This window comes from Lolium rigidum, chromosome 4 (assembly GCF_022539505.1).
Source record: "Lolium rigidum isolate FL_2022 chromosome 4, APGP_CSIRO_Lrig_0.1, whole genome shotgun sequence".
Taxonomy (NCBI): Eukaryota; Viridiplantae; Streptophyta; class Magnoliopsida; order Poales; family Poaceae; genus Lolium; species Lolium rigidum.
The window spans coordinates 114,500,324-114,572,412 of NC_061511.1; the positions used below are offsets into that span (position 1 = coordinate 114,500,324).

A 72,089-nucleotide genomic window follows, 5' to 3' on the forward strand; every position below is an offset into this window, starting at 1 on the left:
TTGGCCGTGAAACGGGGTCGAACTCCGCTTCTGATGACCGTACTTGGGGCGCCACCTTCGTGGTGGTTACCGGGAAGACGTTTGAACTGCCGGCCCTGTGAGATGTAAATAAATGGAAAAACAGTTAGAAAATAAGAATGAACTGAAGGACACGCTGCTTGAAACCTACCCGGACGAACCCTCGCCCACTGGCTCGCTCTCCATCATATAGAGGATAGACTGAGTCTCTGCGACAAGGCGATCATAAGTGGCCATACAATGACCCGCTAGCTGGCTAGATGTCAAGTTTTTCTTGACGGTCTTAGTCCTCATCGTCTTCCCTAGGATATCCTGCCACCGGGCCGCCCGGCTCACTGGAGCCATGGTTGCGAGGTACTTTACTAGTTAAGGTGGAGGGCTGGTGAAGGCTAGTTACTACAAGGAGAATAGAAAGAGAAGAAGGGTGGAGGGGTGGTGAAGGCGAGTTACTAGCTACCAGGGGAACAGAATGAGAAGAAGGGTGGAGGGCTGGCAAGGCTAAATCTTACATACACCCAGAAAAGACCATCATGTCTGTTCTCAAATTAAAATAAAAAAATGGGCAAGATAGGGTACCTTCCCCAGGAAGCATCTAGCACCCAAGCCGAGGGACTGCGCATTGAACACGACTTGTAGTATGTGTAAAAAGAAAATATAACAAGGGCAATGCCTGGAAGGGTCCAGTGGTGCATTTAATCGGACGTTGGGATTACATATTTTACACCATAGAGTATCTGAACATAAACAAAGAATACAGTCAAGCGCTTAGTGTTTACATAAAGGGCCCTAACTGAAGATTGGAAACGCGAGTAAGTCCCTCTCCGCCAAATAAGATCATATATCATCGTTAGGGCCGCCCTGGTGAATCCTCTGAATGAAAAAAGCCCATAGTTGGCAGCCTAAACCTGCCGCTCTAGTCCGAATAGGAACCTCCGTCCGAAGAGTCCCTATTGACAACAAAAAATTAATTAATTCAGTACTGCATAAACCTCAATTTCCATTAGATAAACATGAAGATTAAGATAGGCGCATGTATCACCTGTCGATGCGCACCCAGATAGTCAGCTTCGTGCACGGTTCAAACCATCTCAACGACCACTGTAGTTCCGACGTGCTGGCTACGCCCGGGGTCGTCCTACTCTTTGCCAGAAAATTGATCGAACACTTGGTGTCCATTGAACCGATATCAGAGCGCTTAGGTGATGGCTTGCCGTGCGACCACAAACGCACCCTGTACTTCGGCCACACGCACGCCGCCGACCTAACGCACTCAACAGATAGGCTGGCCATCACGAATCCATTCTCCAGATAGACTTGAATAAATGTGTGCGAGACGAACATGGTACCATCGTTCCCGTAGAAGATGACCGGACGTCTTGGCTCTAGCGGTGCCAGCACCGGGATGATGAACGCCCTCAAGGTGCCGTACGGTATCATGTCCACACTAATCGAATGGATTTCTCTGAGGTGGGCGATGAGCGATGCTGGCGAGGCGGTGAAGTTGCAGCCGGCCTCTGTGCGCAGTCGCACGGGGCGTGCGGGCACGTGATCCGTGGAGCTTGTTGTAGGCGACCACGCTCCCGCACCCGTCGTGGGGGCACTCCATCCTCGTGATCTGCTTTGAAGAGGATAATGATGGGGAGGCGAGGGGTGAGTGGAGAAGAAAGATGGTGGTGTCTTTATTAATTCGGTCCTCACCGTCCCACCAGTTTGGCTAAAAAAGGTGACGGGGAATGTTTCATTGTCTACCTTTTCACACGCATTACACCTTATATGATGGCCAAAAATGGGATATGAAGATTTTTTCGAATTGTACCTATATTTAGATTTATGTTTGACATATGTGTGATGTTACTCAAAATTGAACTACATGTTACGAACGGACAGTCGGCCATTTTGAGGGAAGAAAACGAATTTTAAAATATTAAAATACTTTGAGTGTCTCTGTGTGAAGCCTTGCACTAAGATCATTGAAATTTCCATTACCCTTGTACGGATGGTGGGTCCTAAAAAATTGAAGTAATTTGACTGCAACAAAAAGAACTTCAATGAAATCAAAATGTGGACTAGCTTGTGTCCTCATATGAGATATAGATGCTATAAAAATAACAAACTACAATCCTACGGGTGATTTCAATAAATCAAGTTTGATTTCTTGCTTTCATGTATGAGTTAATTTATTAACATGGCTTTCTACCCCCACCCACCCACACACACACACTCTCTCTCTCTCTAATGGGAGTGAGAGGAGAAGAAGGATGATCGTAACTCGGGCCTCACCGTCCTACCAGACTTTGGTCGATGCCCAAGACATCCATGACCTAAAAAGGTGACGTTGAATGTTTCATTGTCTATGTTTTCACAAGCATTATACCATATATATTGGCCAAAATGAGATGTGTAGATTTTCTTGAATTGTACTGTATTTCGATCCATGTTTGACGTATGAGCGATTTTACTCAAAATTCAACTACATGTTCAAATTGCCAGGTCGGAAATTTTGAATGAAGAAAATAAAGTTTAAATATTGAAATAAGTGTGCATATATATATATATATATATATATATATATATATATATATATATATATGTGTGTGTGTGTGTGTGTGTGTGTGTGTGTGTATGTATGTCTGTGTGTATGTGCGTGTGTGTGTGTGTGTGTATTGCGCACTACGATACTTAAAATTTTCATTACCCTTTTACGAATGTGGTGGGTCCTAGAATATTGAAGCAAATTTTAAAAAAAAATGTGCTAGCTTGAGTCATCGTATGAGATAAAATTGATATACAAATAAAAAACTTGCAGCCGTAAGGTAATTTTAAAAAGATTTATGTTTTGCTTACACATGTGTGGTCATGTTGATTGCATTGTATATTAGTGTGAACTTACTAATAATTATCCCAAAATTTGGCAGCAATAATGTGCATCTTACCGTTCACATATATTTTATTCGACTTCATTTCACACAAAAATACATTCTACTTTATTAGTGTAAAATAAGAGCTTAATATGAGCTTTATTGTGAAGTGGCTACCTGAGAGAAGGGCCAAATTTTCACGGTAACAATTTTGAAACATGGCATACTTCATAAGATGACTATTTAGGTGATATATATGTTGATTATTTCTCGAGTTTTGTAATATATGTGGACTTATGTTGAGTTTTAACCAATTTTGCTCAATTTAAAATTGCATGTTATTTAAAGTTTGTCATGAGTTTTGGGAGAAAATATGCAGATTTTTACCATGGTAGGTTGTTATGCTCCATCCATGACAAAACTACAAAGAAAAGATCAACGATTTGTACGAATGGCGAAGCCGGTGAATTTGAAGCAAATTTGAATGCAACCAAAGGAAATTCATTAAAACTAAAAAAGATGAAGAGTTCACGAGGAAATGGTATGGCGATTTGAAAAGAAAATGAATCACTACATATGTGAATCTGGTCATAATAAACAAAAATGTCAAGTAGAGTTTCCAATTTTGTTCATAAAATTGATCAAATTTGAACTATATTTGTGATATAGATTGGTCATAGAAACCGCTATAAGCCATCAAAATGTACTGAAGTAAATGATTCTAGGCATCCATATTTTAATTACTTCATCTAATGTAAGGAGTTCTTTTTAATAAATGGAAAGAAGTATTGTAGAAAGTTTCAAATGATCTATATTTATGATCTAAATCGAATAGATTGAAAGTGGTGAAGTAGACATAGAAGTGCAGTGGAGTACAATACTAGTACACCCTAGCTTCTTTGCGGAGAATCATCATGCATGTCTAGAACACCCTAGCTCCATATCGGATTATTAATCTTACACTTAGCCCTAGGTGATCAGTTTGACTAACAAAATAGGCGATATGTATTATAAAAAAACTTCGGACGTCATATTTTTCCAACGGTAGTATGATTGTAATGTTATATAGTTTAGATTATGCAGGTCATATATGCGGCCAAGATACAAGCGTAATAAGACTTAAATTCTCACCATAATTGTGGGGAAAATCATGAGCTCAAAAAAAGATACTACCAAGGATCGAGTCTAATAGTACTAGACTAACACACCTCAACATTCAACAAACCGTCCGTTCAAATTGAACATGCTAGATTGGGTATTATCCTAGGAAATTGTACTACACATGCCAACAATAGTAAACCTTATTGCTTACAAGTACGCCAACATTATGTGGCTTGATTAAATGTGCATTAAACTTAAGATGCCTATTTATTTATTTTGTTTTAGTAGTCGTAGGAAAGTGAAGGGTCCAGACTTGCATTAATAGGAGAATTGGGTTGCATATTACATAGACTAATTCATGATAAACATAAAATACATCCAAGCCATCAACATTTTTAGATAAAGGGCTAAGTAGTAAAGATTGGAACATCAATCAGGTCCTTCCCCACCGAACTAGAATACCACCTCCAACACTACGGCTGTCCTGACAAGAACCATCAACAAAACGTCTCTTTTAGTCCTTGTACTGAGTACTTTGAAGCCGGAAGCCCCGGACACACCCTTCCTAAGGCGCCCTGTCACATTAAAAACAAATTAATTCAGCATTACTTAAATCCGCATTAGCATCATCCCAATAAGATTGAGGGTAGTGTTATGTTGACTCACTCCTTATCGATGAGCAAATAGATAGTCAGCTGCTTCGATGATTCATTGCCGCACGGGTACCACGGCGGCACCGAGAGGAATGAAGTGACATCTCCCAAAGAAACTGTGCCTGGAGTCGGCTCTAATACCGCCTTCGCCATGTCAAACAAGTGTTCCCCGGTAAGCTTACGTGGCCCCGGCATTGGCTGACCGTTCGCCCACATCGTCACCCAATACCGGGACAAGATGCACACTGCCAGCCTGACGCACACGAAGGATACCGCGGTGTCCATGCCGCAAGGTTGGATGTGCAAGGAGAAAACCGCTCCATCCGTCCCGTAGCCGATGAACTGTCGTTTTGGCGAGCCCGGTGCCGGCACCTTCAGATGAACCATTCCGAAGTCCTCGTCGTACGGGAACCTATTCACAACGGTCAAGTGGGCTTCTCTGATGTGTAGAATGAACGGTACCTGCAAATCGGCGAAATCGCAGCCGGGGTGCGTGCAGGCGCAAGAGCCGTGCGGGCACGCCATGATGTGCTTGTCTTCCTCGTTGTAAGGGAACTCCCTCCCGCACCAGTCGTTGAGGCACTGGATCGTCGGCTTCAGAAGCTGCTTCTTCGGCACAGGCAACTCCATAGTCTAATGTCTGATGAGGGATCGGAAAGGGGCGCGGGGGGTTGTGGCGGCGGCGGCGACGAGCGAGGGGGGAGCAGTGAGAACTGAGAAGGGAGATTAATGTTTCTTTATAGAGGGCTCTTCTTTTAACTGGAGCCTCTAGACTGGTTTACAATGTGATCTGCATCCAACTCTACCTCCATCCCAAAGCACGTGACTTGTGCTGACTGAAGCGTGGGACTTCCACGCATGGGGACCACATGTAAGTGACCAACCTGTTGGTGTAAAAACTCGGCTAATTATTATACTCCATCCTAGTACCCAAGTCACAGTTTTTTAATATCTTGGCCCAAGGTACTAGCTGACTGGGTCGAGTTATCTCTCGTAAAAACCGTCTATAATTACAGCCATTAAATGACAAGGAGGGTTCCCAAGAGCATGCAAAAAACTTGATTGGGTTCACACGGTGCATGCAGGAAAATTAATCGAGTTCACAAGTGCTATTACACCCATGTTAAATAGAATTATGCCTAGGAGGTGGGGGTTTATGGGACAAATAGTTTTTGGGATTGTGCCTTGAGAATTAGGACGGAGGGAGTACTGTAATACAATTTCCTTTGGATTTTTTGAACTTGATCTGTAGTACTGTGCAAAACCCTAGTTTAACCTATTTAGTCATAGTTTAGTAGGTCGATTTTTACCTTTTTATTATATTATTACTAGGCAGCACATGTGTTTGCCCGTCTAGTGAAACTCGGAGGAAGAGAGATCACACGAAAGGAGATGAAGGGAGAGCAGTCAAGGGTGCCCTCTTATTTATGGTGTCTCCCTTTTTTCGGGTGATGATGTTGACTTTTGTGCAGGGTTTGTTAGTGCGCAGGAGGTGCGAGCGAGCGAGTCGAGCGAGGCCCCGAGAATGAGAGAGTTTTTTTTGAGAGAGAGTCGGACAGCCGAATGATCCTGAAGGACAGACTTCCAATACGCATCACTGCATCAGAGCACAGCTTACAAGAAGAAACAAAATAAATAGGAAACTACATCTAAGTCCCTAGGATTTACATGGAAGACCCCAGACTAAAAGCAAGAAATGCGATCGGGTCCTTAACAGCCACCGCCCGGATTGATACTCATCGCAGCTGGGGACGAACCACTTGGCGTGACCAAATCGCCATGGCTATAGAGCCTGCACACCATGGCCTCTGAGCTGAGCTAGAAACGCCCTGCCAAAAACGGCAGCAAGCGGAGGTGGATAACTCGAGAGAGAGAGAGAGAGAGAGAGGGAGAGAGAGAGAGAGGGAGTCTTGATGTGTCTTCTCTTGACAAAGAAGATGGCTGGGAGTTTGGCTACCTACCGCACATGACTTCTCCTCACTGAAGTGTGGGACCTCACGCATGGGAACCACACGTAAGTGAAAACCAGTTGGTGTAATCAGGTGATTCTTATAATGTATTAGTACCCCATAGTTTCCTATGGATCCAAGGGTATGAAAGCCAAGTTAACTCATCTATCAATTGGTATATTTTGGTTATATTCAAAATTTTACTTGAAACTTGTTGGTCATGCCATTCTACTACTCGCCTAAAACTTTTTCCGCGGGAAGGGGCGAGGGGGATTATGCTACCCTTAATTTGTGGGACCCAGAAAAAACTTGCAAATACGAGCGATGCATCAAAAAGAAACACATTCGTCCCCTCCCCCAGTGATTTGACCTAGATTTGAAATCAAGCCACACGTGATTCAAAAAAGGCAATCGAAAAACATGGATTGTTCATCATTTTGTACATATAGCTAGGGTAAATACCAGACATGACATACCACTGTTTTAGAGAAGATCCCTTCAAGTAGCTAGATTGGCACCATGTTGAACTTCGTCCAGCTAAATTTCCTCCCACATGTGAGCTTGGTACCACTACACAAGAACCATGTCAAACTTTTGAATCATGGCCCAATTTTATGTATATATTTGCAACTTTTCATGCATGCATGAAACCTTTGCAGAATATGTGCATTTTGGGTTGTGGCGCATAAATGTATTTTTACTTGTCTACCACCAATAAAAATTTCATTCGCGGGGAAACATGCATGACTGGATGGCCATTTCCAAGGTTTCATGTATTATTTCAATGTGCATCCATATATATACAGTTTTCTTAGGCTAAATCCGCTTAAATGCAAATTTGACACAATGTGTAGATGAAGTACAGTTCAAACAAATAACTGAAAAAAAAACATGGGTGTGTGACCTGAATGTGTGGATCGAGCCAGGTACATTATATAATGGCCAAACACACGCGCCGCACCCTACTAGCACAAATTAAAACAAGGGCGAGAGCAGAGATTGATCGACCTAGATAAATTTCAAAACAAGCCAAATTAAGTTATTGTGGGGCTAGATAGAAAAGATCGAAACAAAGCATGCATAGTCATATCATTTGTGGTTTACATAATACCTTTATGAACAATACCAAATAAACATGGCATATATACTCTTCTATTTTTTTAGAGAAGAACCCTGCATAGTTTTTGCACCATGTGTTTGAGGCCTCGCTTCCCCGGAAGTGTGTGTGGGAGCATTGCATGCTACGAGGAAACAATGCCAAACATTTGAATCGCATGACTCATTTTTTGGTAGTGATATATAGGTTTATGGTTTATATACAAGGTTTAGGGTTAGGGTCTAGGGGGTTTGATTAGGGTTTATAGAGATGCACATCTTTTTCATTTCACATTTGTGATGTACAATACTACATACCTACGTAAAATACGAAGCATGACCTTTGTTAGAAGAACCTTTAACGGGTTCGATCTCTCACCATTATTCATATATTTGTTGAGTTTGCCTTGCTTCTTCAATTTCCCACGCGCATATATATATGCACATCTTTTTGGGGTTTGCCCCACTCATAAATGTGTTTTTCTTTTGATTATTGACCAAAGGAGAAAACTTTTGTTAGATGGGTGTATTATATGAAGTGGTACTGCATGAAGTGTGCACACTACCCCCAATCCAATTTTCATAGGTCTGCATATGAGACATGGTAGCTACTATGGCAATTTCCAAAGCTCCATGAATTATCTTTGTCTCCAACCATATACAGAATTATATCTGAGCTAAATTAGTTTTATTTCAAATTTAACTGGGAGGAAGGGTACATGGATATGCGCCCAAAGATGTGGAAGCCTAAAACAATGGCCAAACATGTGTGTTGCATCCAAGTAGAACACATAGCATGCACCGGTAACTTGACCTAAATTTGAAATCAAGCTGAAGAGGTGGTTCGAAAAAATCGTCAAATGGCAAAGCCAAGCATGAGAAGTCATAAATTCGTGATGTACTATACATCCGTTAGGGATATTACAATGCAGGCAAGTATACCTTCTTAATTAGTAACTCCAAAATGAAGCTCGTGGGAGGTTTTTGAAATTTCCATGTTTGAAACCCAATACCACTTCTCTTCATGCTTGACTTCATAAGACATTAATTGTTTAGGGTTAGGGGGTAGATACTTAATTTTTCTGGTTTGAATATGTCTAGACCTTGTTTTATCAACTTCAATGCTTACTGTATGATATAAGAAGACTATGTGCTCTCGTTTTTTTTTGAATTTTTATACACATTTGAATCTTGGTCAAATCCTAAACAACTTTAAAACGTGAATATGAAAAAGTAAGCATGCATCGATCATTCTTAGTAACTCCAAAATGAAGCTCGTGGGAGGTTTTTGAAATTTCCATATTTGAAACCCAACACCACTTCTCTTCATGCTTGACTTCATAAGACAAAGTTTAGGGCTAGGGGGTAGATACATGATTTTTCTGGTTTGAATATGTGATAGGGAAAAGGTGTCCGATCTTTCGATGAGACGTGGATAATTCCATTTGTTGGTGGAGTTCGTGCTTGACGATCCAACTACACGTGCAAAGCTCGTGCGCCAATGCAATCGCTAGAACGATCTCCGGGAGTTACTGATCTTGCGGATGCACGAACAGCTTGACCAGCGAGGGTCTTAATTCCTACCTGAAATCGAGAACAAGTAAGAACTAATAATGCAATCAGAATATTGCGGATATAGATCATAGCTTTATTGAAAAGGTGGGATTCCGAATAGTCGGTCTTGTTCTGGGCGTTGGCCGCAAAAGAAGTACACGAGAGTTGCAGCGATGGCTAACTTTTAATCTAATTAAAATCCGAGTTTTAACCTAGCAAATACTTGCTATTTATTAGAGACGTGGATGTCGTGCGCCACCTCTGCCCAGAACGATTCAGCTACGCTCGCAGGTATCCTAAAGTCCTTGGGCCCTGTGCGCATATTCATGGGCCTAATAATGCATGCATCCATGCTCCTCGTATACGCGTATTGAAATGCATTGCCTGAGATGACCCCAACGATAGTTGTGCCAGCATGCACACATGATTCTCCATTTGCTTCATGCACCATCAAAACTTGATCAGCTCCATGTCCTTCTTCTTCTTTGGTATATATTAGTGTGTACACTAGCGGGGTTTTTCCTCGTATTTTAGCTCGTGGCTTGTATAGATACTCGACAATTCTGCATACATAACATAACAATGTAGTAATTTTGTATTTAATATTATAATAATATATTGAATTCTTAGTACTAGAAATCACCTGGTAAATATATCCGTGTATAATGCATTGATCGTATCCATGGTATTTATGTCCATACCAATATGTCTAGACCTTGTTTATCAACTTGAATGCTTACTGTATGATGTGCTTTGGGTTTTCAATTTTTGTTAATTCTTTGAATTTTTATGCCCATTTGATTCTTGGTCAATTCTTAGGTTTGACCAAGATTTAAACAAGTTTAAAACATGAATATGAACAAGTAATCCTGTATCCTTTTTATTCACTCCAAAATGAAGCTCTTGGGAGGTTTTTGAAATTTCCATGTTTGAAACCCAAAACCACTTCTCTTCATGCTTGACTTCATAAGACAAAGTTTAGGGTTAGGGGGTACATACATGATTTTTCTTGCTTGAATATGTCTAGACCTTGTTTATCAACTTGAATGCTTACTATATGACATAAGAAGACTATGTGCCTTGGTTTTTCATTTATTTGATTTTTTTAAATTTTTATGTCTATTTGAATCTTGGTCAAATCCTAGGGTTGACCAAGATTTAAACAAGTTTAAAACATGAATATGAAAAATTAAGCATGCATCCTTCTTAGTCACTCCAAAATGAATCTTTTGGGAGGTTTTTGAAATTTCCATGTTTGAAACCCAAAACCACTTCTCTTCATGCTTGACTTCATAAGACAGAGTTTAGAGTTAGGGTTAGATACATGATTTTTCTGGTTTGAATATGTCTAGATGTTGTTTATCAACTTGAATGCTTACTATATGACATAAGAAGACTATGTGTTTTGGTTTTTCATTTTTTGTTATATTTTTGAATTTTTATGCCCATTTGAGACTTGGTCAAATACTAGGTTTGACCAAGATTTAAACAAGTTTGAAACATGAATATGAAAAAGTAAGCATGTATCCTTCTTAGTCAATCCAAAATGAATCTCTTGGGAGGTTTTTGAAATCTCCATGTTTGAAACCCAAACGCACTTCTCTTCATGCTTGACTTCATAAGATAGAGTTTAGGGTTAGGGGTAGATACATGATTTTTCTGGTTTGAATATGTCTAGACCTTGTTTATCAACTTGAATGCTTACTATATGACATAAGAAGACTATTTTCTAATGGAGGGAGTAAGCACTCTAGCTATGAAAAATACCAAACAATGCAAACCAAAATGATTTTTAGAGGAATACTAGTTTAGATTATTTAATTTTATATTAGCAGGACAAAATCGAACCCTGTAGTTCGATTTTTTGAAATTCATCTGTAGTACTGGGCAAAACCCTAGTTTAACTTATTGTAACATCCCAAGAGTAACACCTTAGTCCATTTTACCTTTCTTGCATTGTTATCATCTCATCATGTTGCATTCATGCATATCACCACCTTTGGCTTTTATAAATTGCATTTGCTTTTGGTTTTCTTTTTGTTTGCTTGCTTGGTCTTCCTCTTGTTCCTCTCTCTTGGTCATCCTCTCCCTTTTGTGATGTTCCAAGAAAAGCTAACATGCCAACCTTCCACCACTTGACATATATTTCAAATAGGTCATGCCAAAATTCTTATATGGTTAATATAAACCTACCTCTCCTCTCTATTTTTGCAATGCACATGTTTTATGTTCTTGAGATGGTTTACCTTCTCAAATGGTTGAGCCATTAAGGTTTACCAAATATTTTGAATACCAAAGTATCTCTTTGTTGGAGATATGCCCAAGAGGCAATAATAAATTAATTATTGTTATATCTTAGTGTTTATGATAAATGTTTACATCCCATGATATAATTGTATTAACCGAAACATTGATACATGTGTGTTATGTAAACAACAAGGAGTCCCTAATAGGCCTCTTGTATAACTAGCTTGTTGATTAATAGATGATCATGGTTTCGTGATCATGAACATTGGATGTTGTTAATAACATGGTTATGTCATTGGGTGAATGATATAATGTACATACACCCAAATAAGCGTAGCATGAGATCAAGTCATTAAGTTCAACTTGCTATAAGCTTTCGATACATAGTTACCTAGTCCTTCGACCATGAGATCATGTAAATCACTTATACCGGAAGGGTACTTTGATTACATCAAACGCCACTGCGTAAATGGGTGGTTATAAAGATGGGATTAAGTATTCGGAAAGTGTGAGTTGAGGCATATGGATCAAGAGTGGGATTTGTCCATCCCGATGACGGATAGATATACTCTGGGCCCTCTCGGTGGAATGTCATCTGATTAGCTTGCAAGCATGTGACTGGTTCACAAGAGATGATATGCCACGGTACGAGTAAAGAGTACTTGTCGGTGACGAGGTTGAACAAGGTATCGTGATACCGATGATCGAACCTCGGACAAGTAGAGTATCGCGTGACAAAGGGAATCGGTATCGTATATAAATGGTTCAATCGATCACTAAGTTATCGTTGAATATGTGGGAGCCATTATGGATCTCCAGATCCCGCTATTGGTTATTGGTCGGAGAGAAGTCTCAACCATGTTTGCATAGTTCACGAACCGTAGGGTGACACACTTAGGGTTTGATGTCGTTTTAAGTAGATATGGAATATGGAATGGAGTTTGAATTTTGTTCGGAGTCTCGGATGGGATCCATGACATCACGAGGATTTTCGGAATGGTCCGGAGAATAAGATTCATATATGGGAAGTCATTTTCCGGGGTTCGGAAAAAATCCGGTGTTTTGACCGGAGCTTCTAGAAGGTTTTGGAAGGACCGGAATAGTCCGGAATATTGTGGAAGGTTCCGGAAGTGTCCGGGACGACCCGGGCTTTCTAAGGAAGTCCGTAGGGTTCCATAATAGGTGTATCCATGTTTTCCTTAAGGGTTAAGAAGTTTCCCCTAAGGCAAATTCGGATTTGGCAAAAAGAGTCCTAGTTCTAGTAGGTTTCGGCTGACAGAAACCTACCGGAACTCTCCCAAACTTTGGGGGCAGGTCTTGGACGACCCAAGGACCTTTTCCACCTATAAAAGGAGGGCAAGGGGAACCCCAAGAGGTGCACAAGTCGCAGCCCTAGCTCCCTCTCCCCCAAACCCTAGCCGCCCCCTCCTCATTCTACTCCCATAGCGCTTATGCGAAGCCCTGCAGGAGATCTCCACCACCACCGCCACCACACCGTCATGTTGGCGGGATTCCGAGGAGGATCTACTACATCCGCTGCCCGCTGGAACGGGGAGAAGGACGTCGTCATCAACACCGAACGTGTGACCGAGTACGGAGGTGCTGCCCGACTGTGGCACCGTCAAGATCTTCTACGCGCTTTTGAAAGCGGCAAGTGGTCATCTTCTGCAACAACGAGATCTAATCTCGTAGGCTTTGGAAATCTTCTAGGGTTAGTCTCATGATCTTCTCGTTGCTACCATCTTCTAGTTTGGATCTTGGCTTGTTGTTCGTCCTTGCGGTAGGATTTTTTTGATTTTCTATGCTACGAATCCCTTCAGTGGTATCAGAGCCGTGTCTATGCATAGATTGGTTGCACGAGTAGAACACAATGGTTTTGTGGGCGTTGATGCTTTTGTTGTCTTTAGTTCGTGTACTTTGCATCTTGCGGGATGGTGGGATGAAGCGGCTCGGGCTAACTTTACATGACCGCGTTCATGAGATTTGCTCCACGCTTGACATGCAACTTGTATTGCATAAGTGGCTTTGCGGGTGTCTGTCTCTCCCACCATAGTGAAGATTCAATCTACTCTTTCTATTGACAACACTAGTATCACCGTTGTGGTTCATGTTCGTAGGTAGATTGGATCTTACTCGAAAACCCTAAACCACGTACAATATGCAAATCGAATTAGAAGCGTCTAACTTTTTTTGCAGGGTTTGGTGATGTGATATGGCCATGATGTGATGATGAATATGTATGAGATGATCATTATTGTATTGTGGCAACCGGCAGGAGCCTTATGGTTGTCTTTATATTTCATGTAGTAGTATTATTTCAAAGTATTTGTAATAGTTGCTACATGTGGTGAACAACCATGAAGACGGCGCCATGGACCTTGACGCTACGCCGACGATGATGGAGATCATGCCCGTTGATGATGGAGATCATGTCCATGCTTTGGAGATGAAGATCAAAGGCGCAAAGACTAAAGGGCCATATCGTATCACATTATGAATTGCATGTGATGTTAATCCTTTATGCATCTTATTTTGCTTAGATCACGACGGTAGCATTATAAAATGATCCCTCACATTAGTATCAAGATAATAAAGTGTTCTCCCCTCGTATGCACCGTTGCTACAGTTCATCGTTTTGAAGCATCTCGTGATGATCGGATGTGATAGATTCTACGTTCACATACAACGGGTGTAAGCCATGTTGCACACGCGGAAATACTTGGGTTTGCTTGACGAGACTAGCATGTACAGACATGGCCTCGGAACAACGAAAACCGAAAGGTTGAACACGAGTCATATGGATGATATGATCAACATGTTGATGTTCACCATTGAAGCTACATCATCTCACGCGATGATCGGTTTTGGTGTAGTGAATATGGGTCGTGTGCCACTAAACAACTATGAGCGATGTTGTATTAAGTGGGAGTTCATTAGTAATTAGATTATGAACTAATTGTCGTGAACATAGTCTGAAAAGTATTTTGAATTAAATTTGTAGAATTGGCATCCGTTTTCTACCATGCGCTAGTCTTGTAACTGAGATAGAAATACTGTTAAGTCTGAAAAGTAACTTTACGGACTGGTACCGTATTGTTAAAGAATCAAGAAATGATTAAGTCTTATTGCAAACTTTTAGTAAACCTCACATTGCTGATTCAAAGAACAATGGTTTCAATTAGTACCTAAAATCATCTTGTCTCCGTGAAACAGTTCAAATCCGTTTGAAAAGTAAGGAGCTAGAAATTTTATTTTCAGAAATAAGCGAGGTATAAGATATATTTGATGTTGTCCTAGTTTTCATATATTGTGGTTAAGGTTATGTAATTAACAACTCTCATTGTAAGTAGTTGATGTGATAAGGTTGACTTGTAAGTCAATGTGTTTAACTAGATATATGATTTGGAAATGAATACTATTAAATCAAGGATAAAAACTTAAACTCTACTCATAAGCCAAGGCTATGGCTTAGATATATGGTATATGGAACTTATCCAATAATAGGACACTATTAGCAAGTGGTAACAACTTAGTTGAGTTGGACAAGGGATGATTACTAATGGTTAATAGGTTTAGTATATCAAGCTTCTAATGGTACGGTATTGTATGATACAACAAACAAGATATGACCAATATCTAGTATAAGGTTAAATTACTAGTGTAGGATGAATGTTTACTTAAACAATACAATTAACACATCACTCTAGCTATGATATTTTACTTAAGATCCAATTATAAAGGTCCTACTTGTAAGTATCAAACATGGTCATGCAAAGTAAGATAAATAATTTGATTTGGCTGAAAGTTGCTTAAGAGTATGACTTAAAGTGTTGTTCGAGTTTTCTTGTCTTTCGACGTGAATGCAAACTACTAGGATAAATAGGTTTATAGAAACTCACATCGTATTTAGGTTTAATGAATTAATTTTGTTAAGGTTTATCAATTTCCTAAATTATCTTGGATTCAGTTCCAATTTTGATTAAGGAACATATTCCTTAGAAATATAATTTAGTACTAGAATATAATTTAAGACTAGTTAATATTTATGTTAGATTTTATGGATTTTTTATTAATAAAAATATAATAACTTTTATTTATTAAATAATTTTTTAATGAAAACATTTATGACATGATTAAGGTTGAAATAATATTTCAAATTTTGGAAAATTCTATTTGACATTTATTTCTTAAAAAAAATTCTAGGAAAGAATTGGATTGTAATCCTTAAGACTGATATAATGATTAACTTGACTTATAGCAAATTGGGCCATTTAGCACACATGTATGTATCCGGTCCAGACATACACGCATATGTACGAGTCCAACACGGCCCAGCTCACGTCTCTCTCGTTTCTCTTTATCTCTCTCACTCTCGTCTCTGTTTCTACGCACAGAGGCATGCACGCGACTCCCCTCATGGCCCGCTCGGGCCCCGTTCGTTTAATCCCGAATAGCCATGGATCGGTCTGGATTGAGGCCCAATCCCGGCTGCCCATCCCTGCGATGTATTTTTTCCAGACCAGAGAAACTGTGGTCTTCGCTTATGCCCTGGAAGGATTAGTGCCCAGTCCCATCCCGTCCAACTTCTTCTTGCTTTGTCTGGATTTTTTTTCTCTCCACTTGACCCGTGGAAAATTATCCAGGAGGTGACACAGAGAGAGAGCGTTGGATGTGGAACGTAAGCTGATGCAAATGACTTAAACGAACAAGTATATTTTGGAGGGGTTAACAGGGATTTAGTCCTAACATGGATTGGGTGATGGCACGGGATCAACCCAATCCAAACCTGGATTGGTTCCCTGCTTGGATTGAATCCCAACAAAACGAACAAGCCCTCACAGTTTCAAATAACAGATAATCAATATATCAAACTGAACTGGGAACACATGAAATTCTTCAAATAACACTGAAATTTGAAAGTTACAATATGTAGGCCTATTATTACAATAAATATAAGACGCTACTTTTTGCTGGCTTCTTCAAATGTCATATGACTGGAGCTTCTGTAAAAGAGGCATCAGCACACTGAGTCCTTAACGAGGAACCTGCGAATCAGCTCAAAGTGTAAAACATCACATATAGCATACAAATTTTAAAGCAACACTTAGTAGAATTGATGCTGCAGCAAACGTTCGGCATCTCTAAAGATGGTTACAGAAATCGGTTTTTCTCGAAAAGAGGTATTGACGAAAATAGAGGTAACCATGCCATCCACCCTGGACAAGTTTTAAATAAAGGTAACAGTTTCAGAATCAAGAAAGTAGTAGCCTAGTAGGCGCTTTCAGCAAATACTGAAATAGATTTGATGTGCCACTAACAAACTAAATGAACTAAGCTTGGTCCTCAAGCTGAAACCAATGAAAGGTATAGGAAAGGAATTAAACACTACAGATTACATGCCAAAGTTATATAGAGGCGTGGCAGATTTATTTAACCAATGAAAGGTATCGGGAAAGCTCAAAGTAAGATGTGATTTAAAGCTACAAATCTAGTACAATCCCAACAAGGGACAGACATCGGCGATTCGATTAGCTAATTGCATAGTCTGTTTCATAAACCTAAAATGAAATCAGTAGAACCTCACTGCAAAATATTGCAGTCCATAATATTGAAGCACCCTTGGAAATACATCTTTTATGTGATCTGACTATCATTACAGCAGGCACGCAAAATATATTTTAAAATGTCAAACATTCCTAGTTTTACCGCATCTATATAGAGATCACATGTCCAATTTAATGACATCAAATGCCAAGTAGATTGATCAACATGTAGAGCATTATTTACAGTAAACGGATATTCATAGGCAGCACATGCTGCATGCATCAAGCATCAGGGCATAAACCATCAGGCCCATATATGTTCGAGAAGACATGGAGCATATAACTTACTTCTTGTCAATGTGGTGGATCGAGCTTTAGTTAAAGATCTGGTCCATGAGTAGCGCTAGCAGGTCAGCCTACTGCATTCTCTACAAAAAAAATAGTAACATGTCAGCAACCATTTACAGTGATTGATGATCACTGAAGAAATAATATACAGAGCAAGCAGGCTAGAGACAATCCTATAGTCAGGAGAAAAACATTCTACATCTCAGGTATTGGTATCAGCATCATCTTGTTGAAACTGTCTCTTCTCAATCACGACTAGATTCAGAAGATGCATTAGTATGAAGATACAATGGCAGGTCGCAAGTGTGAAATGGATATGGCACAAGATTTATGGTGTGATAGATTATCCATGCGATGTATGAGCCATACAATTTCTTTCGATCGTATCCGCATACAAAATGCAGTAAAGCAAACTCATATGATCATTAAGCACACATTAACAAGCTAAAACAACCTATCTTAATTAGCACATGATAGATACCACCATATATAAATTTACACAGGCAGAAGAAATAAAAGGGACAAATGCATGACTTGGACATTAGTCATCTCAAGATTGCATTACTTGCCAGACTTTACCAATAAGTATTTACTGTTACATGCACGTATGGCTCAACGAAATTTAGGAAAATAAAATAGACAGTGAGTGTGGCATCCCGGTTTCAGACACAAAAGATGCTAGTTATATGAGACCGTTTCACCTTGGGCTGAAGAACCAAAGATTAATATGGTAAATAATAGTATGAGCTCAATGCTGAATTTATCTCTCGTGCTCTACATCATCTGAAACAGTAATTTGGGTACTGAATATGCTTGAGGTATGGTCTATTTCAGACCATGTACAACGTACTGTATATGCTTGAAGTCTATTTGAGACTATGTTTATTGAAAACTGCAATGCACACGGTGGTATTCTTAAAAAAGAAAGAGCTGCAGGTATTTGATCCTCCTTTTGACACGAGTTGTCAGACACTCCCCTACCTCATTTTTCTAAACATATTGAATTGTTGGACTCTCCCATACGACTAGTGCATGAACATGGTATGCCTGTTATGCTCTCGTTGAAAATTGAACAATATTTCAGGAGACATCAGTGAATATATTACCACCAAATATTACACGGAACATCCTGATAGTTCTGAACTTGCACATAAAAGCAATCTGACGAGAAAAGGTGGAAAGATGGAACCAGACCTGCGCTCCATGTTGGAGATGATCTGCTGGCGGCGGAGGGAGGTGGCTCTAGCCGTCCACCGCCACCACTTGCGAATGATTCTCATCAGTCTCACCCGATCAAGATCTGCAAGAATAAAACGCAAAGGAGATGAGAGGATATAGAGGACATAGTAGGACGGTCTTTGAGGATATAGAGGACAAAGAGGCAATCGGGAATCAGGTCGACGCACGCATCTAGTGACTGTTGGAGACGGTGGCGCCGCCGTCGAGGAACCTGGTCTCAACACGAGTGGCTGGATTGTTCCAGTCGAAATAGGAGCACAACGATGTGGATCTCAGCAAAGTAGGGCCACGACGCCACCGGTTGGAGACGGCACACAAGGGGGAGGTGCCAAAATAGTAGAGGAGTGGAAGCCGGTGAACTACTCCATCGCCGGCCGCGCCGTCTCGTCGTAATGGCATTGGCCCAATCGAGGAGAAACGCGGATGGCCGCCGGCACTCACGGACGGTCGGTGCCGGAAGCGCTCACCATGGCCTCCTCCACGGCAACCGCCGCTCGTGGTTTCCCGCGTCACCATCGGCGGAGGGCTGGTGGAGAAGGGAGGGAGTGGGCTGGCGGAGGACGGCAGATCCACGGGAGGACCAGGCTTGGGGTGGCGGCGTTAGATGGCAAACATGGTGGCGGCGGGGGAGGCTATGGATAAGGTAGTGCTGGTGCGCGGTCCGACACCTAGGGTTAGGAACTTCCAATATCACGAAACTACCCCGGGTTATTTTGGTACTGCAACTGGGATTTGTAGGGCGGTTCGGTCATTTTCCTCCAACTAAGAAAGTGCCCGTGCGTTGCACCGGGATAGAAAAATAATCAATTATAGCGCAACCTATATTTTGCCTCAAATTCGACCAGCCCACGCAACCCTAGCCTCATTTCACCCATTCTTCATAATTATTATTTTTATTCTATTTTCTTTGATAAAAAATTACATTATCAATAAAAAGAAATTTCTAGAAAGAGTAGAAATAGAAGTGAGATCTGTAATATTTTCCATTTTGCTATATGGATGAAAAAATGGACAAAAGTAAGGATTTAGTGACATCTGGATTTAAAAAATGCAGCGAGTTAGTATTGCGCCACACTCTCGAACAGATAGCCAACCATGCGCTTTGAGCGATTCCACCAAGTCATCAAACATATCTTTGCTCCTCCGAACTTGAGGCCCGACTTCCTTATCTTGGATGTGTTCTAACCTTACTACTAATTTTCGGAAATGTTGGGTAAACGACACGAAATTTAGTTTTATATCCAAAGGTCCCTGCAATCACCTAGCTGATAAAGAACGTAAAAATAGGTTAAAATTACTCCACAAATAATACAATCCTTGTTCTTGCACAAGATTTATTATTTAGGATTCAGCTCATATAGAAAACAAAGTAAAAAAAAAAAACTGGATGCAATGTATGGTTACACAAGCAGCACAATTTACATAGATGAAGTGGCACTACATTAGTTTCGATACGGGATGAACAAAGAAATCACAGCAGTCAACGATACACCATCATTCTCTAGCATAGCATCGAAGAGATTCTTTGATTCTTCTTAGGCAAGTCAACGTGACCACATCCCCCATTCACATTTAGCAAAGAATTGCATAGAAAGTGATCCTCCAGAGACCATTTGGAACAATGGCGATGGTGAACTCGTTAGGCCCAATCACATAGCCGATCATACAAATGATTCTGTTCAATCAGACTTCATACCGCTGTCCAGCAGATCATTCCACGACAAATATCTCAGCGGCATAAAATCGAACATCTTCGGCGCAACTCTACAGTCCACACACAGCATGACGAAATCAATACAGATGTACACGTCCGAGAACACCCCGGCTGTGAGAGCCCTCGCATGGACCTGCCGTGTGGATGCCAGTTAGTCGCGGCGGGGCGGCAGCGGCGGATGAAAAACTCTCTCACGTTCTCTGCGCCCTCTAACCCTCTTCTTTCTGCATCAGGCGCGCGGCCGGTGACCAGTAGCTTCACAGCAGCACCTTTCTTCTTCAACCTAGTTTTCCTCCCGGAAAATCTGAGATGACCCCCCCCCCCCCACACACACACACACACATAAATCGTAATATGTTTCGTGATTCCCCCTAAATGGCAAGGGTAGGACAAACGATTTACTGGTTGATTTCTCCCCACAGGGTTCATGTACCGGATGCTACAGTACAAATAAAAGAACATATTTACAGTACTGCAACACTCTGGTACAATTCTACAATAGGTAACACATGGCAGTTCTACACAAATACACATCTGAATTTAAAGAAATTACCCCAGGAAGAGGAAATGTAAATATAGCTCACGATGCACAAGTAGCTCCCAGCGCAGAAGTGGTGTGCTAAAACATGGAACTAAATAATAAAGAGGAAAAATCGGACTCGTTGCGCAACAACAGCATCCCGAGGCATCGAGGGCAGGAGCAGAAGCGAGCTTGAAGGGATAGCAACGCCGTCTTCAAGGTAAGGGCTGGGCTCCACCGATCTTTCGGTATGTCCAAGCAAATTGCTCCATTTTGGCTGCTAATGTTTGGGTGCCTTCAACATAGGTTGGAGCAGAAATCGGTGTTGCGGACAAGTAAATTGTACTAATCGATCAGGAAGCATCACTCAACTCACTCGCAATACCTCAAGAATATAAGAACATTTGGGTAGGTAACATTACATACATTTTAAAACTGGATGGCTCTCCCCCATTTGGAGAGTAAACTCGTTAGACTATACCAATACTGAAACAACAGATTTTTTTGTACTTGCTGCATTCATTTAATCTACAATGTCCTACAGTAATGGATCCCTACAAACAGAAATACAAACAATGGATCCCTACATATGAGGAACAAAGGTATATGGGAAATACAAACAACAACCCACAGGGAGAAGGAAAGCTTGCATACCATACTTTGGTGATGAACCGCATCTTCGGGGCTCAAATGGATAGCTACCGCCAATAAAAGACCACAGAGATTTCAGTCGGACGGTAGTAACATTTTCCGCGGCTCCCCTTCTCCGACTTCCAGGTATGAGCTTGCGAGGCAGAATTCGCAAGTGACGAATGCACAAGATCTATGTAACCGATTGGGTACGGAGGTCCCCGCTTAACGATTGCCGGACTCTCCGGCGGATACCTCAAAGTGGACACTTTTGCCACCATCACGCGCCCGGACTCCACTCTCCTTGTGGGCACTTGGCAGCGACAAAGGCGAGGGGTAGCTCGCGGCCCGGCTCCACGCGTATGGTGGCGTCGAGTCGAGGATCTCCCTTCTCTCCCACTCGCTTGTCCCTCCGGAGCTCGCCTCCATCCAAAGGTCCCCCGGATCTCTGAATCCTCGACAACCACTCCGCTGCTCCACGACCGTCCGACGTTAGCCTCTACTTCCTAGTTCCTCCCCGCCCGCCGCCGCCAGCAGCATCCTCCTCGAACTCCTCCACCGCGTACCCGTGCTCCTCATCCTCGTCTGTCTCGGACCGAAGTCGGCCGCTCCCGCAGCCGCCCACGACCTCAAGGGCCAAGCCCGGATCTCCTCCACGCTCGGCCCTTGCCTATTGCGCCGCGGTTCCGTTCCACCGGCCACAAGAGGAGGAGGTCGCCGGCGGCCACGGATCGACGAGTTTGCATCGATGGGAGGCTCTCAATAGAGAGCTCGGGCATGACCTAGATTGGGGATTTGGGAGGATGAACGACACACGAACAGGTATTATGGTATTTGGCTGTATTATGTATTTCGGTGGGAGGGCAAAACGGTCCAAAAAAAAGTTGGACGAAAATTTTAGCAGAAACCTTAGCTCCTTTATTATTAGGTATAGAAGTGGTGGAGGCGGGAGATGTTGGCGCTCGAAGCGAAAATTTTGGTTGGAGTGGGGGGAAATAGGTTCATGGAAAGGAAAATGGACTCAAAAGTTCTCTAAACAAATATTCACTTTGTTTAAAAATAGATTTCTCAACTTTATCTACATACGAATGTATTTCTAACTAAAATTCGTCTATATATATATATATATATATACATCTAAATAAAAGTGAGATATTAATTTTCAGACGAAGATAGTACGTAATTCATAATAGAGGATCTTACCTTGGAATTTCAATTACCATGTCACCGAAAGTGACATGCCACTTAGAGGAAATGGCTGAGTTGGCCATCCAATAATTTTAAAGGATCCGAATTGGCGGTCACGACGATCTAAATTGGTCGTAATTGCCTAGAAATAACGTCGTAGACCACGTGACCCCGATTATGACGATTTCATCCTAGAAAATTACGACGTTTTTGACCCAAATCGTCGTAATTTTCTATGGTTTTGTCCCCCTCAAACAGCTAACGACCATTCGCTCCGGAATTGTCATAGAATCATGACGATTTTACTCAGGGTCACTAAGAGAAGGTCACAAGTCAACACATTTCTTGTAGTGTGATCAATAGCTAGACCGTAGTTGCCGCCAACCGTCGCCACCAAGTCCTTCACGAAGGACACCATCGCAGATCATCATCAACGAGACGTCACCGCCGACACCATCGAGGACGCCGCCCAGCACCTGCCGCCGGCAGCTGCTCCTCCAAGGAGGCTGGCTCACATCCCTGCACAAGCGGCCTCACATCAAATTTCAAGGTACCGGAATGAAATAGCAATGTACAACTTACATCAAATAGAATTAAATCTTGTGAGTATTAGAAAAGCAGTGTACCATTTAATCATACTGACAATTTGTAGGTAACAAATTATCTTGCTGAATGAATGATAGATGAAGCTAATTCCCCTCAGTGTTGTCCAATTGAACCACCTTTCCTTCACATTCGGAATCTAACCAGAATTATAGAAAAGAGTTACAAAGAAATACAGTTAATTCAAGAGTCAACTATGTGTTATGTCAAACAAAGACTAAATCTGTGTCTATGATTCAAAATGAAATAGAGCTAACATAAACTTTAGGCTTATGTACAACAAAGACACACAAGCAGCTGCCCTGCTTACACCTAAAGCCCCAAGCTATAGTTTTACTTGGTGCACACGGTTCATGAGACGATCAAGTAATAAAACAAATACAAGCATTCTCTTTCTTACATCTTTGCATGCTAAAAGGAAATAAATCGTTATCATAGAGCTATTACTAGGAAAGGTTGGATTGCATCATATCCATTGTCTACAATCTACAAGTAGTGTAGGCGAGGAAGAGGGGGAGCAGAAACCAGCAAGTATATGTATGTGTACATGAGGAAGAGGAATGGCCATGGTATATGTATGAGTCCATCTCAAGAATCTAAAACAAAATAACATAATCTTATGAATTTGATTGCCACCCCTCACCTCCTCGATCTTCTTGAATATTTTAGGCCGGTGGTCACTGGTCATGTCCTCGCACAAAATCAACATCTCTGCCTTAACTTGGAGTTGCATGGCATGCCTGATAGAGATTGGCATGGTGTATGGCCCATCAGCATTACTACCATGAGCATTAGCCATAAAACAATTTAAGGACAATGCAATGACACAAAAGAACTCAACTATATGTTTCACTGTCACAGTTTCATACACATCTTGAAAAAGTAATAATTACGCATCATGCGTGTTCCTGTTCCACCTGCAAATTCAGTATGATAAGGCGCATCTATTCTTCAGATCACGTGTGCATATAAACTATTATGTCAGCTAGGAAAATCGTTGATTACCACAAAATTGGAAACCCAGGGATCTATTCTTCTCTACTAAAAGAAATAATTAACCATGGAAGGCGATTGATAACGCACCCAAAAATTAACTTCAAAAGGAAATTGATGATTCATTCCTCTCTTATGAAAGAAAATAATATTAGCCATGGAAGTTCATTGATAACACAAGGATTTCCCATCAATAATAAATGTGCAACAAAAGGATATAACTCATTAGTTTGACCGATACGCACAAGGTTAAAACTCGACATGACACGACAATGACATATGTTACCTCATAAGTTCATTACCTGCCACGTGAGATCTCTTCTTCCCTCATTCAGGCCATAAATTGTCACTGGACCAAGAATTCCAGCATTCCAAGTCTTCAAAATATTTGCCAACATTCTATGATAGAGAGTGGAATAAAAATGAGTATGAAAGCTCAAATAGAAGATGATTAATCGTGCGTGGCACATGCATCTCAAAAATATAAACAGCTGGGAAGAAGTTAGTACGGCAAGTGACATCACATTTGCAACCAGGATGGATGTTTGACTGCTTTGTGCAGTGGTAGCTGATAAACCTGAGAAGCTATTATGCTTACTTCAGATTTCTTTTTAGGTTTTTCAAGTTGTTATATTTACTGTGTTTTACAAAGCTCAAATTTTCACATAGGCTGCAATCTTTTAATTATTACTATTTACTTTTGCAGGCAAAGGAAGCATAACAAAACATGTCATCATCGAACTGTACTCCATTTCAGGACATAACCAACGGGCAAAACCTAGGTGACTAACAACAGTAACTTTGTTTAAATCGCTTGCTGTTATATAAAGTTTATTTTTTCGTACATGCAGATCCTAAAGAGGTCAAAAGGCAAAGGGATAGAGAATATTATGCTAGACATAAAGATGAGATTTCAAGGCGCCGGCGTGAAGCACGTGAACTTAAAAAACAAGCAACTATACTGGATAATCTCAATAACGATACCGCAATATGGCATACACCATCTGCTGGACAATCGGGAGTCACCCAGACACCTGCAACAGGTAATGCGTTCTTAACATCTGCTATCATATACATGGCGTGATTTTGGATGCAAGTATATATGTCATACTGATTTATCATCTGCTAGCATATTTCAGGCATGGCTCCATTTGTGCAGCAGACAAATGCATCTCAACTTCATCAACTAGATTCATGGCAATCCTATGCAGATGGTTCGCTCAACCATACAGCAGGTAGACTAATATGCGACATTAGGGAATTTACTTTACAAATATAAATATTTGGGATAACCATGTCACATTAGAATGGTACATAAAGCTCATTGAAGTAGAATTTGGGATAATGGTATATGGCTTAACTGATTCATGCCCGCGTGCAGAGATATCTGCATATTCAAGGCGAGAGGGTATGTGCACATTCATTCCCAAACATGATACACCTGGTAAGAACCAGAACCATCATCAACACTACTTCATAAAGATCATCAACTGACAAGACGATGTATGTGTTTCACATATTCTACTTTAGGAAATCGGGAGATTGGATCTGTACATTCCAGCATGACCAATGATCTTACCACGCAATGCAGCGAGTCAGTTTTGGTTGGAGAAGATGATAGTGATTGGCTACACAGTAATCTGAGTAGCATTCCTCATGTGAGATCCCTCGAAGAAATGCAAAACGGCTCCACATCTGCAGGGGGCATGCACAAAAGAGCTTTATTGAAAGACCTACATATTCTGAGAAGAAACGACAACGTGATTCTTCTTAGAAGAAACGACAACGTCAAAGGGAACGGTACTCAGCAATGACAGATGGACAAAAGGACACATTGTTGCATGATAACCGTGAGTATAAGAAAAGGTTCTGGAAACAGAATACAACCTTGGTCACCTCACCTTGCACACATGTCATGCAAACAGAACCATTCCAACTGAACCCAACAAGTATTGTTGGTTCCTGATATTTAGTTTTCAAACTGTTAAGTTAGTGCATTTGTGATCTTTTATTTAACAATTATTATGATATTCATGGCATATTCAGGTGAAAGAAACAGTGATGATGAATCCGATCCTTCATGCATTTTTGAACCAGTTGAACAAGACGCTACGTGGGAAGGTAAAATAGCATAACAATTGTCCATCTCTTCATAGGGCCTTCATATACAAAGTTCTTACCAGTATCATGTACATTTTACCGATTCATCATATTTTGATCATAGATAACATGTATTCCATGCAAGAGGAGGAAGAAACAATGCATGACGATGACGAGGAGTGCAGGATTTTTAGTGGTCTAGGTAACTTCACTGTTCAATTCTAATATGAAATTGTGGGATATATATTTTACACCTCAGTACATTTGTGCAGAAGATGTGTTCGATTCTTATAGAGTGACAACTGATGTTCCTCAAAGTAAACAGAATGATGATCCTTATGACTTCGTGTACCATAATCTACCAACCAAGCATCATGTTTTGAAGCCAGTAAATGACTGCATCTATTGTGGCGCAATGAAGTTCCATTATGAGGGTCCCGCGTTCTGCTGCAGAAAAGGAAAGGTCAAGATAGCTACCCCTGAAGTTCCTCAAGAGTTGCATCGGTTGTTTACAAGTCAGGTTGATGCTGATGCAAAATATTTTAGAAAGCACATACGGTATTTCAACACCCACTTCTCCTTCACAAGACTTGGAGTCACCCTTGATAAGACGGTTAGCAATGCGGCAAGAACCGGTGTGTATACATTTGTAGCACAAGGGGCAATGTATTACAAGATGGATGATCTGGTGCCTGGTGGTCAAGGACCTGGGAATCTCCAGCTCTACTTCTATGATACAGATGAATAACCTTGGAACATAGAGTGAAGCGGTCCCCAGACCTTGATATCAATATCATACGGAAGATTCTGGAGATACTAGAGGACAACCCATATGTGCAGACCTTTAAGAGCATTTGATCTATTCCAAACGTAGAAGAATATAGGATATCCCTTAACACAGATATAAGACTGGACCAGCGAAGGTACAATGCACCCACAGCTTCTCAAGTGGCCGCGATGTGGGTTGAAGGGAGTGACCCACAAAACACTTTTGATAGGAAAGTTGTCCTGTATGGCAAAGGGGACCGTCCCATATTTATTAGAGCATACTATGGTTGCTACGATCCTTTGGCGTATCCATTATTTTTCCCGAGAGGGGAAACGGGATGGAACCGCTGGATACCATATGAAACACCTTCTAAAGTCGCTCAAGAGGACAACGAGGATGACACCGAGCGTGAAGACATGCATGGTCTAGACCGGACCTCAAATGTACATCTGGAACGAAACACGGATGAGGTACCAGGTAATTATGATCATGCTTTCAACGTGTTTCACATTCTAATCTTTGTTAGTGGAGATCACCGATTAATCATTTTTAATCCATGTTCTAGATGATGAAGAGGAGCAGGATGATGATGAAACCGGAGGGTCCAGAAAATTTGTCAGCGCAAGGGAGTACTACTGCTTCAAGCTACAAGTCAGGAAAGGACTTTTTAACATTATATTATTTGGTGCACGCGGGTTCCAGCAATGGGCAGTTGACATGTACATCAAGATGGAGACTATGAGGCTTGATTTCTTCTCCAAGCCTAAGAATCAAAAGCTCATTCGTGCTGATCTATACCAGGTTATAATGTTACCGTTTTCATGTTATATTACACATGCATCACCCCTACGCATTTAAATTTACTTCACAATGATGTTTTGAATGATTTATTTCTTAAGGGTGTTGTTGACGTCATGGATGCTGGCGAGACACGTGCTTCTCATGTTGGTAAGAGAATCGTGCTCCCGAGGACTTTTCCAGGAGGTGATCGAGACATGCAGCGAAGATTCCTTGATGCAATGGCAATAGTCCAACGGTTTGGGAAGCCTGATTACTTTATCACAATGACTTGCAACCCGCACTGGGAGGAGATTACATCCAGACTTGAACCCGGGCAGACACCACAAAACCGTCCAGACCTTGTGGCGAGAGTATACAGGGCCAAATTGCGAAGTATGAAGGATCTCTTGATAAAAAAGAAGTACTTTGGTGAGGTTGCTGCATATGTCCATGTTACCGAGTTTCAAAAGAGGGGGCTGCCTCATGAGCATATGCTTCTGATCATGAGCTCAGATAGCAAGCTGACAAACCCAGACGGATACGACAAGGTGATATCAGCAGAACTTCCTAACAAGGACAAGTACCCTATATTGCACGCTCTGGTGGTCAAACACATGCTCCATGGACCATGTGGTGCTCTTAGGAAAAATTGTCCTTGCATGATAGATGGTGAATGTCGATTTCGCTATCCTCGGCAATTTTGTGATGCTACACAGCAAGGAAAGGACTCATATCCTATCTATAGGAGGAGGCATGATGGTCATCAAGTGAAGGTCAGAGGAGCAGAGTTGGATAATAGATGGGTTGTGCCATACAACACTGGTTTACTTATGCGGTATAATTGTCACATCAATGTTGAAGCTTGCTCTAGCATCAAGGCAGTGAAATATTTATTCAAGTACATCTATAAAGGACATGATCGTGCCTCATTCTCGATCGATCCAACGGTACAGAATGATGGTGAAGTAATCAATGAAATTAAACAATACAGGGATGCTAGGTTCGTGGGGCCACACGAGTCTATCACCAGGATTTGCGGTTTCCCAATATTTAGTGTCTCTCCCTCTGTTCTCCAACTTCAACTGCATTTGGAAGATATGCAGCCTATCACATTCAAAGAGGGCGATAATCTAGATGACGTCATCAATCGGCCATCTTCTTCCAGTACCATGCTCACTGAATTTTTCAAGATGAACCTGGTGGATCCTTATGCGAGGAACTTCTTGTACAAAGAGTTCCCAGAATTCTACCGGTGGATCAAGGGTAAGAAGAAGTGGCAGAGAAGAAAATTAAGGGAGCGGGGACAGATTGGAAGAATTGTCTATGCACATCCTGCTGAAGGTGAGAGGTACTTCCTTAGAGTGCTCATGAATCATGTCAGAGGTGCAACATCATTTGAGGATTTGAAAAGTGTAAATGGCAGGACGTGCTCAAATTTTAGAGAATCATGTGAGCGAAGAGGTCTTATAGAGACCGACAAGTCACTTGATGATTGCTTGACTGAGGCAGCTACTTTCCAAATGCCGTATGCTCTAAGAAGGCTTTTTGCAACTATTCTGGTTTTCTGCGAGGTCACCCAAATCCGATCACTGTGGGAGAAGCACCTTGAGTCAATGTCTGAGGACTACCGTCGCAACCAGCCCAACCAGGCCGCACTAGAGCAGATGGTCCTTAGAGACATTAGGGATCTGGTGCATTCCATGGGAAAAGATATTAATAGTTATGGACTCCCGGATTTGGATCTGGTGGATGATGAGTGTTCCAATGGAGATTCCAGAGAGGTACAAGAGGAGTTGTCAGTTACTTTTGACAAAGAAGACATAAACATGTTTACATCTCTTAACAAAGAGCAACGTGCTGGTTTTGATGAAATCCTCTCTCATGTTCTCAACAGAAGGAGCCAGATTTTCTTTGTTGATGGTCCGGGTGGCACAGGGAAGACATATCTATACAAATCACTCCTTGCAAAGGTCCGTTCCCTAGGTCAAATAGCTATTGCTACAGCTACATCTGGCATAGCGGCATCGATCATGCCTGGTGGGCGCATCGCCCATTCCAGGTTTAAAATTCCGATTAGGCTCACAGACAGCAGCACATGCAATTTCACCAAGCAGAGTGGTACCGCAAAGCTACTCAGTAGGGCATCTTTAATAATCTAGGACGAAGTTGCCATGACGAAGCGCCAAACTGTTGAGACGCTTGATAGGTCCTTACAAGACATCATCATGGGATCTGCTTTACCTTTTGGGGGGAAAGTCGTGTGATACGTCTCCAACGTATCGATAATTTCTTGTGTTCCATGCCACATTATTGATGTTATCTACATGTTTTATGCACACTTTATGTCATATTCGTGCATTTTCTGGAACTAACCTATTAACAAGATGCCGAAGTGCCGATTGCTTGTTTTCTCGCTGTTTTTGGTTTCGAAATCCTAGTAAAGAAATATTCTCGGAATTGGACGAAATAAAAGCCCAGAGGCCTATTTTCTCACGAAGCTTCCAGAAGTCCGAAGACGAGACGAAGAGGGGCCACGGGGTGGCCAAACCCTAGGGCGGCGCGGCCCCACCCCTGGCCGCGCCGGCCTATGGTGTGGGCCCTCCCGTGCCGCCTCTCGACTTGCCCTTCCGCCTACTTAAAGCCTCCGTGACGAAACTTCCCAGCACCGAGAGCCACGATACGGAAAACATTACCGAGACGCCGTCGCCGCCGATCCCATCTCGGGGGATCCCGGAGATCGCCTCCGGCACCCTGCCGGAGAGGGGAATCATCTCCCGGAGGACTCTACACCGCCATGGTCGCCTCCGGAGTGATGAGTGAGTAGTCTACCCCCGGACTATGGGTCCATAGCAGTAGCTAGATGGTTGTCTTCTCCCCATTGTGCTATCATTGTCGGATCTTGTGAGCTGCCTATCATGATCAAGATCATCTATCCGTAATTCTATATGTTGCGTTTGTTGGGATCCGATGAATAGAGAATACTTGTTATGTTGATTATCAAAGTTATGCTTATGTGTTGTTTATGATCTTGCATGCTCTCCGTTTCTAGTAGAGGCTCGGCCAAGTTTTTACTTTTAACTCCAAGAGGGAGTACTTATGCTCGATAGTGGGTTCATGCCCGCATTGACACCCGGGACGATGATGAGAAAGTTCTAAGGTTGTGTTGTGTTGTTGCCACTAGGGATAAAACATTGATGCTATGTCTAAGGATGTAGTTGTTGATTACATTACGCACCATACTTAATGCAATTGTCTCGTTGCTTTGCAACTTAATACCGGAGGGGTTCGGATGATAACTCGAAGGTGGACTTTTTAGGCATAGATGCAGTTGGATGGCGGTCTATGTACTTTGTCGTAATGCCCAATTAAATCTCACTATACTCATCATGATATGTATGTGCATGGTCATGCTTTCTTTATTTGTCAATTGCCCAACCGTAATTTGTTCACCCAACATGCTCGTTCGTCTTATGGGAGAGACACCTCTAGTGAACCGTGGACCCCGGTCCAATTCTCTTTACTCGAAATACAATCTCTCGCAATACTTGTTTTTACTGTTTTCTCTGCAAACAATCATCTTCCACACAATACGGTTAATCCTTTGTTACAGCAAGCCGGTGAGATTGACAACCTCGCTGTTTCGTTGGGGCAAAGTACTTTGGTTGTGTTGTGCAGGTTCCACGTTGGCGCCGGAATCTCTGGTGTTGCGCCGCACTACATCCCGCCGCCATCAACCTTCAACGTGCTTCTTGGCTCCTCCCGGTTCGATAAACCTTGGTTTCTTTCCGAGGGAAAACTTGCTGCTGTGCTCATCATACCTTCCTCTTGGGGTTGCCCAACGAACGTGTGAAATACACGCCATCAAGCATATTTTCCGGCGCCGTTGTCGGGGAGATCAAGACACGCTGCAAGGGGAGTCTCCACTTCTCAATCTCTTTACTTTGTTTTTGTCTTGCTTTATTTTATTTACTACTTTGTTTGCTGCATTATATCAAAACACAAAAAAATTAGTTGCTAGCTTTACTTTATTTACTGTCTTGTTTGCTATATCGAAAACACAAAAAAATTAGTTTACTTGCATTTACTTTATCTAGTTTACTATTGCTAAAATGGCCAACCCTGAAAATACTAAGTTGTGTGACTTCACAACCACAAATAATAATGATTTCTTATGCACACCTATTGCTCCACCTGCTACTACAGCAGAATTCTTTGAAATTAAACCTCGCTTTATCGAATCTTGTCATGAACAATCAATTTTCCGGTGTTAGTTCCGATGATGCTGCTGCCCATCTTAATAATTTTGTTGAACTATGTGAAATGCAAAAATATAAAGATGTAGATGGTGATATTATTAAACTAAAATTGTTCCCTTTCTCATTAAGAGGAAGAGCTAAAGATTGGTTGCTATCTCTGCCTAAGAATAGTATTGATTCATGGACTAAATGCAAGGATGCTTTTATTGGTAGATATTATCCCCCTGCTAAAATTATATCTTTGAGGAGTAGCATAATGAATTTTAAACAATTAGATACTGAACATGTTGCTCAAGCTTGGGAAATAATGAAATCTCTCGGTTAAAAATTGCCCAACCCATGGACTCGACTACTTGGATGATCATCCAAACCTTCTATGCAGGACTAAATTTTTCTTCGCGGAATTTATTGGATTCAGCTGCTGGAGGTACCTTTATGTCCATCACTCTTGGTGAAGCAACAAAGCTTCTTGATAATATGATGATCAACTACTCTGAATGGCACACGGAAAGAGCTCCACAAGGTAAGAAGGTAAATTCTATTGAGGAATCCTCTTCCTTGAATGATAAGGTTGATGCTATTATGTCTATGCTTGCGAATGATAGGACTAATGTTGATCCTAATAATGTTCCATTAGCTTCATTGGTTGCACAAGAAGAACATGTTGATGTAAACTTCATTAAAAATAATAATTTCAACAACAATGCTTATCGGAACAATTCTAGTAATAACTATAGGCCATATCCTTATAATAATGGTAACGGTTATGCTAATTCTTATGGGAATTCTTACAACAATAATAGGAATACACCCCCTGGACTTGAGGCCATGCTTAAAGAATTTATTAGTACACAAACTGCCTTTAACAAATCTGTTGAGGAAAAGCTCAATAAAATTGATATTCTTGTTTCTAGAGTTGATAGTCTTGCTTCTGATGTTGATCTTTTGAAATCGAAAGTTATGCCTAATAGGGATATTGAAAATAAAATTGTTACTACAGCAAATGCCATCCAAGTTAGAATTAATGAGAATATAAGATTAATGGCTGAACTCGCGTGCTAGGTGGGATAGAGAAGAAAATGAAAAACTAGCTAAAGAGAAGAATATAGCTAAAGTTTGGACTATTACCACCACTAGTAATGCTAATGCTACACATGTTGCTGCACCTCCTACTCATACTAATAAAAGAATTGGTGTTAGCAATGTTTCCACTTCTAATGCAAAGCGCGAAAACTGCTCGAAACTGCTAAAACTGCTGAAACCGCTCGTGATAAAGCTGCTGAAATTTTTTCCAACATTGGGGATGATGATCCCATTGCTTTAGATTATAATGGTTTGAATTTTGATGATTGCCACATCTCTGAAGTTATAAAGTTCTTGCAAAAACTGGCTAAAAGTCCTAATGCTAGTGCTATAAATTTGGCTTTCACGCATCATATTACAAATGCTCTCATAAAAGCTAGAGAAGAGAAACTAGAGCGCGAAGCCTCTATTCCTAAAAAGCTAGAAGATGGTTGGGAGCCCATCATTAAGATGAAGGTTAAAGATTTTGATTGTAATGCTTTATGTGATCTTGGTGCAAGTATTTCTGTTATGCCGAAGAAAATTTATAATATGCTTGACTTGCCACCGCTGAAAAATTGTTATTTGGATGTTAATCTTGCTGATCATTCTACAAAGAAACCTTTGGGTAAAGTTGATAATGTTCGCATTACCGTTAACAATAATCTTGTTCCCGTTGATTTTGTTGTCTTGGATATTGAATGCAATGCATCTTGTCCAATTATATTGGGAAGACCTTTTCTTCGAACTCGTTGGTGCTATTATTGATATGAGGGAAGGTAATATAAAATATCAATTTCCTCTCAAGAAAGGTATGGAACACTTCCCTAGAAAGAGAATGAAGTTACCTTATGATTCTATCATTAGAACAAATTATGATGTTGATGCTTCATCTCTCGATGTTACTTGATACACACTTTCTGCGCCTAGCTGAAAGGCGTTAAAGAAAAGCGCTTATGGGAGACAACCCATGTTTTTACCTACAGCACTTTGTTTTTATTTTGTGTCTTGGAAGTTGTTTACTACTGTAGCAACCTCTCCTTATCTTAGTTTTGAGTTTTGTTGTGCCAAGTTAAGCCGTTGATAGAAAAGTAAGTACTAGATTTGGATTACTGCGCAGTTCCAGATTTCTTTGCTGTCACGAATCTGAGCCCACTGCCCTGCAGGAAGCTCAGAAAATTATGCCAATTTACGTGCATGATCCTCAGATATGTACACAACTTTCATTCAATTTGAGCATTTTCATTTGAGCAAGTCTGGTGCCATTTTAAAATTCGTCAATACGAACTGTTCTGTTTTGACAGATTCTGCCTTTTATTTCGCATTGCCTCTTTCGCTATGTTGGATGAATTTCTTTGATCCACTAATGTCCAGTAGCATTATGCAATGTCCAGAAGTGTTAAGAATGATTGTGTCACCTCTGAATATGTCAATTTATATTGTGCACTAACCCTCTAATGAGTTGTTTCGAGTTTGGTGTGGAGGAAGTTTTCAAGGATCAAGAGAGGAGTATGATGCAACATGATCAAGGAGAGTGAAAGCTCTAAGCTTGGGGATGCACCCGTGGTTCACCCCTGCATATATCAAGAAGACTCAAGCGTCTAAGCTTGGGGATGCCCAAGGCATCCCCTTCTTCATCAACAAATTATCGAGGTTCCTCCCCCGAAACTACATTTTTATTCGGCCACATCTTATGTGCTTTTTCTTGGAGCGTCGGTTTGTTTTTGTTTTTGTTTTGTTTGAATAAAATGGATCCTAGCATTCACTTTATGGGAGAGATACACGCTCCGCTGTAGCATATGGACAAATATGTCCTTGGTTTCTACTCATAGTATTCATGGCGAAGTTTCTCCTTCGTTAAATTGTTATATGGTTGGAATTGGAAAATGATACATGTAGTAATTGCTATAAATGTCTTGGGTAATGTGATACTTGGCAATTGTTGTGCTCATGTTTAAGCTCTTGCATCATATGCTTTGCACCCATTAATGAAGAAATACATAGAGCATGCTAAAATTTGGTTTGCATATTTGGTTTCTCTAAGGTCTAGATAATTTCTAGTATTGAGTTTGAACAACAAGGAAGACGGTGTAGAGTCTTATAATGCTTTCAATATGTCTTTTATGTGAGTTTTGCTGTACCGTTCATCCTTGTGTTTGTTTCAAATAAGCCTTGCTAGCCTAAACCTTGTATCGAGAGGGAATACTTCTCATGCATCCAAAATACTTGAGCCAACCACTATGCCATTTGTGTCCACCATACCTACCTATACTACATGGTATTTTCCCGCCATTCCAAAGTAAATTGCTTGAGTGCTACCTTTAAAATTCCATCATTTACCTTTGCAATATATAGCTCATGGGACAAATAGCTTAAAAACTATTGTGGTATTGAATATGTAATTATGCACTTTATCTCTTATTAAGTTGCTTGTTGTGCGATAACCATGTTTATCGGGGAACGCCATCAACTCATTGTTGAATTTCATGTGAGTTGCTATGCATGTTCGTCTTGTCCGAAGTAAGGGCGATCTACACCGAGTTGAATGGTTTGAGCATGCATATTGTGAGAGAAGAACATTGGGCCGCTAACTAAAGCCATGATTCATGGTGGAAGTTTCAGTTTTGGACAAATATCCTCAAATCTCTAATGAGAAAAGAATTAATTGTTGTCAAATGCTTAAAGCATTAAAAGAGGAGTCCATTATCCGTTGTCTATGTTGTCCCGGTATGGATGTCTAAGTTGAGAATAATCAAAAGCGAGAAATCCAAATGCGAGCTTTCTCCTTAGACCTTTGTACAAGCGGCATAGAGGTACCCCTTTGTGAAACTTGGTTAAAGCATATGTATTGCGGTGATAATCCAGGTAGTCCAAGCTAATTAGGACAAGGTGCGAGCACTATTAGTACACTATGCATGAGGCTTGCAACTTATAAGATATAATTTACATGATGCATATGCTTTATTACTACCGTTGACAAAATTGTTTCATGTTTTCAAAATCAAAGCTCTAGCACAAATATAGCAATCGATGCTTTTCCTCTATGAGGACCATTCTTTTACTTTCAATGTTGAGTCAGTTCACCTATTTCTATCCACCTCAAGAAGCAAACACTTGTGTGAACTGTGCATTGATTCCTACATACTTGCTTATTGCACTTATTATATTACTCTATGTTGACAATATCCATGAGATATATATGTTACAAGTTGAAAGCAACCGCTGAAACTTAATCTTCTTTTGTGTTGCTTCAATATCTTTACTTTGAATTATTGCTTTATGAGTTAACTCTTATGCAAGACTTATTGATGCTTGTCTTGAAGTGCTATTCATGAAAAGTCTTTGCTTTATGATACACTTGTTTACTCATGTCATACACATTGTTTTGATCGCTGCATTCACTACATATGCTTTACAAATAGTATGATCAAGTTTATGATGGCATGTCACTCCGGAAATTATCTTTGTTATCGTTTTACCTCGCTCGGGACGAGCGTAACTAAGCTTGGGGATGCCGATACGTCTCCAACGTATCGATAATTTCTTGTGTTCCATGCCACATTATTGATGTTATCTACATGTTTTATGCACACTTTATGTCATATTCGTGCATTTTCCGGAACTAACCTATTAACAAGATGCCGAAGTGCCGCTTGTCGTTTTCTCGCTGTTTTTGGTTTCAGAAATCCTAGTAAAGAAATATTCTCGGAATTGGACGAAATAAAAGCCCGGAGGCCTATTTTCTCACGAAGCTTCCAGAAGTCCGAAGACGAGACGAAGAGGGGCCACGGGGTGGCCAAACCCTAGGGCGGCGCGGCCCCACCCCTGGCCGCGCCGGCCTATGGTGTGGGCCCCCCGTGCCGCCTCTCGACTTGCCCTTCCGCCTACTTAAAGCCTCCGTGACGAAACTTCCAGTACCGAGAGCCACGATACGGAAAACATTACTGAGACGCCGTCGCCGCCGATCCCATCTCGGGGGATCCTGGAGATCGCCTCCGGCACCCCGCCGGAGAGGGGAATCATCTCCCGGAGGACTCTACACCGCCATGGTCGCCTCCGGAGTGATGAGTGAGTAGTCTACCCCCGGACTATGGGTCCATAGCAGTAGCTAGATGGTTGTCTTCTCCCCATTGTGCTATCATTGTCGGATCTTGTGAGCTGCCTATCATGATCAAGATCATCTATCCGTAATTCTATATGTTGCGTTTGTTGGGATCCGATGAATAGAGAATACTTGTTATGTTGATTATCAAAGTTATGCTTATGTGTTGTTTATGATCTTGCATGCTCTCCGTTTCTAGTAGAGGCTCGGCCAAGTTTTTACTTTTAACTCCAAGAGGGAGTACTTATGCTCGATAGTGGGTTCATGCCCGCATTGACACCGGGACGAGTGATGAAAAGTTCTAAGGTTGTGTTGTGCTTGTTGCCACTAGGGATAAAACATTGATGCTATGTCTAAGGATGTAGTTGTTGATTACATTACGCACCATACTTAATGCAATTGTCCGTTGCTTTGCAACTTAATACCGGAGGGGGTTCGGATGATAACCTCGAAGGTGGACTTTTTAGGCATAGATGCAGTTGGATGGCGGTCTATGTACTTTGTCGTAATGCCCAATTAAATCTCACTATACTCATCATGATATGTATGTGCATGGTCATGCTTTCTTTATTTGTCAATTGCCCAACCGTAATTTGTTCACCCAACATGCTTGTTCGTCTTATGGGAGAGACACCTCTAGTGAACTGTGGACCCCGGTCCAATTCTCTTTACTCGAAATACAATCTACTCGCAATACTTGTTTTTACTGTTTTCTCTGCAAACAATCATCTTCCATACAATACGGTTAATCCTTTGTTACAGACAAGCCGGTGAGATTGACAACCTCGCTGTTTCGTTGGGGCAAAGTACTTTGGTTGTGTTGTGCGGGTTCCACGTTGGCGCCGGAATCTCCGGTGTTGCGCCGCACTACATCCCGCCGCCATCAACCTTCAACGTGCTTCTTGGCTCCTCCTGGTTCGATAAACCTTGGTTTCTTTCTGAGGGAAAACTTGCTGCTGTGCTCATCATACCTTCCTCTTGGGGTTGCCCAACGAACGTGTGAAATACACGCCATCATCGTGGTGTTTGGAGGAGATTTTAGGCAGGTCCTTCCCGTTGTAACACGTGGTACAAGAGCTCAAATCACTGATGCTACGCTACAGAGGTCTTATTTATGGGATAAGATTAGGAAGATACGACTCACACGCAATATGAGGGCACAGACCGATCAGTGCATCTCCGAGTACCTACTGAGAATAGGCAATGGAACAGAAGAGACAATCGGTGGTGACTATGTGCGTCTTCCGGATGACATTGTTATTCCTTTCACTCCTACCGACGAACCAGTGAACAAGCTTATTGAAGATGTGTTCCCATCGCTTCATGAGAACGCCACATCTGGACCCTACATGAGTGCACGTGCCATTCTTTCAACGAAGAATGATCATGTGGACAATCTGAATAAAAAGATGATTGACCGATTTCCTGGCCAGGCAAAGGTATATTATAGCTTTGACTCCGTCGAGGATGATGCACGCAATAACTACCCACTGGACTATCCAAACTCACTCACTCCAAATGGCCTGCCACCGCATGATTTGAAACTCAAAATCAATTGTCCTGTCATTCTTCTCCGCAATCTCGATCCGCACAATGGGTTGTGCAATGGAACAAGACTGATGATTAGAGCATTCCAAGATAACGCAATCGACGCGAGATTGTCGGTGGACAACATGCTGGAAATAGAGTGTTCATACCGAGGATCCCTTTGTCGCCCTCGGAGAACATTTCACTTCCTTTCAAGTTTAAGAGGAAACAGTTCCCCCTCCGGTTGAGTTTTGCAATGACCATCAACAAAGCCGGCAAACCATTCCGACAGTTGGTATTTACCTCCCAGAGCCTGTATTCTCCCATGGCCAGCTTTATGTTGCACTTTCAAGGGGTGTGTCAAGGCAGACCACTCGGATTTTGGCCAAGCCAAATATAGACATAGACCCCACTGGAAAAAGCACAAAGAACATTGTGTACAGGGATGTATTGGAGGGATAGAACAGGTTTGTTCTTTCTTTCCGGTCTTTTCGTCTATTATTTAATGTTCTTGGTGCTAATCTTCTGCTAATGAAATATAGGCCTTTTCCTCAATGTTATAGACCTAGAAATTATGCGTTGGCAGTGAGTGATCTTCACTTTGCCTCTTCTATGCTTTACGTTTTCTCTGTAGTTTCTAGACTTGGACATCACATATTTTTTATGTTAGGTCTTACAGAACCGGCTATATGCATTTTCTAGCTAGCGATGCACCTACTTTCTGGTCATGTGATTTAGCTCCTTTCTTTTTATTACTTATTAATTGCAATTCTATGGGTAGTGTTGCTTCTCTTTTGATCATTCTTTACTCTTATTGTCTCACATGTGCTGGTAGTGAATGTATCCATGTAGACAACAAACAAATATATGGACAAAAATAAATATGAGATGTCACATGGATTTAAATTCAGGGCTAGGTTACAATCCACAATAGATTTGTTGTCAGTTGGTGTTTGATTTTTCTGAGATACTCACACATCTACAGGTTGGAGGACCACACCCATTCATGTGAAATCGTCTTATGAGTAGATAGTGTCATTTGTGGATTTTACTTTACATTTTTCTTAAGGTAATTGTGTTTCCCTTTCCTTCCTTAGGTATTCTTGTTCCCCAAATCGTACCTTGATGGATAATATGCTCAATGTGGATTTACTTTGCAGGCCACTTCTTCTCATCCTGTCTCTCATCATTGTAACCATTATGCTCACGTAAAAGTTATACAGTCAATGTTCCGATGTTGCTCCTTACATCTGCATTTTGAGGACCTATATTGAGCAGGCGCAGTGGGACTGGTCATGTCATCTGCCCGCTGTATATGCTTTCAAACAAAGTTTGTGTGCTGGCAGCGCCACGACCACGGGCTGACATGTTATTTATCTTGATATTGCCTCCAATGCATGCGTGCAAATGAAAGCCTGTACTGAGGCGTTTTGTAAAAAAGAATTTTTTTATTTGTAGCTATTGTTATGCACAATCAGATTCTATTGCTTGATCACCTATGTTCAAAAATAATTATGGAAGGAACACGTGTTTGCTTAACTGCTTGGCTGATGATATTTACGGTGTTTATCATGATAGGTAAAGGTTGTTGTTTTAGGATGAAGAGGTGGAAAGGATATGTGTATGTGGAAGAACAAATCCATTTTTTCTGCGTCCTTTCACTTTATCGTTTCCTCAGATTTTATAGTCTACTCTGGTTTGATCACATGCTCTGAATGATAAAAAATGTTCAGAATTTTAGGTGAAATTTGAGAAATTGTAGTAAACTGACCTCTGCATTTCTTATCTTTGCTTAAAACTTGGATTTCTGGCACCACTCGATTTGAGTATCTTCAAATCCTTACTCTGATATCTGATCCACCATGACGAAAGCAACATAAGATTGAACTTATTATCGGTAAAGGTTGTTGCTTCAGAACAAGTACAAATAAATACTAACATAAACAAGTACGAAGCCGTATTGATCGCATAAAAAGTGGACCTTCAAGATAGAACCATCATCCGCAAGGTATCACCACATATGCAAGCAAGGTATCAATTTTATTCAGGGAACAAATACCTAGGTTGCTGGAAGATGCACAAATCCAGTTGGGATGGTCATCTCCTAATTCATGCTTCAAATTACAATCTATGGAGTATATGGAAGATTACCATATAAGAAAGCTGGGTAGCAATTTATCCAATTCATGCAACAAATTACGGTATGGAGAGTATATTGAAGATTACCCTTGAAACGTAGTTCACTGATTTATGTTTTCTTCTGCCTGCTCTTTGGTTCCTCACCTGGTTTGCTGCTTGCTCTTCCCTCCCTGAAATGTCATATTTCTTTGAGATGGCAAACGATTCATGTACAAGCACACACTAACCAACCTATTTACATTTTGGAGAAGGCATATGAACTGAAAAGATTCAACTACAGTTATTCAGATAAAATTATCTCGCATACACGGGAAGCACAGAGCTTCCTCTGATAACCGTCTAAGGGAACTCACAGTAGCAACATCTCAACTCACGTTACAACATAATGACATTACGGTCGCAGATTCTGGCATATGGGTAGTGTTCCCTATCTTTGCATATCAGTTTTTGACTTTAACTTAGCTGAAAGATAGATTAGCTGAAGATTATAATTCCTATGGAACATTAGATTCATTAATCTATTTTCAGCTTGACTGTAATACATCTATTGTTTCTTTGATAATTTTATATAGGACTATGTGAAGGCACAAAACAACCCTCCCCATGTAATTCAAGCACAGATGTAAAACTATTTACACACGAATACTGGACTATACTAAGTGATTGACCATGTAATATTTTCTCTACAATTATGTATGACAATACAAGCCAGTGCTTAGTGTAGAAGCAAAACATATTTCAGTAACTCTAAGACTCATCAATAAAGAAGCTGTCAGTTAGTGTAGAAGCAAAATTTACCATAACTCGCCTTCATACATAGACTATTACTTTGGATTCACATGAACATTCACCATGTGGCACTTACTAAACTCATGTACTATAGAAAACTAACAGTAACCTTGTAGTTCCCTAAAAAGCATAATTTGTGGCACATGAAAATTTGTCTCCATGAACACAAATCATACACCACACCAAGTTCTGGAATTGCTGCTTAAATCCAGTACATGTTCACCCCACAGAGAGAAGAACCCATTACAGTACATGACACAAAAAACGATCTTCGGTGCGGAAAATTGAATGCCCAATTTCCTAAACAGAGCAAGTATAGTGCAGCCAACAAATTAAGCATCGCTAAGCAAGCATTATCGGGAAGGCCCAATGCAAAACCGGAACATCAAGCACAACCTAGCACTGTATTATTATTACAATTCAATATTTACAGCAAGATGCAAAAGTTAGGAGCCATGAAATATAGCACCAGTACAGGCGTGATGAGAGGGCCTCACCCTGGAAGCGGCGACTGAGCTCGACAACTATCCATGTACGGGAGGAGATATCAGCGGAGGAGGACGGCGAGCGCGAGCTGTAGGCGCGCGGAGACGGCTGACTCGAGGGACATGCGAGCGGGGGCAAGCTGGGTGATCCACGCCTCCGCTTCCGGCTCTGAAGAGCTCGAGCACCTCCCAGTCGCGGGTCACCGGCAGGAGGTGGTCGTTGATGTGGAGGCGTCGGTCACACGGGATGCCAGATGGGGGAGAGCTGGTGCCCGGAGGAGGGATCAAGGTGTTGCAGGGATGGGCGACGGGGTGGGGGAGAAGTAGCACCGCCGGGGTTGGTCTCCGGTCATGGAGCCGCGGTCCAGTCGCCGGCGTTGGAGCAGATGTAGGGAACAGTGGCCACTGGGTGAGTGCGATTTTTTTTTTTCACTTCAGTGCTATTTCTTCCAGTGCGTGCAAATGCAAGGACAGGGAGAGAGTGAGAGCGACGTGGTCGTCTCGGGCTATCGGCCTTCAGGTGAGCGTGGGCCGTGGCTGAATATTTTTCCTTTTCATATATAAGCTACAGAGAAAAACATTGTTCTTCCCTAAAAAAAAGAGAAAAACATTGTTCTTAAATTTTCTTTTTCAGCAACTTTGAAGGGTTATTTTCCGAATAATTATTGTACTTATTAAATATATATGTAAAATCTTGTGTCATAAAAATCTGTAATCATGCAGCTCATCGTGTGGTCTTTGTATGTTAAATTTCATGGAATACTTCACGGGGAATATTTTATTCGACATTCTTGAACAAGTATATTTTGCTCCATATCGTGATACTTATTCGATGTTGTATCATTCTTATTTGAAAACTAAATTTAGTTATTGCTTCATTAATAGGTCAATATGATAGATTTTAGAAGCAAAATACCTAATTTTGGTGGATTCACATTTAAATGATGATAATATAGGAATCGAGACTCTACAATACGATTCAAAATAAAAATATTTTATTTTATCATAAATTATAATACGTGTGTGGCACGTGCACCTTTACTAGTGATATCAAAATACAGCTAGTTTTAAATTATCTGAGGGAACTTACAGAAATGCAGCGCAATATTTACAATTAGATGGCAAAGCTGAATGCTGAATCATGTTCATACAAAATTCACAATCATATTATATAGGACAAAGGTGTAAGCCATTGGACATAAGAAATGTGCCAATGTACATATTGCTAACCACGCATGCCTCTAGTTCAGTCAAAGATGCATGCATACAAACATCTTAACATGAGCCACAACCTTGCAACTTTGAAGGTGCGCAGTATAAAAGGCGGAGAAAGTTGCGATAGATTTGTCGCCTTGACATAGAGAACATGAAGGACTAAATATGGGAGAGGTGGAGCGAGGGGGAGCCGATCAGCATAAAACCAATAATAGCAAATTTTGGCCTTGCAGATGAGAATTTAATTAACTGACAATGCATTCAGCGATCGTATTTTTAAAAATGCTCAGCCAGTCATGAATTCAAAAACGAACAGGTTAATGTCTATCAGGAGGATCAGGTTAATGTCTAGAATAGAATTGCATAACCAAGGTAGGTATAAATCAGAATTCTTCAAGTTAATTTCTTGTTTCCTTAACAGCTCGATAGCCAATTAGAGCAGTAGGACATTTCAGCATGTTTTATCGGGGCATGCAGATAGTACATACAAATAAGTTCTACATTTCTCACACATGACGATAATATCCTGCTACTTCTAATTGCACAATGTTTTCACTCTCGAACTAATTCATTATAGAACCGGAAATGATGGTCGTGGTGTTTTTAGTGCAACAAGTATCTTTCACATCCACCTTCCACCATGGTAAAAACAATTGTGCTTACTCACATGGGCTTTTCATCAAACACCTAGAGAACATACCAGAGTAAAACTTGAGAAGACAACATTGGTCGGATGCTAGAGAATTCTCGAGCAAGCCCCATGGAGTATCAAGACTGAAAGCTGCAAGAGAGAAACTGCAGAATAGCAATTCAGTGGGAACAATGTACATAAACCTGACACCAATTACGCTTGATCAACTATTCTAAACATACTGAAAACCTCAACGGAGGATGAATGCCCACATTAAACAACCAAGGGCCGAAGGATTGAAGAAAAACCAATTTGATATAGATTTTGCCTAATGTGGGTTATGTGCTGACCGGATATATAAGAAGGGGGTCCAAGAAAAACCAATTTGATACAGGCACCAACAAAATGGCTTGAGATCACAAAAAAAGAGGATTCGCTTGCTGCCAGATTGACAATTGCACAATCACAAAACAAATCAGGATACCCTATGTGTTATCAATGGAGTATGCAGTTAGCACTTTGCCTACACAGTGAAGGCAAGATAAAAAGGTGAGGACTCTCCAGTGCAGTCATCAGATATAAGTTTCAGTATGCATCACTCCATTACCATGAAAAATAAGTTCTTGAATCTGAATATCAAAGTGTGAGACAATAATTCCAACAATATTTATATTATATTTACCACGAATTTCATAACTTTCCTTTCCTCCCTCTTGATCATTTACGTTCTATCAGCGATCTCTCAAAATGTGACAACATCGCAGGACAGATACGATACCATTTAATAAAGACAAACTAAATGATGAAGGGTAGCACACCGTTCTCTGGATCAGGGTCATTTGGAGAACACTAAACACCTCATCGCTGCTCTTGTAGCTTTAGTTGATGCAGCAGGCCACTCGGCCAGCCAAATGAGCCAGACAGCTGCAGCTGCGCCTGCCAGCAGCTGGACTCCATTGTTACTGTAGCAAGGTTGATTCAAGGAACGAAATAATCACACTACAATATTTCAACTTCCATTATATTTGTCAGAGATTTCATTAGTTCTCTACCATGCACATTCGCCCATCGATTTCTCAAGATGTGATGCCATCATATATCAGAAAAGATACTAAATAATAAAGGAAAAAAACAGATCAATCACAACACACCTTTCTTTGGATTAGGGGCCATGTGAAGAAAACCATCGCTCCAATAACAGAATCCCACCAGCGAGACAGATAGGCGTGAGGTCAAGGGAGGCTGCGCTTGTCGTTGTCCTTCTCCCGGATGGACGGCCGGGCCTCGCCGTACCGGACCGCCGACGTTGCGGTGGCACCAGGAGAAGGGTTGTGTCGTTGCCTATTCGACGGTACTCCAGAGGAGGGATCCTCATGGAGGGGAGAAGAAGTAGGGTCATTGGGCGGAGAGTCCTCGAGACGGTGGTACGCGATTTACCCAGCTTCGGACCACCTGCACGATGGCAAGGCCTACTGCTGCTTGTCTGGAATTATCTGGGCGCTTGCGCGTTGTTACAATGAGTTGTGGTTGTGCCTCTAGGGCTCCCGGGATTCGGCTTATATAGGCGCACGGATCTAGGGTTTACATGGAGAGTCCTAACCGGATTACAGGTTGCCTAACTACGGTACAATGTCTTGCCGTGTACGTCAAGGATCCGCCTTCCATCTACGTCGTATTGGATCCGGGTTCCTTATGGGCCTCCTCGGATCCGGCTTCCTCCGAAGGTCGGTTAGGATCCGGCTTCCTGATCCTGGGCTGGACTTCATCCTTCATGATCAACAGCAATTGGGCCGCCCGATGGGCCACATGCCACATCACCCTCTATGGGCCACCCGGGCTTACCGGATCTAGGCACTGTCGATGGTACACCCATGAAGTATACCCACAACAGTAGCCCGCAGAGTTCTCCGAGATTCACCTTTTGTTTCCGCCTTGCTAAAACCTTACAGCTTCCGACAATCTTGGCAACATGGGGAAACTTGAAGAACTCCAACTTCATATTTTCTTCTTTTCCAACTTTTAGTCGGAAAATGCCTTTATCCCGCGGGACTTTATCCATCGACGTCATTTTTACAACGCGTCTCCGGATTACTTCAATGTAGAGACAATGGTCAGCAATTTTGAATTCTTACCCGGAACCCCGAAGGGTCCAAACGATTCCGCCAATCTTGACGCCATTTCCGGGCGATTCGAGCGGTAACTTATCCTTATCCGTTTTTACCACTTAGGGTTTTCGACACGTGTCAACCATCCAACGGCGCGACGCTTGTGTTCCGACCACAGGATGCGGAGCACGAATCTCTTCCCTCGGGCCTATAAATATCCGCCATTCAACCCTAATTCACCCATTCGCCCCCCTTTCACCTCTCTGCAAAGCGCCGCCTCCGAGCTCTTCGTCCGCCGCACCGGAGTTCACCGGAGTTTCGCCGGAGTCGTCTCACCGCCGCGAGCTGTTCTTCGTGTTCTTAAGTCCGGCGAGCCACCGCATCGAAACCTCGCCGCCGGCAACTCCGACCACCGCGGAAGCCATTCCGGTAAGTCTTCAAACCTCGAGGTTCTCACCGTAGCTGGTAGGGATGACTAGGGTAATTTGAACATTGGATCCGGCTAAGTCTGAACCATCTCGCATTTTTATTGTAGATGTCGTCTTCAACTCCGCCTCCCTCGTCCGAGCCAATCATGGCGACTCCAATTTCCTCCGCCCCTCCTCCCCTTGTCCCAGTTCGTCTGGAGCCTCAGAAGGACTCCGGCAAGAACATCGAGGGATCATCAGCTAACCCGGAAGAAGCCGCGGGCGGTGCACAGATGGAGAAGAAGGTGGAGGAGGTGGCCGCCAAAAATCCTAAGGCTCGTACGCGCGATAACGAAGCCAAGGGGAAATGGTGGCCTTGCTTCACCACGGATACTGAGCTTCACAACCTCGAGGCGGAGGGTTTTATAAAACCCGGATCCTGGCGGAAGATCTCCAGCGAGCTGAATCCCGCTCCCGAAGCCGGAGAATGGGTGGTGACCAAAGCACTTGTTGAGCGCGGATTCTCTTTTCCGCCCAGCGATTTCTTCTCGGAAATCTTGAAGGCATACGAGCTCCAGCCTCATCATATTGTACAGCATCTTGGCCATCATCAACCATGTAGCGTTGTGTAAAGGCCACCTCCGGATAGCCCCGGAGCTTCCCCTCTTCCAATATTTCTTCTCCATCAAGAAGGAGAAGGTCTCACAGACTTCCTCACTTGCCACCTGTGGTGGCGTCACTTTCAAGCTCCGCCCTGGGCGCGTGTACCCGCACACCGACCATCATGAGTCCGTGCGGTACTGGTCCGGAAACTTCTTCTACTTGAAGGATGTATCCGATCCGGCTTCCCCAAGGGTGCTACCAGATTTCAAGGACGGCCCCACCAGCGAGACTCCGGCCTGGACTCAATGTCCTCATCTCTCCGAGTCACCCCAATTGACTCGGGCTGTTAGGCGGATCTGCAAGCTGACGGAGGAGGGCCTGTCAGGGAAGGACCTTACCATGTCCTGGTTTACTAAGCGGATCCAGCCCCTACAACATCGGGACCGCCTGCTATTCCAGTACACGGGGCGCGAAGACATTATGCGCGCCTCGAAGGACAACCTCTCCGCCGACGCCTTGGACAAGCGCCTCCGGGTGTTGATCAAGATTTCGCGCGACCTGAAGATCCATGTTTGCAACATGGATATCCAATCCAATGGCTCCGGGACCGCAGTATGCTTATTTGATTCAACTGTTGATTCCTTTTAAGTTTTTTGGTGAGTTTGTCTGAGCGTTTGCTGGGTAACTTAGCTCGAGGCCCTTGAAGAGAAAGACCTCGGAACCCTACTCCGAGTCCCTCACGCGGGCAACACCGACCCGGAGGTCGCGTCCGAGGCGGAGGCTCCCGAGGCTCCGGGTCCCTCTAAAAGGAAAAGGAGTTCTTCCTCCGGCCCAGCTGCCAAACGCGCCCACGAAGTGCTTAGCACCGCGGCTACTCGGAAGGCAGAGGCGGAAAAGAAGCGCCTCAAGCTTATTGACACCAGCAATCGAGCTCAGCCCAACATCCACAAGTTCTTTATGTCATCCGGGTAAGTGCCTGGTTTCCGTCCAAAAATTCCCTTGCTGTTAGGAACCAACATATGCTAACTGTTATGTCCTTTTTATATTGCAACAAAAGCTCAGGAAGCCAGCCCCCCAAGATCTCCAAGAAGAAAGTCAAGCCATCTCCGGCCTCTGTGCCCGTTACACCGGAGGTGGAGGTTCCGCCCAAGGCCTCCTCAACCGCCAAGCTGGATCCCAAGAATTTCATCAACCTTGATGATCTTCCGGAGGACCCAACTGCCGAGTCCGGCAAAGGCGATTCCGGCAAGGGCGCGTCCTCGCCTGCACCTCCGCCTAAGCAGCCCACTGTTACCTCAACTGAAGCTCCGGCTGACAAAGTTGAGAAGAAGCTGCCCTTAAGTCGTGCCACTGGCACGCCCCAGACTCAACCTCATCTCTTTCCGATTCTGCAAAAGGTTCCCCTCTCACAACGCCACGCGGAAATCTCCGCCATGATGGAGAAAGTGTGTGGGCCTGCGAACACGGAAGACGAGGAGCTGAACGAACTTGAGAGCGGTCTCAAGATTTTCTTCGCCAAGCACAAGAATGTGCGTCAGGTAACACCAGCCCCCAGACAATGGTTAATGCATTTTTCCGAGTAACATGTATGAGCCAATGTCTTGAACTGTAGGTTGTAGCGGAAAATCAAAATTATCCCATGCTAAAGATTTGAACTTCACAGCCAGCCCCCATAAGTTTGAATTTCCGTCTAACTTTGAACTGCTTCTCAGACCACGCGGCAGCTGCACGAAGACTTGCGCACCCATGTGCTGGAGCAGAAGAAAGAAATTGAACTGCTTCAAACAAGGGACGCGGAAAGTCAAAAGACCATCGCGATCCTGGAGATCCGCCTAAAAGGTTATGAAGGTAATAACTCCGACTGAGCCCCCAGGTTCTGCAATGTAACTGTATTAACTGTGTTGTTGTACTTCCGAGTTCCAGAATAAATTACCAAGCGCCCCTCCATCGACACCCTTTCCGCCAAGGTCGAGGTTCTAGAGGCGGAAAATGAATCCCTCAAGAATTTCCTGAAGGAATCCTCCGAGGAGGAAACCAAGAAGAGGAAAGAACTCCTGGAGAAACATGCCCAAGAAGTGTCGGATCTTGCTGAGAAACTCAAGAAGAGCCAGCAGAGGGTCCAGACCTTGGCTTCAAAGAACAAGAGTTACGAGGCGGAGCGGAGGCTATTGACAAGATGATCTTCTGTAAGGACCTCTTTTTTCTTTCTTTTTGACTCCGGCTTCCTCAGACTGTTGCTTCTGTTCGCGGAAAAAACTGATTATGTTTTTCGCAGCGAGCCTTGGCTTTGAGTGGACAAAGGATTCAACCCTCAAAAGGACTGAAGCGTATGAGGAGGCGCAGAGTTCCATTGATAACCTCTTCGAGGCATGTCGTGGGGTCGCCAAATCGCTGTCCTTGAAGAGAGCCGGAACCGCGCTAGTGGATACCATGACCAAGCTGATAAAGCAAGTGCCGGAACTCATCAAGGATTGGCAGGAGTCTTCCGCCCGTGGAGTCGCTTCCCTCGTGTTGGCGACGTGCAAAGCGCACTTCCCAACTATGAACTTTGCAGATGTTGCACGCGGAGCACCCAAGGGCACCAACATGAGGATCCTTCTCGCGGAGACCCAAGGGTATGACCGGCTATTTGTCGGACGAGTTAACCACTCGTTCTGGTACAACAAGCACGATCTTCCCGAGGGTTTCACTGACGCGGAGGATGAAGATGAAGAAGAATGTGCCGAAGATTTTGCTGAGGAAGGCTCCGGGTCAAGCGCTGATCATGAGGAGGAAGGCTCCGGCGATGACTCTGGCGTGTGAGGATCAATCCTCCGAGTGAACCCTGTAGAACATTTGAACAAATGCATCATTTTGGCCCCGGAGTGGGTTTGTAAGATAACTTAAATTCTTAAGTAGCTAGGGACGAAACACTTATGCGTGGGCGGAAAAAACTTATCCTGCTATCCATTTTTATTTGCATGTTTCGTTTGTTGAAAGCAAGTGCTGGTTTTATGTATTCCGGCTTGCTCATTTGACCTTCCGCGAGCCAAAGTACCTTAGCCGGAGACGCTCGCCAGCGGCGACGAAGCCCAATGGCGATCCGTCCATAACCGCAGAAACAAGCCCCCAGCGTAGGTGTCAGAAATCGCTACCAGGAATCCATGAGTTCGCAACAAAAAGCATTTCCGCCAGAAAACTTAAGCTTACGTCCTAAAGGACGATTTTGAAAAAAAAATCACAACTTTCATACACGCCTAGGCGGAAAGATCCAGCTCTGCGGTTTTAGTCGGAAAACATACACGATCTAAAATGAACAAGTAAAGGAGGTAAAAGACTCAAAGAGTGAACCAGATGCTTTATTTCATTGATCATGTATCATAAATATTTAGAAAGTATGTAATGTGAATTTTGCTAAGTGTGGAAAAGACGTAGCTGTGCTATATTCCAGGGACGATCTGTTTCATCGTAAATGTCACCCAGATCCTCTCGCTTGCGTTTCTGGTACCAGTTAGCAGGTCTGTCCTTTAATTCCCGGAAATCGACGAGGTAGTACGATCCGTTGTGGAGCACTTTGCTGATGACAAAAGGTCCTTCCCATGGAGATTGCAACTTATGGTCTTTCACCTGACGAAGGCGGAGGACTAGGTCTCCGGCCATGAACGAGCGATTCCGAACTCGACGGCTATGATAGCGCCGGAGCTTCTGCTGGTAGATGGTGGAGCGTTGGTCAGCTAAATTCCAAGGTTCTTCGATCAGGTCCATAGAAAGCTGTCGAGCCTCGTCAACAGTTTCTTCGTCGTAGGCAGAGACTCACGGCGAATCGTGGATGATGTCGGAGGGGAGCACGGCTTTAGATCCGTAGACCAGAAAGAACGGAGTAAATCCGGTTGACCTGTTTGGGGTAGTCCTTAAACTCCACATAACAGAGTCTAACTCATCAGCCCAAGCTCCGGCTGCGCGGCGCAGCGGTTCTTCAAGGCGTGGTTTGATTCCGGATAGGATGAGGCCGTTGGCTCTTTCGACCTGACCATTGGATTGTGGGTGAGCCACAGATGCGAGGTCAAGCCGGATCCCTACATCATGGCAATAATCCTTCAATTCTCCTTGTGCGAAGTTCGTGCCATTGTCTGTGATTATGCTGTGTGGGATGCCGAATCTCGTCACGAGGCTGCAAACAAATTTTAGTGCCGTAGCACCATCGGCTTTCCTCACTGGCTTTGCCTCGATCCATTTGCTGAACTTGTCAACAGTGACCAGGAGGTACTCAAAACCGCCAGGAGATGATTTCTTTAATTTTCCAACCATATCGAGCCCCCAGACCGCGAACGGCCAGGTGATAGGGATGGTTTTCAGCTCTTGGGCTGGAGCGTTCGGTTGAGTTGCGTAGTACTGACAACCTCGGCAAGTTTTTACCAGCTTGTCAGCGTCTTCTTTAGCTGTGAGCCAGTAAAATCCGAGCCGGAAGGCTTTGGCAACAAGGGACCTGGGGGCGGCATGATGCCCGCAATCCCCTGCGTGGATCTCCCTGAGGATTTCAATGCCGTCTTGATTGGAGACGCATTTGAGAAATACCCCAGTTGCACTTCGCTTGTAGAGTTGTCCATCAACTATTGTGTAGGATCTTGCTCGCCTTGTGATCTGTCGTGCGAGGACCTCGTCCTCCGGCAACTTTCGATCAATGAGGTAATCCAGGAACGGCTGTGTCCAGGCCGGAATGATAGCCATCACTTCTCTAGCCGGAGATACTGCCATATCCGGATTTTCCGGGTTAGCGCCCTTTACTGAGGGTATCCGTAGGTGCTCCAGGAAAATGCCAGGCGGAATTGGTTTCCTGCTGGTTCCGAGCTTGGATAGCATGTCGGCCGCTGTGTTATCGTCGCGCCTGACGTATTTGACTTCGTATCCGAGGAAGCATTTGGCGATCTCGTCAACTTCGTCTCTGTAGTCCGCCATAACGGAGTTTCTGGCGTTCCAGGTTCCGGCTACTTATTGTGCCACCAGGTCGGAATCTCCGCAGCATATGATGTGCTTGATCCCAATTTCCTTAGCGATGCGCAGACCGTGCAGCAGAGCCTCGTATTCCGCCATGTTGTTTGTAGCTTCGAAGTGAATCTGCAGAACGTACTGCATTTCTTCTCCGGTAGGGGACTTCAGGGTGACTCCGGCTCCTGAGCCATGATGCTGCTTGGATCCATCGAAGTGCATGACCCATGTTTCTGGTTCCGGCTCCAGATTTGCATCCGGAGCCTCTGTCCAATCTGCAACGAAATCTGCCAAGACCTGTGTTTTGACCGCAGTCCTGGCTTTGTAATTGATGTCGAAGGCAGATAATTCAATGCCCCATTTTGCTGTGCGTCCAGTTGCGTCAGCGTTGTTGAGAATCGTCGACAGCGGAGCCTTGCTCACGACTGTTACCGGGTGCTCTTGGAAGTAGTGTCTCAGCTTCCTGCTGCCTAGGAACATGCCATAGGCTAGCTTCTGAAAGTGAGGGTATCTTTGCTTGGATTCCGTCAGTACCTCGCTAATGTAATAGACTGGTCTTTGGACATCATACTCATGACCTTATTTCTTTCGTTCCACCACGATGACGAGACTGATGACTCTGTTGGTAGCTGCCAGGTAAAGGAGCATGGGCTCTGACTCTACTGCAGCCGCTAGGATAGGTGGGGAGGTGAGTATTTCCTTCAACCCCTGGAGTGATGCGTCTGCTGTGTCGTCCCAGACGAATTTGTCTGTTTTCTTCAGCAACTTGTACAAAGGTAGCGCCTTCTCGCCAAGACGGCTAACAAACCTACTGATTGCTGCGATACAGCCAGTTAGTCATTGCACATCTTTGAGACAAGTTGGCCTTTTTATACACAAGATTGCCTTGATTTTTTCCGGGTTAACCTCAATGCCTCTGTGAGAGACGGTGAAGCCAAGGAGTTTTTCGGCTGGAACGCCAAAGACGCACTTCAGCGGATTCAACATCATCTTGTACCGACGGAGATTTTCGAAGGTTTCTGTGAGGTCGCTGATCAAGTCGGATCCTTTCCGGGTCATGACCGCGATGTCGTCGACGTAGGCGTGCACGTTCCGGCCAATTTGGTCCTTCAGGCACCGCTGCATCGTACGTTGGTAGGTGGCACCTGCATTTTTCAAACCAAAGGGCATGGTGACATAGCAGTAAGTGCCGAACGGGGTGATGAACGAGGTCGCCTTTTGGTCGTACTTCTTCATCTGGATCTGATGATACCCGGAATATGCGTCAAGAAACACAGAAGTTCCGCCCCTGCCGTCGAATCAATGACTTGGTCAATGCGCGGCAAAGGGAACGGATCCTTCGGACAATGCTTATTCAAGCCGGAGTAATCGATGCACATTCTTAGTATTTCAGTGTTCTTTTTGGGTACAAGGACGGGGTTTGTGACCCAATCAGTATGGATAACTTCTACTACAAAACCTGCCTCTAGTAACTTTGCTAGTTCCATTCCTATGGCGCGGCGCTTCTTATCTCCAAAGCGTCGCATAGCTTGCTTCACCGGTTTAGCCCCGGATTTATGTTGAGGTAGTGCTCGGCGAGTTCCCTAGGTACTCCGGACATGTCAGAAGGTTGCCATGCGAAGATGTCCATGTTAGCGCGGAGGAACTCGACGAGCGCGTCTTCCTATTTGGGGTCCATGTTGGCTCCGACTGAAACCTGCTTGGAGCCATCGCCTACGATGAGGTCGTGCTTCTTGGTTTCTATCGCGGCCTTGAACGAAGTCTTCTGTTCGGAGATCTGCTTCTTGGTGGTCTGCATCTCAGTCGGATCCACCGCGGCTCTGTAGCCTTGCAGCTCCTCTCCAGATATCACAGACTCTGGGAAGGCGGCTTCGCCTAACTCTCACTCGTGAGCCTTCTTGTAGTCTCCGGATACGGTGATCATACCTTTTGGACCCGGAATCTTGAGCTTGTTGTAGATGTAGCACGCTCTTGCGTTAAACTTGTGGTAGGTGGGCCGGCCGAAAATGACGTGGTAGGAGCTCTTGAAGGGCACGACCTCGAACGTGATCATCTCTTCGCGAAAGTTATTGGTATCGCCGAAGGCCACGGGAAGTCTGATGCTGCCCAAGGAATTTGCCTTTTTACCCGAAACTACACCATGAAATTCAGTGGTGCTATGTTTGAGCTGTTCCTTGGTAAGGTTCATCCGCTCCAAAGTCTCCAGGTACATGATGTTCAGGCTGGCTCCGCCGTCCATGAGGCATTTGGAGAAGTCATACCCGTCGATGCGGGGACTTACAACAAAGGCGTAGAACTCTTTCGGAATGACAGTAGGATGATCCTTCCTATCAAACGTACACGGAGTTTCCGACCACCTGACATACTGCGGCACAGCGGGAACTGTGGCGTTCAGGATCCGGAGAGCTGATTTGCTTGCGCGGACTGTTGGGGTTCCAAGGAAGGTGTGGTACGCGCCTACACTCTTTTTGTCGAAGGAGTTGGGTTTAGCTCCGGATCCGCCTTTGGGATCTGGCGAAGCATCATCCTCATCCATCGCCTCGGAGCTGTCTTCCTCCTTGTCCTTGTTCTTGCCCTTGCCTCCTTTGCCGCGTGGGCGGTGCTTCCGGGCTCGCTTGTATCCTGCTTCCGGGTCAGATTTGAGATCATTGACCCACTTGCAGTTGCGGTTGGTGTGAGTGGACTTCCCAGGCATGTATCTGTACTCTTCATAAGTTTGGGGGGGCGCGGGTTCCAGCAGCGGTGACCTCATCGCCACGCTGCTGGCCCCTTCCGGCTTCGCCTCCGCGGCCGCGACCTCTTCCGACTCCTTGGCCTCCGCGCTGGAAGGCCATGGCGATCAAGTCGGATCCGCCACTCCTTTGGTCATCAGGGGGATTTTTCCGCTTGGTGCCGCTGCTGCTATCGTTATCACGATTCTTCTTTTGCTGATGCAGGGGAATTGCTGTAGCTGCCAGATCTCCGCCTGCGTCGTCATCTGCGGCAGTATGATCGCTAGCGATGGTGATCATGTCATCCAAAGTCAGTTTGTTTGCATTGACCAGGCAGGTTAGCTTGTGCCGCAGCAGTCCTCCTCTCTGCAAACCACCAATTATCAACGTTCTCGCAGTCGTTCCTGGTTTGCAACCATCGGGTGAGGAATCTCCTTGATGTTTCACCCTTCTTCTGGATACATGCCTGTAGGTCGCTCGTCGTGGCAGGTCTTTTGTAGGTGCCTCTGAAGTGTTTTCGAAGGCATTCTTCAGGTCAAACCAGCAAAAGATGGAATTCTTCTCGAGGTCGCTGAGCCAGATCCGGGCTGGACCTACAAGGTACAACTGGAGCATGCGGCAGGCGATGTTAGGGTTTCCACCGGCGAAGGTTACTGCATTGTAGTAATCCTCTATCCAGGTATCCGGCCTTTCGGTGCCATCATAATGCTTCAGGTTTCCGGGTAGCTTGAGGTTCATCCTTGGCTTTGGTTCCTCTCGAATCATCCTGCCAAAGCACTTTGGGCCAATGTAGTCAGTTTTGTACTTGTTGAGGCGTTCCCGGGCATCGCGTGGGCCACCGTCCGGAGTTTTTGAGCGAGAGCGAGATCTCCGGCCACCGCCTCCGCCTCCCCCTCCTCCACTTGGTGGTGGTGAAGGAGACCTGCGAGGGGGCCTGTAAGATTTTTTGCTTCCGCCCTCGGATTCCCGGCGGTCTTCCCGTGGCTCGCTCCGGCTCCGGTGGCTACCTTCACCTTGGTGATAGTCTCCTCCGTCGTTCCGGCTTCGGCGGGGTTCCGGCTCACGTTCTGCGTTTCGGCTCCTCCTGGCCTCAGGCTCGCAATCGTTGTTCCGGCTCCTTCTGGGCTCGGGCTCACGATCGTTGTTCTGGTTCCGACGTGGTTCCGGCGTACGCTCCCTGGTTCTCGGCGGCGGCATGTTGTCGCGGATGTTGATTCCACCGGCCCCATGGGGCCTGGTGTTTTCGGCTGGACTGCGGCGGTGAGGAGGCGGGGGACGCGGGTACCCGTTAGGTGGAGGTGACGAGTTCTGGTACTTGTTCCTACCAGTGTACATTGCATCCTTTCCCTTATTCGGATCTGACGGAGGCGTCTTTGATGGTACGGGGATTGGATTCGGGTGCTCCCTTGTTTTTCTTCTGCGCTCCGTGGATCCGGTGCGCGATTCATCATCGGGATGGCGATTGACGTGGGCGTCCTTTTGCGCGGTAGATACACAGTGATCCGGATTGGATTCCAACCTGCGCGAAGTATCTGCCTTACTCTGCTGCTTCATTGCTGATGCAACGAGCGTACGAACGTAGTCGATGTCAATCTCCTCGTCTCTCTTTTTCAAGATCTCTGCAGCCTTTTTCATGTTATCCTTCGGAGTTGTGAATGGCTGTTGCTCAGTGGGGGTCACGAAGGTGATCTTGCGGGGAGGTATAGCTTCCCGCCTGATTTGATCGGCCTCCTGCTGAAGCTCGGTGACCTTGTCTTTCCAGTGCTGTTGAAGCTCCTTGACTTTTATCAGTTGTTCGTCAACCTCGCTCTCTCGCTGGTGGGAATTTTCCACGAAGTGCGTGGCTTCTTTCCTTTCATCCAGCATTGCTGCTGCGGTTCTGGCGAATTTCTGAGCTGTTGACAGCATCTCCCGCCTCTTGGCTTCTAGGGCCTCCGGATCTGCAGCTTCCTCGGGAGTTATGGGTTTGTTGAGGATCGCCGAGTGTGCGATTGCGTCCATGCCTGCCTGCTCAACCAGTTCTTCTGGGGACAGGACTTCCTTACGCGGTCGTTCCCGTGGTAGCGGAGATCTTGCATAGGATGGTTGTGGATCGGAAGTGGTGTGCTCATCTGCCGATTCCTGCTGATCCAGCGCCGCTAAGGTTGCGAGAACCTGCTTAGGCTGGTGATGTCTACGGGTGCTTCTATTCTTGTAGACAGTGTTGGGCCTCCAAGAGCAGAGGTTTGTAGAACAGCAGCAAGTTTCCCTTAAGTGGATCACCCAAGGTTTATCGAACTCAGGGAGGAAGAGGTCAAAGATATCCCTCTCATGCAACCCTGCAACCACAAAGCAAGAAGTCTCTTGTGTCCCCAACACACCTAATAGGTGCACTAGTTCGGCGAAGAGATAGTGAAATACAAGTGGTATGAATGAATATGAGCAGTAGTACGGCGCCAGAAAAGTGCTTGCTGGCGTGCAGTTGATGGTAGTAATATTGCAGGAAGTAAACATGCAGCAGAACAGTAAACAAGCAGCGATAGAAGTATTTAGGAAACAAGGCCTAGGGATCATACTTTCACTAGTGGACACTCTCAACATTGATCACATAACAGAATAAATAAATAGATGCTAGACTCTACACCCTCTTGTTGGATGATGAACACCACTAACTGTGTAGGATTACACGAACCCTCGATGCCGGAGTTAACAAGCTCCACAATATTCAATGTTCATATTTAAATAACCTTAGAGTGCATGACAGATCAACATAACCAAACCAAGTACTAACATAGCATGCACACTTGTCACCTTCACACTACGAGAGGAGGCATAGATCACATCAATACCATCATAGCAATAGTTAACTTCATAATCTACAAGAGATCACAATCATAGCCTACGCCAAGTACTACACGATGCACACACTTGTCACCATTACACCGTGCAGGAGGAATAAACTACTTTAATAACATCACTAGAGTAGCACACAGATAAATTGTGATACAAAACACATTGCAATCATAAAGATATATAAATAAGCACCTCACTATGCCATTCATAACAGCGAATAAGTATTCTGTGAAATATAGCCTAAGAGACCCACACGGTGCACACACTTGTCACCTTTACACACGTGGGACAAGGAGTCTCCGGAGATCACATAAGTAAAATCCACTTGACTAGCATAATGACATCTAGATTACAAGCATCATCATATGAATCTCAATCATGTAAGGCAGCTCATGAGATTATTGTATTGAAGTACATAGGAGAGAGATGAACCACATAGCTACCGGTACAGCCCCGAGCCTCGATGGAGAACTACTCCCTCCTCATGGGAGACAGCAGCGTTGATGAAGTTGGCGGTGGTGTCGATGGAGGAGCCTTCTGGGGGCACTTCCCCGTCCCGGCGGCGTGCGGGAACGGAGACTCCTGTCCCCCGGATCTTGGCTTCGCGATGGCGGCGGCTCGGAAGGTTTCTCGTACCGTGGCTTTTCCGTATCGATGTTTTAAGTCGGGGACCTTTATATAGGCGAAGAGGCGGAGTCGGAAGGTCGACGAGGCGGTGACACAACAGGGGCGCGGCCCGGGCCCCGGCCGCGCCGCCCTATCATCTGGGCCCACCGTGGCTCCTCTCGGTGGCTCTCGGGTGTTCCGGAAGCTTCGTGGAAAAATAGGATGCTGGGCATTGATTTCGTCCGATTCCGAGAATATTTCCTTACTAGGATTTCTTGAACCAAAAACAGCAGAAAACGAGAAGCTGGCCCTTCGGCATCTCGTCAATAGGTTAGTTCCGGAAAATGCATAAATATGACATATAATGTGTATAAAACATGTAGATATCATCAATAATGTGGCATGGAACATAAGAAATTATCGATACGTCGGAGACGTATCAGCATCCCCAAGCTTAGTTCTCGCTCGTCCCGAGCGAGTAAACGATAACAAAGATAATTTACGGAGTGACATGCCATCATAACCTTGATCATACTATTGTAAGCATATGTAATGAATGCAGCGATCAAAACAATGGTAATGACATGAGTAAACAAATGAATCATAAAGCAAAGACTTTTCATGAATAGTACTTTCAAGACAAGCATCAATAAGTCTTGCATAAGAGTTAACTCATAAGGCAATAAATCAAAGTAAAGGTATTGAAGCAACACAAAGGAAGATTGAGTTTCAGCGGTTGCTTTCAACTTATAACATGTATATCTCATGGATATTGTCAATGTAAAGTAATATAACAAGTGCAATATGCAAGTATGTAGGAATCAATGCACAGTTCACACAAGTGTTTGCTTCTTGAGGTGGAGAGAGATAGGTGAACTGACTCAACATAAAAGTAAAAGAAAGGCCCTTCACAGAGGGAAGCATTGATTGCTATATTTGTGCTAGAGCTTTGGTTTTGAAAACATAAAGAGCGCATAAAAAAGTAAAGTTTTGAGCGGTGTTTGTTGTTGTCAACGAATGGTAGTGGGCACTCTAACCCCCTTGCCAGACAGACTTTCAAAGAGCGGCTCCCATGAAATTTTATTTTTGGGTGGCACTCCTTCCAACCTTGCTTTCACAAACCATGGCTAACCGAATCCTCGGGTGCCTGCCAACAATCTCATACCATGAAGGAGTGCCTTTTTATTTTAGTTTTATTTAGATGACACTCCTCCCCACCTTTGCTTTCTCAAGCCATGGCTAACCGAATCCTCGGGTGCCGACCAACAATCACATACCATGGAGGAGTGTCTATTTGTAACTTTATGAAAGTTAATTAATTCGGGCTGGGAACCCCATTGCCAGCTCTTTTTGCAAAATTATTGGATAAGCGGATGAAGCCACTAGTCCATTGGTGAAAGTTGCCCAACAAGATTGAAAGATAAACACCACATACTTCCTCATGAGCTATAAAACATTGACACAAATAAGAAGTAATAACTTTTGAATTGTTTAAAGATAGCACTCAAGCAATTTACTTTGGAATGGCGGAGAAATACCATGTAGTAGGTAGGTATGGTGGACACAAATGGCATAGTGGTTGGCTCAAGGATTTTGGATGCATGAGAAGTATTCCCTCTCGATACAAGGCTTAGGCTAGCAAGGTTATTTGAAACAAACACAAGGATGAACCGGTGCAGCAAAACTCACATAAAAAGACATATTGTAAACATTATAAGACTCTACACCGTCTTCCTTGTTGTTCAAACTCTTTACTAGAAATTATCTAGACCTTAGAGAGACCAATTATGCAAACCAAATTTTAGCAAGCTCTATGTATTTCTTCATTAATGGGTGCAAAGTATATGATGCAAGAGCTTAAACATGAGCACAACAATTGCCAAGTATCAAATTATCCAAGACATTTTATCAATTACTACATGTAGCATTTCCCGATTCCAACCATATAACAATTAACGAAGCAGTTTCAACCTTCGCCATGAACATTAAAAGCTAAGAACACATGTGTTCATACGAAACAGCGGAGCGTGTCTCTCTCCCACACAAGCATTTATTCAGAGAATGAAAATAACAAAACAAAAATAAAAGCACACAGATGCTCCAAGTAAAGTACATAAGATGTGACCGAATAAAAATATAGTTTCAAGAGAAGAAACCTGATAAATTGTCGATGAAGAAGGGGATGCCTTGGGCATCCCCAAGCTTAGATGCTTGAGTCTTCTTGAAATATGCAAGGATGAACCAGGGGGCATCCCCAAGCTTAGACTCTTCACTCTTCTTGATCATAGTATATCATCCTCCTCTCTTGACCCTTGAAAACTTCCTCCACACCAAACTTTAAGCAAACTCATTAGAGGGTTAGTGCATAATCAAAAATTCACATGTTCAGAGGTAACACAATCATTCTTAACACTTTTGGACATTGCACAAAACTTCTGAAAGTTAATGGAACAAAGAAACTCATTCAACTTAACAAAAGCGGCAATGCGAAATAAAAGGTAGAATCTGTCAAAAACAGAACAGTCCGTAAAGACGAACCTGGAAGGGGCACTTAACTTGCTCAAACGGAAAAACTCAAAACTAATGAAAGTTGCGTACATATCTGAGGATCACACACGTGAATTTGCAGATTTTTTGATTTTTTTACAGAGACTTATGCGCGAATTCGTGACAGACAGCAATGCTGTTTCTGCGCAGCAATCCAAATCTAGCATCAACTTTACCATAGAGACTTTACTTGGCACAAAAACATGATAAGGAGAGGTTGCTACAGTAGTAAACAACTTCCAAGACTCAACAAAACAAAAATTGCTGTAGCAAAATAAACACATGGGTTATCTCCCAAGAAGTTCTTTCTTTATAGCCATTAAGATGGGCTCAGCAGTTTCAATGATGCACTCTCAATAAATAGTAGTTGAAGGAAAAGAGAGCATCAAGAGGCAAATTCAAAACAAATTTAAGTCTAATATGCTTCCTATGCATAGGAATCTTGTAAATAAACAAGTTCATGAAGAGCAAAGTAACAAGCATAGGAAGATAAAACCAGTGTAACTTCAAAAATTTCAGCATATAGAGAGGTGTTTTAGTAACATGGAAATTTCTACAACCATATTTTCCTCTCTCATAATAATTTTCAGAGGCATCATGAACAAACTCAACAATATAAGTATCACATAAAGCATTCTTATTCACATGCATAAAAGTATCATTACTCTCCACATAAGCATAATCAATTTTATTAGTTGTAGTGGGAGCAAATTCAACAAAGTAGCTATCATTATTATTCTCATCAAGTGTAGGAGGCATATTGTAATCATAATTAAACTTATCCTCCATAGTAGGCGGCACTAAAAGACCAATATCATTATAATCATCATAAATAGGAGGCAAAGTATCATCAAAGTAAATTTTCTCCTCAATGCTTGGGGTACTAAAAATATCATGCTCATCAAAGCCAGCTTCCCCAAGCTTAGAATTTTCCATATCATTACCAACAATGGTGTTCAAAGCGTTCATACTAATCTGTGTTGACGTCAGAAACCCACCGGCGGGCAGCGACGGGCAACACAGTAGAGCCGGGAACAACTAGGGCTGCGGCTGGCCCCAGTCCCTCAGAGCGACGGCCCGCAAAGCCTCCTGGTCACACACCCGATGCTATCGCAAGGGCGTGCCACCTGACCTATACCCGGTCGGGAAGGTGTTGGATGATGCCTCGCTTAGTTTCTGCAGGGGCACACACGTAAACATTAAATACGAGCCTCGATCGGCTCTCGGGTTATCTCGTGAATCGGCTCAAAGAGCCGATCCACCCATGATTCGAACAAGGTGTCCGAATATATGGTGGTCCTGCTTGATCAAGATAAAGCTGATGAGATCTACGACGATTAGGGTTTTCACCGCATAATCGGATCATCCTACTCACGATTGGGCCTCGCGCTCGCGTACGGTGATCATAAGCCGATCCTAGACAGGGCCTAAAAACCAACACGAGGTTGATCCTCGGAACATCCTTTCTAGGGCTAGCGAACTTCACCCTACACGCCGCTGGATCCTCCAACCCTTTGTAGGGCCTAACTATTGCGGATATTAAACTAATCCTTGACGAAGCAAGGAGCAACCGTAACGGATCGGATCTACTAAACCATGATCAAGCGGGGTGCCGCCCTACACCTAAGATAGGTGTAAGGGCGGCTAGACATGCAAGGGTCGCACTACGATAGCATATTATACGAAGAACAATGCTAACCCTAACATATCTAAGATAACTACGTTGCTCGCCATCAAAAGGCTTCGGCACGAGCAACGCATGAACAACGGGGATAGGCATTACGCTGCCTAGATCGCAAGATGCGATCTAGGCAGCATGGTGCTTACCGGTAGAAACCCTCGAGACGAAGGAGTTGGCGATGCGCCGAGATTTGTTTGTGGTGAGCGTTGGTTGTTGTTTATTCCATAAACCCTAGATACATATTTATAGTCCAGGGGACTCTCTAATGTGGGCGTGCACTAAACCGTGCACGGGTAAAACTCTAACTTCTAAACTAAGATGCGATCTAATATGTTACAGATACACGGGCAGTTTAGCCCAACTCCTTCGTGCCAGGCCGCTTCAGAGATCCTCCACGCATAATCCTTCAAGCCCATCTCGTTTACGGCCCACCTCCCGATTTGGCCAAAATCCGGTGATAACACATGCCCCCTGGTTTTGGTAATGGTAATTTCAAAACCACTCTGTTTTTTCCTCCGAGGGGTCACGTCGTGGCAGAGTAAAACCGTCGCAGTATTTTTTCATCATGACGACTTGCCCTCCCATCTTCCCTGCACGACTTGACAGTTTTTGGCACCACCTCCTCGAAAACTGTTCGAAAACCTCCACTTCTTTTATTTAACTGTACTGAACAGTTCTTCTTTTCATCCCCTCCGCATTAGCACTCCAAAAAACCCTCCTCTGCCACCATGTCTTCTTCCTCTTCCCCCTCTTCTTCATCGGATCTTTCCTACGTGTCCTCTCCCATCCGAGAGTCGACGCCCGAGTGGGGTACGCGAGCGGCGTACGATATCCTCGCCCCAACGGCGTGGGACAAAGAGGACCACGACTCCTCTGTCCGGTCCGAGGATGACAAATCCTTGACCGACGGGGAGAGCGACCTCCGCTTCCTTGCTGACGGGGAATCGGAGGAGGAGAGCGATGACGATCGTTTCTCCTGGGCAGACTTCACCTCCTCCGAGGAGGAGGAGAAGGAGGAGGAGGAGGAGGAGAACTCCTCCGACGAGCCCCCGGGCAAGCGCTTCTGCCCCTGGCCGGGGAACCTCAGCGACTTCGACAGCGACGACGACGCTGACGAGGAGGATGAGGACAACGAAGACCCCGCCGGCGGCCGCTGGAGCAGCGACGACGAGCCGACAGGGAGCAGCGCCGACAGCGGCGATGACGGCGACGACGAGGGCAGCACCGGCCCGTAGATAGGACCCTTGGCATAGGATCAGTAGCAGTAGACGGGGCAATGTATCCCCTGATAGCCCTGCCGAATCGGCAACCTGGCAACTTTACTAGAGTCGATGAATGTGCATCGGCTTTGCATCATGAAAACACCTCAAAACGGATCATAAAACCCGACTATGAATCTTACCAGCCAACCCAGTGGGCTGGCGATCTGGTCTTGGGCAGGTGTCTTCAACAGAGCTCTGGGTCTGTCGCTGAAACGACTTGTATACTGAAACTGATACTTTTGCAACATCAGCGCCACTCTTTAGACAAGTTGTGATGCAGAGCCAGCCGATTCCAACAAAATCGGCTTCTTGTAGCAAAGGATCTTTCAGGCAAGCTGCCCCCCGAGCCCCAATCAGAGCGAGAACAATAGTGAACCAGCCGATTTCAACAAAATCGGCTCACCAGAGCAAAGAATCTCCAAGGCGAGCTGCCCCCCGAGCTTTTCCAGTTCAACTCTTGCGCCTTGCTGCTCTTATCGGCTCATTACCTTTGGTCTAACCTCCGGTGAGATGAAGTTTTCATAGCCGATTGTTTCATCACTGGCCGTCCTCATGGTCCTAGAAGAGGTACGTTCCCTTCGTTGGGCTTATCCTTACCCTGACTAGGTACGATCCCTCAGACTTGCTCGCTCCTGCTGGTACCGCTGGGCCACCCTTAAGTCGATGTCCGCCCATCGGCTGTGCTTAAATTTTTTTTTGAATTCGGCCGATTTATGCATCGGCCCCCATGCTTCAATACCCATCAAAGATTATCTTGAACTGCTGGGTATGAGGAAGACACTTTTACTGCATATCCTCGTGTTTTGTCCACCTGGATGCCCCTCGAGCCGATTCTGCCAGGTAACTGCTGAAATCGGCTCTATGATTAGCCAAAGCACTCTATGTGAACGTCGGCTCTGTTAGGACCATTGTGCACTTCCTTCAGCTCATCAGCCGACGTAAATCCATCGCCTATTAGATTTGCGTTGAACCAAGGCAGGACGGATGGTGAGGATAATTTTGGCCGATTGCTGGAACCGGCCTCCACGTTGCTTGCTCGACGAAGGTTTTGTAATGTCCCCCCATAAATTTTTGGGGCCGATCACAAGGATCAGCCTCGCCATACTTGCTCATTGGGCTGTTCTCGCTACTTGGTCAGGCCGGTGGATAAAACCAGCCCAATCTCTGACTTTATCATGTTGGAGCGCTTGCTGTCGTCCACCTCGGGTGCATCGTGTAGTCGTGGAGCACTAAGCTTCGTTGGAAGGACGAGCACCATGTTTGTGCCAGCCGATGTTTCATCATCGGCTTTCCTTTGCTTGGGGCGCCACTCTTTTCTCTGTGGACGACCCTCTTCATCCAGGGTTCGCTGAACTTTTGCAGCCAGATCAGGTCGTGCCTTCCTTAGCGCATGCAAGTATAACCTTTCGGCTTCCTCCAGGCCGCGTAATCGCTGAACCCTGCGCTTTTGGGAACGGCTGAGTCCATCAGGGCACCACCTTGGCCGGTGGTACCTGTCTTCTTCTTCTCCCTCGTCTTCTGAATCCTCGAGATCTTCCAACCGAGGTGACTCAGCGCGTTTTCTTTGTGGCGGGAGAGGCCCTAGGCGCTTGAACACAGACACGTTGGCTGCCTCCTTCTTCTTCTGGTTGCATTCTGGGCAATTGCCGATTGTAGGCAATCGGCTCATTCCTGAATCCCAGCAGTGTCTGAAGAAAGGGCAGTCCCAGTGCCTGTCCACGTCGTCTCGCTCCCTTGACTTCTCCTTGGCACGGCGCTCGTGCTCCTCCTTATCGCGATCGTGCCGACGATGTCTTCTGGCTTCCCTAGCCAGACGATCTCTTTCCTCACCCTCGCCGGATCGTCGGCGTTGGTCATACTGACTCACATACTTGTTGAGGAGGTGATCAGAGAGAGGTCACTGATATCTTATGTTCTTTACTTCTCCCTCTGTGACGTAGCGCTTGCCATCTTGGCGGAGCCGATCGCGTGGAGCGGCTTCCTCTGTGTCTTTGCTATGAGAGCAGCTGCCCTCATCTTCGTCCTTACCAGAGTGGTGCCCAGGTCCCACCGGGCGTGCCAGAATGTGTTGACGTCAGAAACCCACCGGCGGGCAGCGACGGGCAACACAGTAGAGCCGGGAACAACTAGGGCTGCGGCTGGCCCCAGTCCCTCAGAGCGACGGCCCGCAAAGCCTCCTGGTCACACACCCGATGCTATCGCAAGGGCGTGCCACCTGACCTATACCTGGTCAGGAAGGTGTTGGATGATGCCTCGCTTAGTTTCCTGCAGGGCACACACGTAAACATTAAATACGAGCCTCGATCGGCTCTCAGGTTATCCTGTGAATCGGCTCAAAGAGCCGATCCACCCATGATTCGAACAAGGTGTCCGAATATATGGTGGTCCTGCTTGATCAAGATAAAGCTGATGAGATCTACGACGATTAGGGTTTTCACCGCATAATCGGATCATCCTACTCACGATTTGGCCTCGCGCTCGCGTACGGTGATCATAAGCCGATCCTAGACAGGGCCTAAAAACCAACACGAGGTTGATCCTCGGAACATCCTTTCTAGGGCTAGCGAACTTCACCCTACACGCCGCTGGATCCTCCAACCCTTTGTAGGGCCTAACTATTGCATATATTAAACTAATCCTTGCGAAGCAAGGAGCAACCGTAACGGATCGGATCTACTAAACCATGATCAAGCGGGGTGCCGCCCCTACACCTAAGATAGGTGTAAGGGCGGCTAGACATGCAAGGGTCGCACTACGATAGCATATTATACGAAGAACAATGCTAACCCTAACATATCTAAGATAACTACGTTGCTCGCCATCAAAAAGGCTTCAACGACGAGCAACGCATGAACAACGGGGATAGGCATTACGCTGCCTAGATCGCAAGATGCGATCTAGGCAGCATGGTGCTTACCGGTAGAAACCCTCGAGACGAAGGAGTTGGCGATGCGCCGAGATTTGTTTGTGGTGAACGTTGGTTGTTGTTTATTCCATAAACCCTAGATACATATTTATAGTCCAGGGGACTCTCTAATGTGGGCGTGCACTAAACCATGCACGGGTAAAACTCTAACTTCTAAACTAAGATGCGATCTAATATGTTACAGATACACGGGCAGTTTAGCCCAACTCCTTCGTGCCAGGCCGCTTCAGAGATCCTCCACGCATAATCCTTCAAGCCCATCTCGTTTACGGCCCACCTCCTGATTTGGCCAAAATCTGGTGATAACAATCTGTTCCATAGGTTTTTTAATTTTCGCATCAAACCATCCATGTCTTAAATCAGGAAATAGAATAAGAAGCTCATTGTTGTCCATTATGCCTAACTAGTGTAAACAAGAAACAAAAAGATGCAATTGCAGGATCTAAAGGAAATAGCTTCGAGCACACACACAACGGCGCCGGAAAAGTACTTTACCCGGGACCGAAGTATGAGAGCCTTTTACCTTTCCTCCCCGGCAACGGCGCCGTGAAAATAGCTTGATGTCTACGGGTGCTTCTATTCTTGTAGACAAGTGTTGGGCCTCCAAGAGCAGAGGTTTGTAGAACAGACAGCAAGTTTCCCTTAAGTGGATCACCCAAGGTTTATCAAACTCGGGGAGGAAGAGGTCAAAGATATCCCTCTCATGCAACCCCGCAACCACAAAGCAAGAAGTCTCTTGTGTCCCCAACACACCTAATAGGTGCACTAGTTCGGCGAAGAGATAGTGAAATACAAGTGGTATGAATGAATATGAGCAGTAGTACGGCGCCGTGAAAAGTGCTTGTCGGCGTGCAGTTGATGGTAGTAATATTGCAGGAAGTAAACATGCAGCAGAACAGTAAACAAGCAGCGATAGCAGTATTTAGGAAACAAGGCCTAGGGATCATACTTTCACTAGTGGACACTCTCAACATTGATCACATAACAGAATAAATAAATAGATGCTAGACTCTACACCCTCTTGTTGGATGATGAACACCACTAACTGTGTAGGATTACACGAACCCTCAATGCCGGAGTTAACAAGCTCCACAATATTCAATGTTCATATTTAAATAACCTTAGAGTGCATGACAGATCAACATAACCAAACCAAGTACTAACATAGCATGCACACTGTCACCTTCACACTACGAGAGGAGGCATAGATCACATCAATACCATCATAGCAATAGTTAACTTCATAATCTACAAGAGATCACAATCATAGCCTACGCCAAGTACTACACGATGCACACACTGTCACCATTACACCGTGCAGGAGGAATAAACTACTTTAATAACATCACTAGAGTAGCACACAGATAAATTGTGATACAAATCACATTGCAATCATAAAGAGATATAAATAAGCACCTCACTATGCCATTCATAACAGTGAATAAGTATTCTGTGAAATATAGCCTAAGAGACCCACACGGTGCACACACTGTCACCTTTACACACGTGGGACAAGGAGTCTCCGGAGATCACATAAGTAAAATCCACTTGACTAGCATAATGACATCTAGATTACAAGCATCATCATATGAATCTCAATCATGTAAGGCAGCTCATGAGATTATTGTATTGAAGTACATAGGAGAGAGATGAACCACATAGCTACCGGTACAGCCCCGAGCCTCGATGGAGAACTACTCCCTCCTCATGGGAGACAGCAGCGTTGATGAAGATGGCGGTGGTATCGATGGAGGAGCCTTCCGGGGGCACTTCCCCGTCCCGGCGGCGTGCCGGAACAGAGACTCCTGTCCCCCAGATCTTGGCTTCGCGATGGCGGCGGCTCTGGAAGGTTTCTCGTACCGTGGATTTTCCGTATCGATGTTTTAGGTCAGGGACCTTTATATAGGCGAAGAGGCGGAGTCGGAAGGTCGACGAGGCGGTGACACAACAGGGGGGCGCGGCCCAGGCCCTGACCGCGCCGCCCTATCATCTGGGCCCACCAGGGCTCCCCTCTGGTGGCTCTCGGGTGTTCTGGAAGCTTCGTCGAAAAATAGGATGCTGGGCATTGATTTCGTCCGATTCCGAGAATATTTCCTTACTAGGATTTCTGGAACCAAAAACAGCAGAAAACGAGAACCGGCCCTTCGGCATCTCGTCAATAGGTTAGTTCCGGAAAATGCATAAATATGACATATAATGTGTATAAAACATGTAGATATCATCAATAATGTGGCATGGAACATAAGAAATTATCGATACGTCGGAGACGTATCAGCTGGGCGGAATCTACCTCGATTTGCTCACCGCCTCCGAGTTCCTTCAGCTTGCGATCGTACTCTTCGGTCTCCATGGAGGAGGTGTCGCCGGAAGTTGGGCTTAGGTTGCCCAGGATCGATTCTTCACCCGGAGCTTCGCTTTCTCCGACAGCATCCTGCTGATCCGGAGCGACGCCGTTTTACGGTGCCTCGACCTCAATGGGGCCAGCTCCGGCTTCTTGAGGGGCGGTTCCTGCGGTATGGGCTATGAAGTGCACGAAGTGACACCTTTGCTTCTCTAACACCTGGGAGACCCAGGCGGATCTGCATTGGTCTTCCACCTTTGTTTCCTGCTCAGGGGCGGATTGGGTGGGCTTTGATTTTTCCAGATCTAAGGCGGAATCTACCTTAGGAAGTTCCTGCGACTCATATCGGATCTTCGCGACTGCGTCCCGCTCGGAGGCGGCCGCGTCAGCGTTACTTACCAGTGCGTTCCCGTCGGAATCGACGGTCTCGCCGATGAAGATGTGTATCCCGCCGATCGGGATGATGGAGAGCTTGACGGGGTTTGTTTTAGCCGGAATCCAGCACTCATCCTCAGGGACGATCGGGAAGTTTCTGGCGTACTTGACGCGCCCCACGGCGATGGTGTCGCCGATGCCTCCGAAGGTAGAACCCTCCCGGTTCCGACCTCCAGATGCCGTAGGCCCCACGGTGGGCGCCACCTGTCATTGCCTATTCGACGGTACTCCAGAGGAGGGATCCTCATGGAGGGGAGAAGAAGTAGGGGCCATTGGGCGGAGAGTCCTCGGGACGGTGGTACGCGATTTACCCAGCTTCGGACCACCTGCACGATGGCAAGGCCTACTGCTGCTTGTCTAGAATTATCTGGGCGCTTGCGCGTTGTTACAATGAGTTGTGGTTGTGCCTCTAGAGCTCCCGAGATCCGGCTTATATAGGCGCACGGATCTAGGGTTTACATGGAGAGTCCTAACCGGATTACAGGTTGCCTAACTACGGTACAATGTCTTGCCGTGTACGTCAAGGATCCGCCTTCCATCTACGTCGTATTGGATCCGGGTTCCTTATGGGCCTCCTCGGATCCGTCCTCCGAAGGTCGGTTAGGATCCGGCTTCCTGATCCTGGGCTTGACTTCATCCTTCATGATCAACAGCAACTGGGCCGCCCGATGGGCCACATGCCACATCACCATCTATGGGCCACCCAGGCTTGCCGGATCTAGGCACTGTCGATGGTACACCCATGAAGTATACCCACAACAGGTTGTGCCGCGTAGGAGGACGGTTGGGGTGGCAGAGGAGCAGGAGATGGCGAGGGATGCCTGGGGGCGCCGGTGGAGATTGGAGAGGGGCGGCTGACTTGGGAGATAGAGGGTAATCGAGATGGAAAGGAGGGGGAGAGAAGAGAGAGAAAGGTTAGAAGTTTTGCAGCTAAATTTTTTCACCGGATGAACCGTTCACCCAGCGAAGATTCCACGCACCAACCTCAACCGGGACGGATATGTCAGTGAGGTTAGAGAAATAGGTGTAGCAGTTACTTCATGATCTACCTAAAACGGACGGACAATGCTGGCTCACATCCACGATCTGACGGCTCAGAGTGGCGCGGGGGAGTAGCCTCAAGGCTGGGTCAGCAACAGGATTACATGTTGTATCTAACTAGTTGATTCCCCGCGTTGCCGCGGACATTTGTGATGATTTTCTTGATGCAAAAAAGCATGAACGGTCTATGAAACTAATACTCATTTGTATCGCGTTACTGGGGAGCATTAGTGTAACATATAAGGAATTGTAAGTAATGACCAATTTAATCAGGAATATGGATGAAAACAATCTGAGTAAGCTCTAGTGTCTGCATCGCAGCGCCAAAGTTAAACACGACATCCATCAAAAGTAAATTGCACGGACAATTCTGCACCATACACAAACTCGTGTTCAATCAACTCATAATCATACTTCCAGATTTCAATTGAGAACAATAGGCATAGTAATAAGGCAACATGCTATGGGAGGTCAGGTAAATTACACTTGCTAGGCAATATACTAACGAATCATTATCCTTACTTTCTGTTAATTACCATTAGCAGCAATGACTGTTCGGAAGATCTATTCAGCAAGGGTACATGTGTACTCGCTGATGAAGATGTAGTTGCCCCAAGTGATTTGGTTATATAGGTCAAGCACATTTTGTTCTTGCAAAAATGAAAAACAATCCAACAGTGCGATTAAGCATACATGGGAAAAAGGAATGAGTGTTTCCTTTCATATTTTCTGTGAGCCTGTCACTGCTCGCGTGGCTGCTTCCATAAACATTTTGATTAAGGTTGTAGATCGAAGAAACATTATGACCTGAACAGAGCATTAATCTGAATCGGGCAAGTTCATAAAAAAGGAAGTCGGTCGGCAGCCTGACCAGCGCCTTACCTGCTCGTCCATCACCTGCTCACTTGTTGTCGACAATCCTTCAGCCCTTACCTCTGTGAGCTACTTATCACGCGGCACAACTGTAGAGGACGGTGGCGATGAGGGAGAACCAGACGGCAGCGCACAGCCAAGGCAACAAAGAGCGCGACAGCGTCGAGCGAGGAGCCAGGTGGTGACCACAACCAGGTGATGGGCGGCGACGATCTGTAGTGTTGCGACATGCAGAAGTACTTCTACTTGCGGCGATGATCAGTAGTATTGTGGCAGACAGTGCACGTCAATGGTATCGTTGCTTGAGGCCAAAGGAGCCCTGCAGAGGTGCTAGTGGAGATGGAAAGTTTGAGTATATATAATGCCTGAGCAACCCTACAGCTTCCATTAAATTCGAATTTGAAGACGTTTCCAGAACGATCAAAATAAGTGGGCTGTGAATGCCCTGGTAGTGGGGAGAGAAGAGGTTCTTTTGCCATTTCACTAGTGGAAAACGGGGCAATAGGCCCGGTCCATTTGGGCCTTTAGACCCGGTTCCCGAACCGGGACCAACTAGGCGGGACTAAAGGGGGTACCCTTTAGTCCCGGTTCAAAGATAAACCGGGCCTAAAGGCCTCGACACGTGGTGCGGCCAGGGAGCTCGCGG

General features: G+C 44.4%; 2 long non-coding RNA genes across 2 annotated transcripts; both read right to left on the reverse strand.

Moving 5' to 3' along the window:
- Positions 1-16,355: 16,355 nt before the first annotated feature.
- Positions 16,356-19,242, reverse strand: LOC124708175. The gene is made up of 4 exons (XR_007005053.1): positions 18,773-19,242; positions 18,561-18,666; positions 17,367-17,446; positions 16,356-16,520 (listed from the first exon to the last, which is right to left on the reverse strand). It is a non-coding gene; the product is annotated as an uncharacterized LOC124708175 (long non-coding RNA).
- Positions 19,243-23,324: 4,082 nt separating this feature from the next.
- LOC124646601 lies at positions 23,325-42,382 on the reverse strand. The gene is made up of 5 exons (XR_006986387.1): positions 42,275-42,382; positions 41,076-41,158; positions 40,909-40,977; positions 23,904-24,039; positions 23,325-23,399 (listed from the first exon to the last, which is right to left on the reverse strand). It is a non-coding gene; the product is annotated as an uncharacterized LOC124646601 (long non-coding RNA).
- Between the last annotated feature and the right edge of the window lie 29,707 nt (positions 42,383-72,089).